The sequence below is a fragment of the Apium graveolens genome, chromosome 1 (genome assembly GCF_009905375.1).
Source record: "Apium graveolens cultivar Ventura chromosome 1, ASM990537v1, whole genome shotgun sequence".
NCBI classification, from domain to species: Eukaryota; Viridiplantae; Streptophyta; class Magnoliopsida; order Apiales; family Apiaceae; genus Apium; species Apium graveolens.
The window spans coordinates 167,992,088-168,064,176 of record NC_133647.1 but is presented as its reverse complement, the minus strand read 5'-3'; the positions used below and the strand labels follow the sequence as shown (position 1 = coordinate 168,064,176).

The window sequence follows — 72,089 nt, the reverse complement described above, 5'->3', positions numbered from 1 at the left end:
GTAAAAAAAAGTAAACTTTTATTCCTGAGTCTGATGTTAGGGGTAGATCAGTATTTTACAAACCACAAAACCCTTGTTTTCATTATGGTAGTAGTTGGCATTCAATTTACATTGTAGTTCTTATCATAAGATATATCATAATTACTATGATCCTTTGCCAAAATTCAATAAAACTGCTTATGTGATTAATACTACTAGTTCTACCAAATCTACTTCTGATAAGACAAATCCTGATAAGAAAAAAACTGTCGGAAGTAACTCTGAATCACAGAAACTTAAGTTGTCTAAAATGAGGGCCCAATAAGTGTGGGTCCTTAATATTTCCTTCTAATTAATCACTCTTCTATTTCAGGGTAACAGGAAAAATACTCTTGTCTTGGATAGTGGATGTTCAGGACACATGATTGGAAATAAATCCCTGCTGTCAGAATTTGAGAGGAAGGCTGGCCCAAATGTATCTTATAGAGATGGAAATATAGGACACACTATGGGATATGGAAACTTGGTGATTGGAAAGGTGGTAATAGAGAATGTAGCTCTGGTGGAAGGACTGAAGCACAACCTAATGAGCATCAGTCAAACCACTTACAGAGGTTATCATGTGGTATTCTATGACTCTCACTGTGAAGTTGTTTATAACAAGACAAAGAAAGTTGTCTTAATAGGATACAAAAATGGTAACATGTATGAAGCAAGGCTGCATGAAAGTCTTGAGCAAGAAGCTACTTGCCTTATCTCTAAGGCATCAGTAGATGAGAGCTGGAATTGGCACAAGAAGCTCTCACATCTCAACTTCAATTCTATCAATGAACTTGCCAAGAAGGAGCTGGTAAGAGGATTACCAAATATGTTATACTCATCTGATGGTCTTTGTGATGCTTGACAAAAGTCAAAACAAAGAAGAGTATCATATGCTACACTTGGATCTCTTTGGACCACTGAACATAATGTCTATCAACAAGAAAAGGTACACACTTGTAATTGTTGATGATTTCACTAGATACACTTGGGTTTATTTTCTACACATGAAGGATGAAACTCCAGAAATTTTTCTGGATCATGTAAAGCAAATTGAAAATGGATCCAACTTCAAAGTGAAAATACTGAGGAGTGATAATGGCACTGAGTTCAAGAACTCAAAGATGGAAGAAGTTTATAAGTATAAAGGCATACAATAATAATTCTCAGCTCCTGGCATACCTCAACAAAATGGTATTGTTGAGAGGAAGAACATAACCTTGATTGAAGCTGGAAGGACTCTGCTAGAAGAAGCCAAACTACCCACTTACTTTTGGGCTGAAGCAGTAAACGCAACCTGTTATACTCAGAATATCAAACTGATAAACAAACATGGTGTTACTTCTTATCAGATGCTGAAAGAAAAGAAGCCCAGTCTCAAATATCTCCATGTATTTGGATGTAGGTGCTTTGTTCTGAGTGTTGGATTTTAAACGCAGCGGGGGCATGACAAAACACTTTTACACATATAAAATCCAAATAATAGCATATAAATCGTGGTAAAAACATAGGGATCGAATCTAACCTTTAAAATAATTCGGAGACAACGATCAGAGATCCTTAGCAGTTGCTCCTCAAGTGTGAAGCACTCCACCGGTATCCACCAAGAAAACGATGTTAAGGAGGAGGAAGGAGGTGGAGAGAATTGGGTTTTCCAAACTTTTTGGGTTTTTGGTGGTTCTTCGGTTCGAATAAAAATAGGGTCTATAATAGTGTATTTATAGGCAAAATTTTCAGCTGAAATTTTCCCATAAATATTATTATTATCCCATTTATTATTCTCATTAATAATTAAAACACCTTTTAATCATTAATCCTTTTTCTAAACACTTTAGAAATAATTCTCTCTCTTGATTTAATTTCCAAAAATTAAATCCTTAATTAATAATATTAAGAACTTTTCTTAATTAATTTATAATCAATTAAATCTCATTTAATCAATTATTAAATTTGCCAATTAATTATTTATTTCATAAATAAATAATTATTAGCCATTATTAATTAATTCCTCCACCATAAAATCATTCTCTTTTATGGTGTGACCCTGTAGGTTCAATATTAAGCCGGTAGTAGAAATAAATAATAATAAAACTATTTTATCATTATTTATATAAATTCTCTAATTTATTAAATATGATTAATTAATTAATCACATTTATTCTACATCGTGAGGGATACTTCTCAGCATATCGCGACTATCCGGATAATATGAATTCACTTCTTAGAATACCAAGAACCTATTCGGTGAATAGTTACCGTACAATAAACTCCTTCTACCCTACAATGTCCCGATTAAATACAAGGCATGGATCTCGTGTCAAGCCTATCTAATTCAATCACTTGCTTACCATTTACTATGCGTAGTTCTATGCAAATTAGAAACTCCTTTCTAATTTCATTCACTCTGGCCAGAGATTCCTGAACTAGCATAAGTGGATCAGCCTTGAACATTCGCTTCCTTCACTGGAAGGGGTAGATCCTTTATTGATCATACACTATCTTCGTGTACAAATTCCTATACCCAGAAGAGCCCTAATAATTGTCCCTGGAGACTAAGAACTAAACCAAAGCATAGTTCAGTGTACACAAGATGACTATGATGACCTCAAGTCTAAGGATACTTGTACAACTATCACTATGTGAACAACTGCTAACACGTGAGTGAACTCCATCAGTTGTTCAACTGTGCGAGTCATGTTCAGTGAACTTATTCTATAATAAGCACCTACATACTAGCTATAGTGTCACCACACAAATATCTATGAGAACAGACATCCTTCATAATGAAACAAGCATAGTATGTACCGATCTTTGCGGATTATTAATTACCAGTTAGTAATCCTATGACCAGGAACTATTTAAGTTTAGAGTTATCATCTTTTTAGGTCTCACTATTATGATCTCATCATAATCCATAAAAAGATTTACTCTAAACTATGGTATATCTTATTTAAACACTTAAATAGATAGAGCCCGTAATAAAAACAAAACAAGTCTTTTATTAATATCAATGAAATCAAAACAGATTACATAAAAGTTATTCCTAAATCCTCATACATGATTGGACTTAGGACATATTCCTTTCAATCTCCCACTTGTACTAAAGCCAATCACTCTGGTATATAATACCCATCTTGTCCTTTTGACGATCAAAGTGACTTTCATAAAGTAGCTTTGTGAGTGGGTCTGCTATGTTGTTATGTGTGTCAACACTATTTCAATGCAATACAAGAAATGTTACCGCGCTCCCACTAACCCTTTTGTAGACGCATGGTTCATCTACGTTTTTGATAAAATCAAACTCTTTGATTGTCTCACCAAAACGGATATTCCATCTACGAGAAGCTTGCTTTAAACCACATATGGTTCGCAGTAGCTTACACACTAGGTTTTCATTTCTCTTGGAAAGAAAACCATCTGGCTAATTGCCAGATCTCATAGTCGTAGTAAGCAGCAATCGCAAGCAAAATCCGAACTGATTTTAACAGGGCTACAGGTAAAAGGTTTCATCAAAGTCAATCCATTGCCTTTGTTTGAATCCTTTTCCCAAAATCCTGGCCTTATAGGTCTCCACCTGGCCATCTGCTATAATCTTTTTTTTGTATACCGTATACATAGATTCCATTCCGGATTTCATGGCACTATGCCATTTCTCTGAGTCAACACTACTCATAGCCTCATTATAGGTTACAGGGTCGTCATCATCAATGATCGACAACTCATTGTCATTCTCAATGACAAGGCCATATTACCTCTCAGGTTGGCGAGACACTCTCCCTGATCTATGAATGGGTTGTTCCACAAAAGGTTGTTCAGTCAGAACAGGTGTTTCCACTTGATCCGTAGTAGTTTGTGCTTCTTGAACTTCATCAAGTTCAATTTTGCTCCCACTATTTCCTTCAAGGATAAACTCCTTTTCCAAGAAGGTAGCATGTCTGGAGACAAACACCCGATGATCGGTGTAAAAGTAATACCCTAAAGTCTCTTTAGGATATCCAACAAAACTACATTTTACGGATCGATATTCCAGCTTATCTGGGTCAACTTACTTGACATAAGCTAGACATCCCCAAATCTTAACGTGTTTAAGACTCGGTTTCCTTTCTTTCCATATCTCATACGAAGTTTGAGGAACAGATTTTGGAAGGCACCATATTCAGTAAATATGTTGAGGTTTCCAATGCATAACCCCGTAGGAATACTGGAAGATTTGCATAGCTCATCATGGACCAACTATGTCTAACAAAGTTCGATTTCTCCTTTCAGATACCAATCTGGAGGCGTCCATTGGAAGACTATACCATTTACTTTGAGATAATCCAGAAACTCTCCATTCAAGTATTCACCACCTCGATCTAATCGAAGAATTATAATACTATGTTTGGTTTGTTTCTCCACTTCATACTTATACTCTTTGAACTTTTCAAAGGCTTCAGACTTGTGTTTCATCAAACACATATCCGAATCTAGATCTATTATCCATGAAAGTAATGAAGTATGAAAATCCACCCATGGCTTGCGTAGACATTGGTCCACATACATCTGTGTGTACCATTCCTAGCAAATTTGCAGTCCTCTCTCCATGTCTACTAAATGGAGACTGCAGTGCCACAATGAAGTGAGATTTTCATCATCCCTTTTTCTTTTATTAGTTGGCTCAATCTGAAGTAAATTATGTCACATTTATACAGACCATTATTTAAAGTACCACGTCCATAAAGAATATTATCTCTAAGAATAGAACATTCATTATTCTCAATAATAAATGAAAATCCAGCCAAGTCTAACATGGGAATAATATTCCTCACAATCGAGGGAACAAAATAACAATTATTTAAAACAATAGTCTTGCCCGTAGGCATATGTAAATGAAATGATTCTACATCTTCAGCAGCAACTCTTTCTCCATTTCCCATCAGTAGAATCACCTCATCTTCCTCAAGAGTCCTACTTCTCATTGGTCCCTGCAACAAATTGCAGATGTCAGAACCATGGGCGGTATCTAATACCCAAGTAGAAATTTGGCTTAATGACATATTCACTTCTATCATGAACATACCTGAATCAGAAGCGGCAGTCTCACTACCCTTCTTCTTCTTCAATTCTGCAAGGTAAACCTTGCAGTTACTCTTCCAGTGCCCCACCTTGTTATAGTGAAAGCAAACAACTTTGCTCTTGGGGTCTTCAGCTTTTGGTGGAACCGGCATTTTCTGACCTACTTTCTTCTTCTTGGAAGGGTTCCTCTTCCTTTTCTTAGGATTGGAACCTTCACCAATTAGAAGAACAGAACTCTTCTTAGGGGGAAAATTCGATTCCGCAGTCTTCAAAATGTTATGGAGTTCAGGCAGGCTGACATCCAACTTATTCATGTGAAAGTTCACAACAAACTGTGAGAACGAACTCGGAAGCGATTGCAAGACCAAGTCTTGGCTTAGCTCCCCATCCATGGCAAAACCAAGTTGTCCAAGACGTTCAATCAAATTGATCATCTTAAGTACATGGTCATTCACAGATGATCCCTCAGACATCCTACAACCGAACAACTCATTCGATATCTAATATCGAGCTGTCCTCCCTGCCACATCATACAACTCTTGTAGATGCATGAGGATAGTGTGAGCATCCATATGCTCATGTTGCTTCTGTAGCTCAATGTTCATGGAAGCTAGAATGATGCATTGAGCAACATTTGCATCATCTATCCACTTACGATACATAACATGTTCATCATTATGTGCATCACTAGCAGGTTCAGTAGGCTTAGGTGAGTCAATCACGTATTCCAGCTTCTCAATCCTAAGAACAATTCTCAAGTTTCGAAGCCAGTCAGCATAATTAGGACCAGTCAATTTGTGAACATCCAGTATGCTCCTGAGTGATAGTGCAGAAGACATAACGTACAAAGTAAATCTGTAAATGATAAACACATAACAACACTTAGCAAATAATCGATTTCATTTCAAAACACTATATGAATCGGGTCTTTATTCATAAGTGGCTCCCACTAGTTTACCTAATTTATTCAAACCCCTACGTGAAAAATTAAGCATTCATAATGCTAGTGGGAATAGGGATCCTACATTCCATTACACAACCCCGGCTGTAGCACGAACCGCCATGTAATGTTCAATAGGCAGACAACTCTTGTCAATTACATCTAATGTTATTCCCTAATCAAACTTTAGCCTCTTGAATAATTGAGTCACGGCTGTGGCACGAAAAACTCAATATTCTAAGTCAAGTCTAACCCAACATTCCGTACAGTTGAATCAGTCCCCAAAGGCCCACGGCTGTAGCACGTACCGACCTTTAGATTCTTATTCAATGTACACATCTCTATGTAATAGAAAAGTATTTCTTATTTCGAAATCAAAGCCCTCGGCTGTAGCACGAACCGACAATGATTCAAAAATAAGAACTACTTTCTATCATGTTGGAAGGCTATGACCGACACAAGCCCGTTGTATCATTGGCCAATTACTACTTGATATTATTTAATTTTAGAGGGATTATATTACGTTACAATCATAATCATATTATAAAGAGATTCTTCCTTTTAAATTAAATATTTCAAATCAATAATCAATAATCAGATGATTCCCAGATCGGGTGGAGCATTGTCAAGAGGCGTCACTTAATAACCCTTTCTTACAGATAGAAATCTGTTGTTGACAGAATCATCCTTTCTCTCATATCGAAAATTCATATTCAATTACGTGTTTCACAAACACAAGAATCTCATGATTGTATTCATAATATTGTTATTAAGGTTTTGAAACAATTTCACTATACTAGGTTGTCTAACAAACGCCTTATGTTCATTTAAGTTCACCTAAATCTATCATCGCATGATAAACTAAGCATATATCACATTAATAAACATGAATAAACATCAAGGTAGGCATGTTATATCATCTAGCACATTAGTCTAAGCATTATACATCTCTATGTATCACATGAAGCATTTAAAAGCAGTTAAAACAGTTAAAAACAGCTTTAAAACACTTCCGGAAATATAAACAGTTCAAAACTTTTATATAAACTAAAATTGATAACTCCATTAGATCCGTCTCGGAAAAACGAATCCAACGGTATATTGCACGCCTAAAACGGAGTTACGAAACTCCCAGAAAATCAATTTTAATGTAAACAGTCGGGCTGTAACGCATTACAGGAACGCGTTACAAGCCCTGTAACGCATTCCGGTGATGCGTTACTACCCTTTTAACCAATTAAAAGGTGTAACGCATTCCGTGAATGCGCCACAGGTGTGTAACGCATTCCCGGAATGCGCGACACCCTTTTAATTTTTTTATCTTTTGCAGCAGCCGCCGCCGCCGCCTTTTCTCGATCAGCGTGCGCCGTACTTCACCTGTCTTCTTTCTCCGTGCCAACAGCATCAACAGACAACACACAGATGTAGTACAGATATATATACATACTTACAAACAATTTATATATATATGATTTATTTAATTACGAATTTAATTGCAAGATCTTCAAAAATTCATAATAAAAAATCTATACATCATAAAATTATGAAAAAAATACCCAGACGATCTACAACACTTGTAGAACCCAGATCAACATTCAAAATTATTCAGAGAAATGATTTCTCATCATACAAAATTAAACCATGATATAACTTGTAAAAATCATAATTAATTCATACAAGCACATAAAATTCTGAAATTTTTACCACATATCTATATACATACAACCTGTGCTCTAATACCATTGTTGGATTTTAAACGCAGCGGGGGCATGGCAAAACACTTTTACACATATAAAATCCAAATAATAGCATATAAATCGTGATAAAAACATAGGGATCGAATCTAATCTTTAAAATAATTCGGAGACAACGATCAGAGATCCTTAGCAGTTGCTCCACAAGTGTGAAGCACTCCACCGGTATCCACCAAGAAAACGATATTAAGGAGGAGGAAGGAGGTGGAGAGAATTGGGTTTTCCAAACTTTTTGGGTTTTTGGTGGTTCTTCGGTTCGAATAAAAATAGGGTCTATAATAGTGTATTTATAGGCAAAATTTTCAGCTGAAATTTTCCCATAAATATTATTATTATTATCCCATTTATTATTCTCATTAATAATTAAAACACCTTTTAATCATTAATCCTTTTTCTAAACACTTTAGAAATAATTCTCTCTCTTGATTTAATTTCCAAAAATTAAATCCTTAATTAATAATATTAAGAACTTTTCTTAATTAATTTATAATCAATTAAATCTCATTTAATCAATTATTAAATTTGCCAATTAATTATTTATTTCACAAATAAATAATTATTAGCCATTATTAATTAATTCCTCCACCATAAAATCATTCTCTTTTATGGTGTGACCCTGTAGGTTCAATATTAAGCCGGTAGTAGAAATAAATAATAATAAAACTATTTTATCATTATTTATATAAATTCTCTAATTTATTAAATATGATTAATTAATTAATCACATTTATTCTACATCGTGAGGGATACTTCTCAGCATATCGCAACTATCCGGATATATGAATTCACTGCTTAGAATACCAAGAACCTATTCAGTGAATAGTTACCGTACAATAAACTCCTTCTACCCTACAATGTCCCGATTAAATACAAGGCATGGATCTCGTGTCAAGCCTATCTAATTCAATCACTTGCTTACTATTTACTATGCGTAGTTCTATGCAAATTAGAAACTCCTTTCTAATTTCATTCACTCTGGCCAGAGATTCCTGAACTAGCATAAGTGGATCAGCCTTGAACATTTGCTTCCTTCACTGGAAGGGGTAGATCCTTTATTGATCATACACTATCTTCGTGTACAAATTCCTATACCCAGAAGAGCCCTAATAATTGTCCCTGGAGACTAAGAACTAAACCAAAACATAGTTCAGTGTACACAAGATGACTATGATGACCTCAAGTCTAAGGATACTTGTACAACTATCACTATGTGAACAACTGCTGACACGTGAGTGAACTCCATCAGTTGTTCAACTGTGCGAGTCATGTTCAGTGAACTTATTCTATAATAAGCACCTACATACTAGATATAGTGTCACCACACAAATGTTTATGAGAACAGACATCCTTCATAATGAAGCAAGCATAGTATGTACCGATCTTTGCGGATTATTAATTACCAGTTAGTAATCCTATGACTAGGAACTATTTAAGTTTAGAGTTATCATCTTTTTAGGTCTCACTATTATGATCTCATCATAATCCATAAAAAGCTTTACTCTAAACTATGGTATATCTTATTTAAACACTTAAATAGATAGAGCCCGTAATAAAAATAAAACAAGTCTTTTATTAATATCAATGAAATCAAAACAGATTACATAAAAGTTATTCCTAAATCCTCATACATGATTGGACTTAGGACATATTCCTTTCACTGAGAACTCATACTGATAAGCTAGGAAAATTTGAATCAAAAGCTTATGAAGGAATCTTTGTTGGTTACTCACTATCAAGAGCATACAGGGTTTTTAATCTGAGAACAAATACTGTAGTTATCTCTATCAATATATATTTTGATGATAGAAGATTCCTGGTTTTGAAGAAGACTCTCATGAAAGTTTGATCTTTGTAAATAAAAATGCACCGTTAGAATCTGCATCAAACTCTAATGGATTATCAATTACTGATGATCCAAATCTTGATACTCCTTCAAATCCTGAAGATGATCATTGTACTAATGAACTTGCACATGTTGAGGGGGAGCAATAGCAGGTTCAACTAATAGTACTAAAACTGAAGAGTCAACACAAGATTCTTCTCAATCTGATCACTCAGAATCTAATGCTTATTCAATATCAGGAGAACATGAGTCAAGTCCTAATACTTCATCAGGAGCTAACGTCACTGATTCAGGGGGAACCTCAAATGCATTTGATGAGGCACATGATTCAGGGGGAGCATCTAGCTCAAGAAGGACATTTCCTCATGTCAAAAAATGGACGAAAGATCATACTCCTGATCTGATAATTGGAAATCATGATGAAGGTGTAAAGTCAAGAAGTGCATCTCAAAATGAATGTCTGTATTTATCACAATCTACTTTCAAAGGAAGAGCAAAAGAAAATAGAAAATGCACTTAAGGATACAGATTGGGTCATAGCTATGCAAGAAGAATTGAATGAGTTTGAAAGGAATGAAGTATTGAAGCTGGTGCCTAGACCTAAGAACAGGTCAATTGTAGGTACAAAGTGGGTCTTCAGAAATAAAACTGATTCTGATGGAACCATCGTCAGAAACAAGGCAAGGTTAGTGGCTAAAGGATATTCCCAATAGGAAGGCATTGACTATGATGAAACATTTGCTCATGCTGCTAGGCTGGAAGCAATCAGAATTTTCTTGGCATATGCTGCACACAAGAAATTCAAAGTCTTTCAGATGGATGTCAAGAGTGCATTTCTCAATGGAGAACTTGAATAAGAAGTCTATGTTGAATAGCCACCAGGTTTTGTGGATCTTAAACATCCTGACTATGTTTATAGACTTGACAAAGCATTCTATGGACTAAAGCAAGCACCTTGAGCATGGTATGAGACTCTTGCTCAGTTTCTACTTGAAAGTGGATTCAAAAGAGGTACAATAGATAAAACATTATTTTATGTAAATAAAGGTAAAGATTTGCTTTTAGTTTGTTTAATTTATGTGGATGATATCATTTTTGGATCAACTAATCAAAAATTGTGTGATAAGTTCTCAAAGTTGATGCAATCAAGATATAAAATGAGTATAATGGGAGAGGTGCGTTATTTCTTGGGATTGCAAATTAAATAGACTGATAATGGCATCTACATTAATCAGTCCAAGTACACAAAGAATCAATTAAAAAGGTTTAATATGTAAGAAAGTGCAACTGCAACTACTCCTATGGCAACTGCTACAAAGCTTGATCCTCATGAAGGTATAACAATTGATGTCAAAAACTACAGAGGTACTGCATTGGTTCTCTCTTGTACCTAACAGCTAGTTGGCCAGACATTATGTTTGCCACCTGTTTGTGTGCAAGATTTCAGGCAAATCCTAGGGAGCCACATCTTATTGCAGTTAAGAGAATCTTTAGATATCTCAAGGGTACTGCATCACTTGGTCTATGCTATGCAAGGGAAGATGATCTTGGATTGTGTGATAATTAGATGCTGACTTTGCTGGATGCAAAATAGACAGGAAGAGTACCTCTGGAAGTTGTCAGTTTTTGGGAGGAAGAATAGTTTCATGGTTCAGTAAGAAGCAGAAATCAATTTCTACTTCAACTGCTGAGGCAGAATATATTACAGCTGGAAGCTGCTGTGCGCGGTTATTATGGATGAGGAACCAGCTCATGGACTATGGATTATCATTTTATAAAATTCCTATTTATTGTGATAATCAAAGTGGTATTTCCATGACAGGAAATCCAGTGCAACACTCTCTTACTAAACATATCAGTATCCGATATCACTTTATAAGAGAACATGTCATGGAAGGGACAATTGAGCTTCATTTTGTTCCTACTGATCAGCAGCTGGCTGATATCTTCATAAAGTCATTACCTGAAGCAACATTTACAAAGCTTGTCAATAAACTTGGTATGGTTAGTTGGGACAGATAATTCTTTTATCAAATCCTGATATAAATTGATCAAATCCCGATGATGTCCTAAATATTTTTAAAGATATTATTTTGGGAATTAATGATGTATTTCTCTATATGCATGTTAAATTAAGTGATTTATTTGCTAAATGTGCATGTATACATATATCTCTGTCATCATTACAAATCAGTCTAGGGAGACGTGTATCACTTTTTTTTGGTTAAATCATTTAGTTAACTCTGCAGTTAATAATTAACCAAACCCCTAGTCCCTTCATATTCCCCCTCTCTTGGTTATTTAAACCACCATTCATCATCCAGTCTATCATATCTTCCCAACATAAAACTCTCAAATCTCCTTCATTTTTCATCTCCTTCACATTTTTTTTAAAACGATGGAGAACTTCGCTTGGTTTCACAGTTGTGGCACAAATATTGTGACACTCTTTCGTGCTGGGGTGCAAAGTTCATGGCATATCACCGCCACTTCAAATGATATTTTGATTCAACTCCCAGAAGTAACCAAAACTGACTTTCTGGGCTTTCAGAAAGAATTTCATCTCTATACCCTTTGTAAGCAAGAGAGGATCATTCGTCTTGCAATTCTCTTTGTTGAAAGCAGGAAGAAGCCCTGATCATCCACCACCTTAGTCCTCCAGACAAACATCCTCTGCTTGTTTCTCTTCACCGTCAGCTTTGTCGGGCTTTTTTACTAAGGCTGTTGAAGTTCTTATCTACTAGACTAGGATCCTCTTGTAATCTCTCATGCATGTAATCAAAATTTCATGAAATGTAATCTTTTGATCTATTAATGAAATTTTTGTTTACAAGATTTTAATCTCTGTTATTTAGTTGTGTGCATGTGATTGCTCTTGTTGTAGTCTGTTAACATCTAAATCATACACTTATCATGTATATTTTGATGGTTATTGAGATTAAATTGTGGTATTCAAATGAGTTTGCATTTTTTTGACAAATACTGATGAATTTGAGTCGTCAAATCCTGAAAGGTAAGCAGTTCCAAATACTGACGACAGGTCAGCATATTCTAATTTAGAATATTATTTTTTAAATGGTTTCTGAGTTGTTTAGTGCTGCAATTGAATATCTTATTCAATTATTGATTAATAGTGGATTATATGTTGAACAATTTCACACGGTAAATTCTTGAAAAAGCTGTGCGTATTTTGTTGCTAATTCCGCACTTTACTCCACTTTTAAATCCTATTACTCAGTAATTGCCATCTGTCTGAAGTCTAATTATATACGCTTCCTTCTTCATGTGTGTGGTATACACAATTCAGCTCTGCAAACCTATATACCCACAAGAACTTCAGTGACACAAATCATCATACACAAAACCTCACTATCCACATCTCACCCATATCCTTACACAACTCCTAGATATATCATGTCATCTTCTGAAGTTTCACCCATCATAAGCAATGTGGCGCCCCAAAATCCGGGATCAGGAATCTCGGAAGCCATGCCATCAAAACCACTACAAACCACATACCTCACACCACAATATATAAATACTCACACCTTACGACCCCACACTTATCACACACACACACTTACATGTTATTGTCTTGGAAACGAACCATTCATTACTAGAGTAAACCAAACCACATAGTGATAATTGTTACAACCCAAAAGTAGTTAAGTCTTACTGGGAAATAACCTTTAAGTAAGGCTAGTCTATCGGCCAAATATACGTTTCTTATTTATTACCTTACATAAGTCATACTTATAAATAAGCCAAACTAAAAGCAAATAAAAACCAATCCAACTTATTCAGACTACCTGTGGTGCAGCACCAAACAATCTACGGAACAACTGGCCGTTTTCTACCCGTTTCCTGGCTTTGGTTCTCATGGTAGGCATCTTGATTCACTGTTATGTTGTGTCAATTTAAGAAAACAAGTGTGAGCTATAATGCCCAACATAATAATGTACAGTATGAAAATGACCGTATGATAAACTTACGTAAAACATCATATATGATAATTATGTTTTATTCGAAAATAGTTTTCCTTGGTGATACACGCCTTTTATGAAGACAACCCTTTAATAGATTTTATTAACCTGCGAATACCTTAATAGTAAACCCAGCACCTAGGCTTGGGTTACGGTATTGCATCACAATTCCAATTGGAAGAATAGGACACTCGTTGGAGCCACCGCATATGATGATCAGTCGTAATACGATAATAGTAACCTTTTCTACTAGTAGAAGGACGACACCTTCGTATCCCGGTTATCACCCTTGCCGCATCCGGGCTACGTGTCCCATTTTTGGGTATACACATACTTCACAAGTTCCTGAGTACACAGAGTACCTTCGCTTGCGGTACCTTTGGTAGTCCATCTAGCACACGTAGTACCAGAGTCCCTTTTAAAAGAATTCTATCATATCTCGAGAACTCGAACCACATCGAAGTTCCCCAAGCGTTTTACTTGTTGATAGAAACAGCTTATCTTACTAGGATATGAATATATATATATATACGTACTTTCAAAATTTTTGAAGGAAGTACTAAGGATGTGAGTTGACCGTTGTCAACAGATAATGAAATAAGGGGGAAAAGTTTCTCCTTGAAACTATATTCAAAATATTAAATAAGTAGGGATAATATTCTCCGACGATCTGAAATTATTCGAATGATTTTCTGATTTTTAAATCATAAATAAACCCCTTAATAAATAATAAATAATTAAATGATAATCGATAAATAATTAAACCTCAAAGGAGTTTACCCTTAAAAGAATAAAATAATATTCCTCAACTAAGTTATGTTTAATAAATTAATAAACTTTAATATTTAATCGAGATTGAAGAAAATATTTACTGGAGAATACTTCTCCCTAATAAATGAATAGTAAGTAGTTATCTCTTGTCCAAATGATAAAGTATAGTTGAGAGAATACGATCTTTGGAAATTGTTTTAATAAAAGTTCGAGGTGTTTAATATTTTGTAAGTGGACGTTGAGTCCCTTTAAAACGTACTACTATGGACTTGTAATCGTCCTATAATATCACCAGAATGATTTCTGGGTTTTTATCTTGAAATCCCGACCGACTCCCGGTCTCATTATAATACGTCACGCTTATAGCGGTATTAAACATTTCACGATATATACTTATCGTACAACATCGCTATATTATGCGAAAATTCAATATCTACGTATCATGGCAAACATGGTATTTATGCAATGATAATAAAACAATCCTTTCACAACACAACAGTAAAAGGAGATGGTTCGTAAACTTGCCTGGGTATCTCGAGGTGGAGGATGCTCTAGGTTCCGCTCGGAAATCTATAACCATAAACACAATTCATTTCGTTAGGTCCCGTTCTAATTTACGGCTACCCGAACTCATGCGCTAATTATTATGCACCCTCTCAACTTATTTTACCCTTATTATTCCTTTAAGTCCTTATTCACATCATGGTCACTTCTTTTTTTTTCAAAGTATCTTAAGTTCATTTTCGTTTTCGTCGTCCGCTCCGCTTATGGATTCTAGGGTTTCTAATCGCACGATCTCGGCTCCGATATTTTTGTAACATTGAAAAATCATTATTCTCACTTGAAATTTTTACGGCAGTTAGGGAACTCAATATGTTACTCTCTGTAAAAATTTCATGATTTATGAACCTTCTTAAGTCGATCCTTTATATTTTCAAAGTTTGTAATTGGTAGCAGTTTTTGTCGTGTAAATCATTTTTAGTAAAACGGTCATAACTTTTGATCCGTAAATCGGAATCAAGCGATTCAAGCGCCTAAACAATCCTTATAACATTGTATATTATAATCAAGGGTTATTTTTCAAGAAACTATAGTTTACATCTTCAGGACGTTCTGCAGAAACTTAAAGTTATGTTTTGTTCGTTTTAACGAGATTACGTTTACGATCGGAGTTTCGTTTACGCCTTAAATCTTTATACTACCACCAACAATCATCATATCATAATAAACACACTAAATCCTATCAATAAAATCATGTTCTTGAGGCAACAACAATCAACCTTAAATCTACTTAACTAAACATCAAGATCTCGACAATATTACCACTAAAACTAGGTTTACAACTACATACTAAAAGGATCTTGAAATTGAATCTTAAATAAAGTTGGGTCAAAGATTTTTACGTTTCTTGAGAGCTTGAGATGTGTTTTTGATGAAGGTAAAGTCTTGGGAGTGATTAATATAGTTTTTGGAACCAAAAACCACCATTGAAATCAAGAAACCAAAGAAGAGTTACTATTCATACTATTCATTAGCAACTTTCTTGATTTTATTTCACCCATCAAACCTTAATAAAAAGAGATCAAAGATTTATCTTACCTTATTTTGGTTGTTAGGAAGCTTAAGAATTAATTGGAGGATTTAACCATGGCTAGAACTTGAGGTTTTGATTTTGAATTCCTTGGTTTGATGAAGAAGGTCGAATGTGGCTTAAAGAGAGAGAGGGAGTGTTTTTATGCTTGCTCCTTGGTTGCTTCTAGGAAATGATGTTGGTGATATCTTATATTGATTTGATATTCTCCTAGTTTAGAATCCTAGGTTTATTCTGGTTGCCAAATCCATGGACAAATCTAACTAGCTTGTGGTAGATTACAAGCTAAGCCACTTGCTTAGCTTCACTAGCTTACTATTCCATTAGCCTTGGTTGATCATCCTATATCTAGCTCACTATTTGATAAAGTAACCATGGTTACTTTCTTAGCATGGTTAGTTAGTGCGTTACGTTTATTTAATCATTTACGCGTTCGCTCGGTCGCTTAAACGTTTTCGTAATACTTCCTCGTAAATGGTCCGTGACGTAATTCCTTTCGTATTTATTTCTTATGTTTTGAATTACCATACTTGGATATACATCCGTAGGGTTTTAAATTCGTAATTATATTGTGATTCCCGTAATCCTCGAGGATTCGTAAATATGGTCGTTTTTCAAAGTTTGTTTTCTTCGAAAACACATAGGGTTTACATACACTCATTTGGTACGTATGATCGTAATATCAACTCCGAAACTCATTTTCTCATGCACTACATAGTGTGGGCTAAAAAGTTTTTCCCCATCCGTCAGGGTTACTATTTATTAAAAATTTTACAAGGTCTCAAAAATTTGAGTTATTACAAGCAAATCTACTATCATTCATGGAAACACCTTTAGAACCGATAACTATTTGGCTCTGCTTACACATAAGCAGTTTCTAAAATCTTTTCATGATATTCAGGATTTCTTACTCCAATATCCAGTTGGGTATGCTCTTACAAATCCTACCAAAGTGTCATACAATGCTGTAATGCAGGTATGAAATACAGCTCTTGTTAATGAAACAAACATTGCCTTCTCTTTTGAATATAAGGGACGCAAGTATGAAGTTGATGTTGATGTCTTGGTTCAAGCCCTGAGATTGCCTGCTTGTGATGGTGCTCTTAATAACTATGATACTGAGCAATTGTTTTATATGTTAAGGACACTGAGCTATAAAGGTGAAATCACAACCATTGGCAAGCTGACAAGGACAAAATTGAAGAGAGAATGGAATTTCTTCTTTGACTATTTCTTACTCCAATGTCCAATTGGGTAGTCTTTCCTTTACTCTGGTAATTTTGACTACGGTTATACTATACTTCAATTCATGATTGCTAGAAGAGCAGATATATTAAGAGTTATAGGGTATACTAGATTTCTTCAATTGATTTTCAATTTTCTAAGCCCTGATGCTAAATTTGATAATGATGAATTGCTCCCTGTGTTTCAAATTGATGAAAAAGCTATCAATGATCACATTAAAAGGGATGAAAATAATGACTTTTCAAGACCTCATTTCCTTCCTAGGAAGGTCAGACAATTTCTATTAAGAAATAGACCTACTCCTACACAAGTGCCTGCAAATCCGGATGCTGACACCTCTGTACCACTTACTGATGTTGTGGGACAAGACACTACCCATCTTGTTTTTAATTCAAGCACTTTTTCTCCTGAACAGCACTTTCATCCAGCCACTAAATTAGCTTCCTTTGGTGTCTCCCAGAAGGCATCAGTTGTAACAAAGAAAAGGCTAGTTAAGAAATCTGTTAAATCTGAACAGAAATCTCTAAAGACCTTACTGAGTGAGAGTGAGGAGAAAGAAGGATGTTCCACAGTTAGAAAGAGAAGACTGATTATGCATGATGATTCAAATTCTGACGATCAGATGCCCACTGGGTCAAGGATGAAGATCAAGAAACCAACAGTTGTAAATCCTGATGAATCTGTTAACATTACTGGTATCAAGGAGCCAACTACTGATGTTAGCGCTCTACTAAAAAAGATTCCAGTACTCAAAGAAACTGAAGTAACCAAGACAGCTGAAAAGAACAGCTTGAAAAGAAAAGGTGGATCAGCAGTTGGGTACACCAGAAAGAAGAACAAGGTTCAGTCCTCTGCTATGGATGTCAGTCCATAAGAACCTAAGTCTCAAAGGGATTTAGCAACTAAGACACATCCAGTCACACAAGAACCATCTTCTCAAAGGGAAGCTGCAGATCAAGATGATGCTCAAATCATTGTTGATTTTGCTCAAAGTGATCTTCTTGCTGATTCTGAGCAACTACTGAAGGAAACGCAGGCTCATCAGGAAGAATTGTCAAAGGTGGATGTAGGTATCAATGATCCTATTTTGAGGAGAGTACACAAGAACCTTCACCAACACTGACTGAAGCAGCTCACATTCCTCAGGCCCCACAAGAACCATCCATTCAAAGTACTGATGCTGGCCTATCTCATCCTCTTGACAAGTCAACTCCTGATGCTACATCAACTCCTGATGCTGTTCATTTTTCAACCGCAACAGCTACTACTAATGATCCCTTGTTGATTACTAGTTTGCTAAAGCATCCTGATATGTTATGTGTTCCTCCACTATCATCACTTCCACTTAAGGACTCACCTTCAGGTATTGCTTACTCTCTTACACATTGTTACTCATGTTTGTATGATTATAAATAGTCTCTTGTTTGAGGCTACCCCTATTTATATGACAAGCATACTACTCCTCTCAGCCATCTCTTATTTCTTTGACAAATGCGTGACTGTACTTTTCTGTGAGACTGTGTGAAAATAGTATGAGAGAAAATAAAATTTTTGAGTGGCAGTCTCCGGTACTGGCAAAAGGAGAGGTAGTTTTGAGAAAATAATTTTATAAGTGTTTCTTTACTTGTAAACTTTCTTCTGTGAGAAAAATATTACTCTCAAAAATAATATATGTGTGAGAAGTGATGAGATCACTTGAAAAGAAAAGAGAGATTTAGGTGTTACCTTGTTTATGTTTCAGGATCTCATCAGGAACAGACACCTATTGCTGAGGATTCATCTAAAAGCAAAGCAATTCTGTCTAGTTCTGCAAATTCTTCTGAGGTTCTGTCTAGTTCTAATTCTGATGATGATAGTGATGATGATGTTTCTGACACAGCCCGGCTCAAGGCTGCTATTGATGCATCTAAGAAGTCCAATTTTGGTTCTTCTCCACATTTCAGTGAAAATCCTTCTTATTACAATGTTGATGCTGAGCACTTTAGAAAGCCTGAATGGGATTTTAAATGGAGAAATGCAAATGCTTATATTTTATCTGCTATTGGTATGCAACATGTTCATAGGGCCTATGATGAAATTCAAAATCCTGATCTGAAATTGCATCTTAAGGCTTCAACTATTTCTGTGAAAGGGATTTATTCTGAACTTGATGATATGAAGGAATCTCATGCTAGTTTAAAGGACAATATTGATGCATTCATGCTCAATACACCTACCTCAGCTAAACTCACAAATGTGAAAACTGCTATTCAAGCTGTGGTTCAATCTCAACAAAGCATGGATTCTAGATTTTCTTCCTTGGAAGATAAAGTATCTTCTATGGATGACAAAATGGATGTTATGTTTTCTCTTCTTTCAAATACTGATGACAAAAGGGGGGAGAAGATAGTTGCTACAAAATGTACACCAGATTCTATTCAGATGAAGGATAAAAATACTTATGGTGATGGTGATAAAAATTGTAACACCCCCAGATCGGGGTTCGGGAATCCGGGTCGTCACGGTCTTTCTTTCCATAAATATCACTTAACTTAATTAAAAATAAATAACCTCATACTGTGACCTCACAATAACACACACCACAATACGTTATAGTCTCAGAGATGAAATTGAAATAAGTACAAGTCCTTGAATCCATAAATTAAAAGTTATTACAACCCAAAATGATTTCTTAATAAGTTTACAATTAGTTGCCATTATCCAACACAAGTTATAATTATACATAATTGATTCCCAAAAGTAGAATGCATGGCCTACAGATAGATCTATCTTTACAGCTATGGCAGCTATGATATCAACGGGAAGACGCGGGACGCTTCCCACGCTCTTGCGCTGGGTCTGCTAGAGTCTGGCCATCTTTATAACTGTTGTTGTGTGATGAAGAAATGAAGCAAGAGTGAGCATTACAGCTCACAAGGTAATATATAGTTTAATCAATAATGCAAGTATCTGAAGAGATAACTTACTGAAAATCTTTATCAAGTGTAAGATAATTACTTACTGAATATAAGCTTAAAGGAGGATGAAGTTACAAAATACTTCCATATACTTATATCATTTTAGACAACTACTTGAACTACCACTGTTCAAAGTATAATAAGTTTTCAAAGGTTCATCACATAGATGGGATTACAACATAAGACTTGAATAGATTCAATTTTTGAAATATTATTTGAATGAAATGAAATTACGAGATACTTCATTAAGTCCCGATATATATACCTATCTATATCTCTCATACATTCCCTGAAAACCTCTGTTATGAAAAGTATAAACAGAGTTGTAATATCCAATGAATTTGGAATGAAGAGAATTTTGGCATAAACCCAATATCTTGCTGATCAGGCAAAGATACTAATTAAGTAACCTTTTCTACTAGTAGATGGATGAATCCCCCACCGATCATCACCCTGGCCGCATTAGGACCTTGTGTTGGACCGCCACCCGGCCTCTTACGCGTTGATGGACTGCCACCCAACCACTTACACTTTGATAGACCGTACCCCGGCTTGTCGCTTATGCCGACTCAATTAAATGGACTTACTTCCCGAACATTGGGCAAGTAATCAAATTGTTTTCTCAAAACAGCAACCTCGTTGCGAATATAAAATACACCACAGAGCCGGATCCCTTAGATTTTTGAGCAAGTATTCAAGTCCCCTTCGAAAGGAAGATCTTAAATTTGAAAACGAGTTTTGGGATCCGCTCTAACTTTTAAAATTATTTTGAAGACTCCAAAACATTTTTAAGAATGTTTGGAGTAATGCTGATTTAATAATATAAATCAGTCCCGATATATTAGAAAATATCTGAATATTATTATTTAAATAATATTCCCATAAAGGATAGTCTTTGTAAAAATAATTGAAGTAGAAGTTTTAAAACTCATACTTGAAACGAATAATAAATAACAAAAGATATACTTATACGAAAGTACGATCCTTATTTGAATAATCGAAAATAATTTTGATTATTATTTAAAACTATCGAATGTACCTTATTCGATTAATAGTTATAGAAAACTATATATATATATATATAAATATATATATATATATATATATATATATATTATACTCGGGAACATCGACTCCCAGTTTAGAAAAATGTTCACCTTAGCGTTCCCTATACTAAGGGTATACGCAACTACTACTAATCTCTATCATAAGTATTATGCAGTTTATAAGCATTTGAATTGATAAAATAATATCAAGATTTCACAACATGCATATATATATACCATATCAACATGCTCCAATATATCGTAAGATTTTCTAATAACAGTCATGCATTTATCTCAAGATAATGCATCAATATGTTTACATCACAACAACAGTATAATGGGTAGAAAACTTACCTGAGCGACTGGGGGTGGTAAAAGGCCTGGGGCGAGTCTGGTAACCTATAAACAACATATAAGTTGGAATTAAACCACGGTCGCTTAAGAAACTAGACTTTAACCAATTGGACCCTAACGTTCGCTTTTGCACTTAACGATTCACATAAGTCGCTCGAGTACCCTCGGCTCCACCATTTTTATAAAATTAACCGTTTAACTTTTTAAGGCGGCTCTTTCGCGAATACTCTACCAACTGACCAATCAATATTACATAATTGTTTCATTCTCCAATTAGTCATTTAAGGACCTTAACCAAGGTTTCAAAGTAAAGCGAGGGGTAATGGTTCGCTCGTGAAACGCCGTTACTTAAAACGGTCGTTTCTCCTAAATCGTACATCGGATTCAAGCAAACCATATAGCAAAATGAAGCTTATGACATGATCTAGCTAAACATGGAAAAGCTACAGATTAATCAGTTAGCTTTTTGTCCCGAACACTAAGAACAAGCAGTTAAATGAAAACGGGTATTACGACGGCTATGTTTACGTGATTACCAAAGTTTAAACTACTCCAATCAACCACAAACCAACTCATAACCATCAATACAACCAAACTTCATCCAAAACTTACTACATCAGTCCATAATCTCAAGATTTTTTCAACTCATTCAATCACAAACAAGAGCTACTAACTATACTTAAGGTTCATTAACCAATAACCAAGATTCATAACTCAAAATCACTACAAATCCAACCAAACTCTAAACAAACAAGAATCATGCTTCTCATAAACTATATTAATCAAAACCACTCCTAGATACTCAAAGTAAAGCTAGGGTATGAGGTTTTACTGTCCTTGGTGAGTAGAAGTAACCAAGAAGCTTGAAATAGCCCTTGAAAGTCCTTACCAAAGCTAGATCTAACCAAAAACATAAGACCAAACAATTATAATTTTTGAAAACACTATTCACTCTCTTCTTCAATGATTTATTGAAAAAGATTGTGAAGGAAATAGCCATAAATAATCATAAAGGACCTTGGATATTTACCTTACAAAATAACAAGGCTTGAATCTTGAGTTTTGGATTTTCTTCTTCTTGAAATGGGGGGGAGGCCGAGAGCTTCTTGTTCTTGGAACAAGAAGTCAACTTGTTGTTTTGTGTAATGAATTAGTTGGTTTATTCTTTTTATGGCTTGGCTACTTTTTAGATTTACCATGGTAACTTTTACTTGGCAAATAATCATCCAACAAAACAATTATTCTTGTCATGCTTATGTCATCATGATTGTGTCATCTTTTAACACATGTCTTCTCCTTGTTGGTGTGATGATATCATCATCCACTAACCTCTTTGATTAACCCTTAATTACTTGGCTAATGACCGCTTATCTGTTACACGGTTCGCTTAACTTTCGTTCCCGTTTTTCGTTTGAGGGATCATACCCGAGATCTTATTACTCGGGTTCCTCTAAACCTTTCTCAATATTTTATATTCCCTTTATGATCCTCTCTTATAATTCTTGAATTTAAATCCTTTTAATCATGTTACCTTATACTCAATTCTTTCGGTATCTGGTGGATTTTCGGGAAAAATCAAAGTGTTCGAATTTGGAATCTGACGATCTTTACATACACTTATATACTTTATGGAGTACTAATAAGATCTCAGAATATCAATAAAAGAACTCCTACATAGTGTGGCATGAAAAATTTCCTTAATCAACATAATCAGCAAAATCACTATTCATAAGGATTACAAAAAGTCCAAAATTTTTGGGGTTATTACAAAAATCCAGTTGCAAATGTTCCAGTTGTTCCTACTGCTCAACAACCTCAACATTCTAAAAAGTCTGTTTCTTCAGGACAAGGGAAGTATACTGGTGCTCATGAAGCTAAGCACAAGACTACTGATGATGCTCCTGGGATTGGTGATGTTACACTCTCTAACTTAGCAGATGCTAAAGGGTTATTCTTCCCTTACAGACACAAGGAAACAGGTGAAGAGATTATTCTATACTACAAAGATAAAAATTTTGAGCAAAAGAATGCTAGGAGTGCTCTTAGAAAGATAGCTGAATAATTTCCTGATCTAACAACTAAAGAAGCAGTTATGCAACAGAAAGAGTTAATGGCTCAAATTGAAGCTGAAGTCAAAACCTCTAAAGGAAGAGGAATAAGAGGTGGAAGATCTACAAGAGCTAGAGGAAGAGGAAGGACTCCTAAATCAAGTCAAATGGTTACAATTGATTCTGCATTTCTGAATGTTTTATCTAGAGAAGGTTATGTTCCTGTACATGGGCATGAATTAGCAGAAGAAGTTCAGAAGACTGAAGAATTGATTGTTCAAAGGAAGAAAAGATCATCCATTGACATTGCTCAAGTTGATATAACAAATCCAAATATAACTCTTAAAGCAGACACAAATCCTGAGGATAAAGCAAATCCTGATACTAAAAATCTGATAGCTGATTTTGATACTGATGAAAAAGTGGTCAATGCATTGAATCAGTTGGTTCTTACTACAGTAGTTGATTCTCATAATTCAGAGGTTGATGAATAAGAAAGAATTGACAGAAGGAAAACTGATCAAGCATGTAATGCTTATGTGCAGAGAATTCTAAATTCAGAGAGAGAAAGCAATGGCGTAAAGCAAAAGGAAAGATTTATGATCTACCTACAAGTTATGCTCCTTTCAAAAAACAGGATAGAAAATGCAAAGATGTTGATTCATTCAGTTATCCTAAAGGGTTCAAGCATATTGAATATGTGTCTGCAGGACTAAGAGATCCTATTTCAGAACAGAAAGATGTTGACAAGTCCATCAAGAAACCTTCTTGGGTGGAATATAATGAAAGGCTGAAGCTTGTCAAATCTCTAACTAGAGGATGTATTGGCTATTCTGGAATGGAGATTCTGAGGTCTAATTTAATGGATACAAATACTCTGACTGACAATCTTGGTGAAAGAGTTACTTCTTCACATCTTGAAAAAAGTTGAAACTGTGAAGATTGTATATAGAAAGATAAATGATAATGACGTCAGAGAAGAGACTAAGTACTTTTTGATGGATGGTAAAGTAAAAAGTTTTACCTTACATCAACTCTTGATGAATATTGTGACAGAGTTGAAATACATTCACTATCTTCTTAGAGTTGAGAATAATGTAACCAGAAATTGGTCTTCTATGATGCTTGATATTATCAAAAGAAGAGCCATGACTAAAGATGATAACTACAATGGTGATTATGTTCCTATGTACAAAACTTATACAGGTCAAGAAATAAAGATGTAGAAGGGAGCTGCAGTTCTAAAAGTTTTTCTCAACAATCCTCAGTTATCCTTCTCTTGATCATGATGATGTTAGTTGGAGCTTTATACTGATCGGTGATCTTGAATTGAATAAAAGTTCAATTTCCAAACTGAGATCAGCCATCTATCAGCTTGGAGAATATACTGAAGAGAATAGAGAGTTGAAGAAAAATCTTGTTGAAGTCCTACAAGACAAGGAGGAAGAAAGGTTGAATAACTTTCTGGAAACAACTGTCAATTTTCTTAGGATACTAAAGTAAGCTTTACTCCTTGTACAATTTGTAATTGGTTTTGGCATCATTAAGAATGAAATTTGTGCTTCATCACATAAAGCATAAATTAGGGAAGATTGTTACATGCTGATTCTCAATGATCAGAAGAAGCTCGGGATCTGGCTGTATTTTAGATGTCATCAGTATTTGGTGTGTCGTCAGGATTTGACACATCATCAGTATTCGCATGTCATCAGCATCTGGAGGCAGCCAGCTGAAGATTGATTATGTTCCTTAGTTTGAGGGATGGATATCTATTACTTTCGGAGTTATAAGACTTTATATATTCAATTAAAGATATGTATCATTTTCTGTTAGTAATTGATAATACATATCTTAGATTGATTTGTAGCAGCTGTGTAATATATAAACACAGTTTAGGTTATCACATAGTGATTATCTTGCGTATTGTACGACCTAACAGCTCTCAAGGACATCAGTATTTCTTGAGAGAGTTTGTAACAATTTTATTAGAAATATAAAGAACTGTTATATTTTTCATACTTGTTCGAAACATCTATACAATTGTATCCAACCCCCTTTAAACAATTGTATTATTACTGGGCAACATGTTTAAACTAAGACCATTAAACATATTTTAAAATTTATTTATATTTATATAATTCTACTGTGAATACTAATCTATTTATGAGAATGTTTCATTTTAAATATTATTATAATTACGGTAATCAAACTGATTTCCAACTAAAATTTCATTATTTCATTTTTAATACAATAATATAAATAATAAGTATAGTATAGTATAATATAGATTTCGTCTATTTAAATATAGTATAAATTAATAAAAATATAATTATAAAATAATAATATTATAATAGTGGAGATATAACAGTATATCGAATTATTTAATATGTACACCTAATAAATAAACGCAATCATCTAATTAATGACCTAATTTTGTACGGAATCTAGTTAACCCCAACCCAGATTTGGTCGCACGTAAAGATTGGGCATAATCTTTTGTGTAAAAAAATGAGGCTTAACACTATAAATATTGTATTCTACTAAATTTTCAATCTACTTCTAATACTCACAGAGTCAGAGGCAAGCATCCTCTTTCTGTATAAAGTTGTGAATCCGACTCCTCATCCACGTGATACGGAAAATTTCAGTAGGCAGGGTTTAGCTGATGTTGCTTGAGCGGGCGTTTGTATTGAGAACCAGTTAACATGAATTTTATTAAATTATATTATTTTAATACTAATTATTATTTATAAAAATATATAAATAAGGATAATACAGTAAAAACCAAAAAATAGGTGTCGTACCAAAACTTTGAATGTTTCGTCTTTTATATAATAATAATAGATTTTAAAATACTTTAATTTACTCATATTTAGATATTTTAAAAAATTGAAAATTAGACACGTAAGAATGAGGGAGTAATGTGCATTAAACGTTTAACTTTTTTTTTTTATCAAAATAAAGATTATTTTTAAAAAGTTAGTCTAAAAGATTCTGAATTTATAATAGTATATACTTTCATAATTATATACTATTATAAATAAAACACGTCCTCTCCATCATCATCACTTTTTTAATTAATATTTCAACATTCTTAGATCGTAAATTTAAATTTCATTATCTATGTAATAATTTTACTTAGTCTAAAATAATTATCATAAGTTATTTCACATAAAATAAATTGTTTTCAGTATGTAATTTTCATAAATTTAATTTTGAATTGAAAGATGACAAATATAACTAAAATTCATATAAAAAAAATCAGAAATGAGTAAGCTAGTAGCATTATCTTGTCTGTTGCTAATGTTGAATCCAATGTCAGTTAAGATAGCCAAGTCAGCAATCCAGGTGAAAGGAAACCAACCAATAATAGACTACCACACACATCTAACTCCATTGTTCATTATTTATCCCCATTTCTTCGGCGTCTATCCGACCTCACCTTCGTTTCTTATCAGTTTTTACTTATTCCGCATACTACTATTCTTCACACTCTAATGTCTCTATTTTAATGCCTTAGGAAGAAGCCGACAAACAGAAAACGGGTGAAAATCCCTGAAGATTTATAAGAGCTTAAGTGCAGAAACAAAATAAACCAAGATGAAGAAGCTTTTAGCCGTGTTCTGCTACAAAGTTCGTGCATCTGTTATGACTGTTACTGCAAAGAAGTTTGAACAGCTTGAAATGGCTATGGGTATTGATACTGTGAAAAGAGTCTCAAAGTTATTAAGTTCTGTAATGTCTCTTTTCTTTGTTGTTGGTAAATTAATGAATATTGGCATGATTGTTTTGACATACACATTGTAACTGTTTACAAAATCTGATTTGAACTTGTGAATTAAAGTTTGCAGAAGTTTCATTTGTCTCTCGCAGCAATATACAATGTAAAATTAATTAAATTCCACCTTCTTAAAAGTCACCAATGTGTTTCTCGGTTGATTTTATACTAAAGCCACCCCGAGTGGTCGATTATATATAAATTCCACCGATTTTTGGGGGTGGATTTTAATGATTTTTGTTGTAGTGATCAACCGAAAAATTTAAGGGATTTTTGCATAAATATCCAAGTTATAGAAAATATTTGCAAAAATAAGGATCAACCTCATATGCAACCATATATGCAACTCGTGTCCGTATTTTTACAAATATTTTCATAAAAAGTGATATTTTTGAAAAATTTCCAAAATTTAAAGAATTACAATATTATCCCTGCTTAATACCTTAAAAGAGACCTGACCTTACATCTTTATATGAGAATTTATTTTATCTTAGATAAGTTTCCCGGTCACATCTCAGGAAGATTATTCTTTAAAAATTTAACATTTTGTTCTTTATCCAAAGTGAAAAAAGTCCTCAAAAAACTGAAAGGTTCGGAAAAGAGAGGAAAAGTAAGGGATAGTTAACCATAAAGCATGTGGGAAAAATAGGTAATTGATACGATTAACACGTAACGATTAATTTGATAACCGAAGGTTATTCGTAATAGTTAATAAGAATATTTCAAATATTTTAGAAAAGGAAAAAGAGAATCTAAATGTCACAATGTAAAAAATTTTAACTACTGTACCTTAAATTATAATATTTAAAATAAATTAAAAATCCAACCACACATATGTAAATATCATATGAATAAAATAATTTTCAAATAATTTTATTGTTTAAATTGTTCACTTAATAACAAAATATAATCATTCAATCTATATCATTAATATTATACAAGAAAATATAATTCATTATAAAATTAATATTACACACTTGAATTTACATGAAATTTTTTATGCAATTTTATTTAAGTTTGGTAGTCGGCATCTATACGGTTAGATTCATAGATTCCGTAAAAAATTTCAAATAAATGTAATTATAGAATGCACTAATAAAAGATTTTTCTATTATGCTTTTTTCGAAACTCCAAACTCTTTTAAAAATTAAAATACTTTTTTATATATTATTTTTCATATATTTTTTACAAAAATTTAAGTTGCAACTAATCGAATTTTAAAATTTTAAAGTAACGTAAAACTTTACATAAATTAATCCGAAAAAATATTCGATTAAGTTAGGAAGCTCCAGAACTCCAACGCTTAAAGAACATGAATTACATTATACAAGTTGCCAGATCTTTCTAAAAAGGACAACACTGGCGACGCGCTAACATCCAAACCCAAACTTGTTAGAAAAATCGGATATGTATAATGACGATTTCTGAACTCGTCATTTCCAAAAACTTGTACTCCCTATATTTTTTTATATGACATTTTAGGTTTTTCATCAGAATTAAGGAATGTCATTATTATGATATATTATTCCTTACTTTTCCTTCTTTACTATTTCCCTTGTGCACATTCTCTCTTTATATTAGCGTACAATTAATACTACAATCATTGTTGTGATTAAAATAACGTCAAAACATTTTTCAAAAATTAACCTCTCGTCTTCATTTTAAGTTTTCTACTCCCTCTTATTTTCATTTTGAATTTTTATTTTCAGTAATTTCAATTTCCCTCTAAAATTTTCAATCTCCCTCCCATAAAATTTTAAAGATTTGTATCTCCCTCCATAGCTTTATATACATGTTCTTTTACCTTACAATAACACTTGAAGAGAATACTTAAAAAAATCATTCAAAAATCATTGGTACTAATTATAATATTAATTTAAATATGTCAGTGAGTTGGTGGGAAGATATTTTAACAAATGAAGAAGATCTTTCAACAAACATCCCCCAACCAGAAGGTTCTATATTTACAGCTCGTGGTAGATATTTAGATTTTTATTGTCAATCCAACTTTGTTTTACTTGTTTTAGATTTATAATGTTTATTGTTATACTTTATTTTATGATTGATTTTTTTTCTTATTTTTACAAAGGAACAATCATTTCTAAATGAAGAGGTTAATTCACATGAAGAGCATTCAGATGAAGAATTTTATGATCATTCTCAAATTGATTTAAATAGCTCTAATAGTAAGTTTCATAATAAACAAATATATATATTTGCATGGATACATTGTGTATGTAGATGGCAATATTTTTCTTAAGAATACAAATATAAGCATGCATAGAAAAGTATGGTCGTGTGTATTTATATATTTTTATCCTCAAAATTATTTTTAGTAGAAATTTTATGTTGACATTTTATGAGAAAAAAATTAGATTTTATTAGACATTTTACTTAAATTATATTTGTAAGATTTTTTTTTTATTCTACTTTGATGGAGTAGTAATTCTCTTTCATTTATATATTTTTGTTGTCAAAATTCTTTTCACGTAGAAAAATTACGTAGAAATTTTACATAAAAAAATTAGATTTTAGTAGAGTTTTTACTTAAACTATATTTGTATGAATTTTTTTATTATTCTTCGATGAAGTATTAATTTTCTTTCATATATTTAGTGTTTTTTTAATATTTTAGAGTGTGCTAATAAGATTACATGTTAACTCAATTTTTTTTTATCACAGGTGGGAGTGATTTTCTAGATACAGACTCTCTATTTAATGATGATCAAATTGTATTTGATACAATTAAACTTTTATCTTCAGAGAGTAACAATACATATTTTAGTTTCACTTTTATTTTACTTTAAAATTTTATAGGTTTTTGATATTTTTAATTTTTTTATACTTGTTCAGGTGAAACGGAGGCGGGTGATGATGAAGTATCAGTAAAAAAAAGAAGAAGAACCATAAATGATGAAAGACAAGCTATTTATGCAGCTTTGTTAGAAAAAAGTGTTAATGAAAAACTTAAAAAAAAATCTACAACAATTGTTGCAGAAATGTTTTATGTGTCATTACGTACAGTTCAAAGAATTTGGAAGAGGTCAAAGGAAAATGAAGGTGGTGATGGAATGAACAGTGTGTTACACGAGAATTATGGTCGTAAAAGAATAGAAATTGATGTGAAGCGATTTAGACACTTACCACTCCAACAAAGAACAACCGTACCTGCTTCAACAAGTGGTATAAATATTAGTCCATCTCGCTTTTATAATAATTATAAAAAGTATGGTACAATTAGAAGACACACTAATGCAATCAAACCTCAGTTGACTGATAAGAACAAAAAGGCTAGATTATAATTTTGTTTATCAATGCTCAAAGAAGAAAGCTTACCACATGATCCTATATTCAAGGATATGTATAATGTTATTCATATCGATGAAAAATGGTTTAACATGTCTAGAAAAAATGAGACATATTATCTTTTACCCGATGAAGAGGATCCTTACCGGACATGCAAGAACAAAAATTTTATGGGAAAAGTTATGTTTTTAGCGGTTATAGCTAGGCCAAGATTTGATGCACAAGGTGGAGTAATATTTTCGGGAAAAATTGGCATATTTCCGTTTGTTACTAGAGAGCCGGCAAAAAGAAGTAGTGTGAATCGAGCTGCAGGGATACTTGAGACAAAAGCTATGACTTCATTAACAAGAGACAAAGTACGATCTATTCTTATTAATGATATGGTGTCTACTATTGTAAATAAGTGGCCAAGAGAAGATGGTCATTGTTCAACAAGATAATGCAAGAACACATATGGATCCCAATGACAGAGAGTTTTGTGAAGCTGTAAGAAGAATTGGTTTGGACATAAGAATAAAATGTCAGCCTCCAAATTCTCATGATCTAAGCCCCTGTTTGGTTGGAAGAAAATAGAGGGGAGGGGAGGGTTCCTACAATAAAAAATGTGTTTGGTTCATATTTTTAGAGGGGAGGGGAGGGAAATGAAGGGGCCTAAAAATTTCCACAAGCACAAATTCCACTTTTGATAGGCCCAAAAATTCTTTCACAAAATAATCCATCTTTTTCGGGTTTATTGGTTTTGTAATGAAAAGTATAAGGTTTTGTCACCTCTCCAACTCTCTCTCCATTCGGGAGGATTTTATTCGCCCAAGTACTTATTTGTTGAGGAGAAACTGATCCAATTCGGAGTTGTTGATGTTTATACTGATCAATCATAGAAGAAAAGTTGTGATTCATTCCGATTAAGCTTCCTTCCTTTTAATCTTGAAAGTTTATGGCTCTTATTTTATTTCCTCCCAATTTGGGGTTTTTTGGAGGGGAGAAATTTTATTGACAAAAATGACCTTACACCTTCTTAATACTTACATATATCCTAAAGGACTTATATGTAATTTTAATTATAAACCCCTCTCTTCCCCTCCTGTACCAAACATAAAAATGAGTTAATTCCCCTCCCCTCCCTTCCTTCAACCAAATATAATTAATATTATATCTTTTCCCTCCCCTTCCCTCCCCTCTATTAAAATTCCTCCCCTTCCCTCCCCTCCGTAGAACCAAACACAGCGTAAATGTATTGGATCTTGGTTTTTTTAGAGCTATCCAATCTTTGAAGTACAAGGAAGCCTGTAAAAGTATTGAAGACTTGACGACAGGAGTAGAAAAAACTTTTGATATGTTTTCAAGTAAAATGTCAAATATAATTTTTTTTGACTTTACAGTCATGCATGCAGTGTGTACTGAAAGTGAGGGGGAGAAATAATTATATAAATTCCCCATATGAAAAAGGTGTTTTGGAGAGAAAAGGACAACTACCATGTCAACTAAAATGTGATGCCCAGTTATATAAAGATGTAGTGATGGATTTAATTTTTGAAATATAATCAAAGTTTATTTTGATTTATATTTTTGAGATTTAATTTTATTAGTTTTGTACTTTTAATATAAATTCTTAATATAAGTGTAAAATTAAAGAAGTTGTAAAATTAAAGCAAATACAAAACAAAGAAAAAGAACTTGTTTTTATCAAAACTACAAATAAATAGGGGTACTAACATGATTTTTTTTACTCACAATTAAGTAAAATGGATGAGGTACATAAATATATAAGAACTAATGCTCATTTCTAAACTATTTTTTAAACAAGAATATCTAAATACAAGTGTAAAATTAACGAAATTGTAAAATTAAAGCAAATACAAAACAAAAAAAAAAAACTTTTCTACCACAATTACAAATAAATATGGGTACTAACATGATTTTTTTACTGAGGATTAATCAAAATGGATAGGGTACATGAATATATAAGAACTAATGTTTATTTCTAAAACTATTATTCAAACAAGAATATCTAAATAAAAGTGTAAAATCAAAGAAATTGTAAAATTAAAGCAAATACAAAACAAAGAAAAGAAACTTTTCCACCACAGTTACAAATAAATATGGGTACTAACATGATTTTTTTTTCTCAGGATTAATCAAGACAGATGGGGTACATGAATATATAAGAACTAATGCTTATTTCTAAAATAATTTTTCAAACAAGAATATCTAAACACAAGTGTAAGATTAAAGAAATTGTAAACTTAAAGCAAATATAAAACAAAGAAAAATAACTTTTCAACCAAAATTACAAATACACAGAGGTACTAACATGATTTTTTTTACTCAAAACTAATCAAATGGATGGGTACATGAATATATTTGCAACCTGAATTCAAAATTTTTTTATAATCTAAATACAAAAGGAAAATATATTTCTGACATTTCATGCACCATCTCATACATGCTCTCTTCTTTTGGTAATTTGCTGAGGTTAAACGGGTGCATGTTCAAATCCAATGATGGTTTATGCTATTTTTGTGTATCCTTGGAAGTATCCATAAACCTCTGCTCTTGATTATTATCTTCTTGTAGTAAAAAAGAACATACACTAGGTATGTAAATAGATGACATTATTATTAGTTCTTCGCGAATAGCTTTACCTGTAGAATTTTTCTTTAACTTCAATGAACATTCATTCTCTTCTCCATCACTATTATTCTTCTTTGCACTCATGGAATTTTTATAAATAAAAATGTATGTATATGTATGTATAATGCTCCTCTACTATAGTCCTAAATAAAAAGACTACGGATTAGTGATATGAATAAATCACCCAGACTTTTCACTTTTCCAGGCTTATGAAAAATAGTATAAGTAGTAAATAAGGGTAATAGTGGTAAACTATTATACACATGTCCTTGAAAAGAGAGAACGTCATATATTTGTAAACAAGAAAGAAAACCTAAAGCGTCATATAAAAAAACAGAGGGAGTACAATTTAATAACAACTTTATAATCGAGGTATTAAGAAAAATAAATTAATTACTTATATTTATGTTGAAAAATGACATTTCCGAAAGACACTAACAATGATGTAATATCCCGTAATTTTTAAAATATTAAGATTAAGATTATGATTTAAAATTTGAATTAGACCAATGGGCCTAAAATTTGGATCAGACTTTAATACGGATAACTTGTAGGTTGTGATATAGGGTTTTGTATTGTTATAAATACATTCTAGTCGTCTTCCTCGACTTCATTGTTAAAATTCGTAGGGCTTTTGTACAAAAAAATCAGCAATCTTGTAAAATTTGTAGAAAATTCATTGTAAATTTTTAGAATAATAATAATAATAGGATATTGAAAAAAAGGATTAAAATTTGATTAAGATTAGGATTTAAAATTTGAACTAGACCAACAGGCCTAAAATTTGGATCAGACTTTAATACAGATAACTTGTAGGTTATGATATAGGGTTTTGTATCGTTATAAATATATCTTATTTGTCTTCCTCGGTTTCATTGTTAAAATTCGTAGGGCTTTTGTAAACAAAAATTAGCAATCTTATAAAATTCGTAGAAAATTCATCGTAAGTCGGAATTCAGTGATGCTTGACTTTTGGGAAAGATATTTTCGTTCTATACAACTTTTGTGATTTATATTTTTCAATATAATATCGTTTAGAGGGTCAAAAAAGCTATATCCATACATTTTCAGAATTAGAGGTAAGTTTTCGATCGATCTTGCTAGTGTTTTTAAATTGTGTGTTATGCGTGTATATTTGATTATCAAAACTCGGGCTAAGTGATGATATATTTGATAGTATTATGTGTTACAATATATATTGTTGTATATGTGTGGTGTCAAGACGATAATTTTGAATCTCTGATTTGTGCCATGGTTTGTGAAAATATCGAATAAGAACTTAGGACCACAATCACCGAATTGTAATGACAGTTTTGTGAAATTTTAGGACAGTTATCACCGGGTTGTAGTGGTCGTGACATGAATTATGGATTTCGAATTATGGTTGTGTATGTGTTATATGTATTGTGTATATCGAATAATAATAAGAATAAGAATGTGTATCGAAAGTGTGTGTTTCGTATATCATATCGTATAGAATATCGTATTTTGAGTTATATGTGTACGTGTTACTTGGCCTGCTAGTTGGATCGATTATTTTCTTGCTGGGCTATATAGCCCATTACTTACAATTTCAGATTTCGTCTAAGATTCGAGTTGGATAGCATTGGAGTTTCGAGGACTTAGGATTGGATTGGATTGACTTTTGGACTTCCGCTTTTAGCTGCGCTTTTGTAATAGTCATCTTTGTAATAGAATTTTGGATCAAAAATTGTATTTCGTATTAGTTTTGATTGAGAGTTAATAGTCCAGCAGTGCGGGCTGTTACAAATGAGGAGTATAATATAAAAGTACACATTAACATGAATATATGAATAAGACCCGGTTTGATATTGTTGTTGCAGACATGTAAGCTGTCAGAAAGGTGTTTGGTAAATTCTAAAATCCGTCGTCTGGAAAAGCGCTTTCGGTCTAAAGGCTGTTGTTAACAAAAGCAAGTCCCCCATGCTTTTGTAAAAAGTTGTTTTCAACTTTTGCAACAAGTAGTTATCAGTTTCACCATCAAACATTGTCAAAAATATTATTTTTATATATTATATCTCAAAATATGCATAAATTAAAAAAATTACCAAACAATCATCTAATTTTTCAGACATCACTTTATCTTACAACACAGCAGTTTTCAACAACATTCACAAACGTGGCCAAAGTAAGACATTTTAAAATACTAAGCAGATAGCAAAGCAGCAGTTTAATTTTGACTATTAGGCCGTGTAAAGTAAATAATTCATTATGTAAGTTTAAAAATGTATAAAAATAATACATAGATAATAGTAATATAAATTAATATATGTTATAAACGGTTTCATTTTTCGATTTGATTTTGAGAGTAAAATTATAACCAGTCTAACCGTTATGTCGCTTCAGTTCGATTCAATTATAGTTTTTCGTAACTTTTATCGATTTCAATTTTTTCAATTTGATTTTTAATTTTTCTGTTGGATTTCAATTTTTCCATTTATTCTGCTCACCCTGCTCTGCTCTGCTCGTCATATATGACTATTGTTAATCAAGTTTAAGCCGGAGTTGGGCCGGGCCGATTGTAAGCCCCATCCTCAGGTCTATTAAAAAACGGGGACACATAAATTATCTTAGCCGGGCATGCAAGGCATTAGGCCATTTGCCCAAGAATAAGATAATTGTGAAGGCAACCCAGAGCCCAGAGGGGACTTGTTATATGGTTTGAAGAACTGTTTTAATTCAGGACCGAGCTTGAATTCAATGTGATCCATGATCACTCTCGTGTGTTCTTATGAATTTAGTTATGAAAATAAAAAATTTAAAGTTAATCTTAGGATAATTTTTGTAAGATTATGAGAAATATATGTAAAAATATAGATTTAAATATTTATTAGCAAATATTTATCATATTTATATTTTATTTTAAAATTAGGAAATCACATAATTAGGTGGTGAATGTACTACACATAAATTAATCATTATTTTAGGAAAAGTTTTCTGAAATCTACTTCCGGATCCTTATTCTCTACCGGGTATTTAAGAACTACGTTATGATAATTTATGTAGTTCAGTTTCTTTAATAAAAAAAATGTAATATAAATAAAAGTACCAACATTGGAGCGGTTCAATATTGGTAAATGATTAAAAGATCATTTGGTTGAGATCTAAATATCCACCAATTTGAATTAATCAAAAAATATCATTTAAGGCTCTCGGCTGAGTAGCATGAGCAACTTTTAATTTATTATGAGCCTAAACGATGGATTCAATAAGTTCTTGCCAATAACCACGTCCACTGAATAGAAGATCAATCGGCCAAAATAACCATGAGCGGCTACGATATTATAAACTTTCTATCTTCATAGATTTCTCGAGATATTTTCTTGCGAAGTTTTGTTATAGCATCTATAACTGCTTCCGGTTTTGATGTCCAATCCATTGAGATATGGTATGCTACAAGTGAATTTTTGCGAGATGAAGTTGTTTAGTTAATAAAAGTGAGAAGTAAAACTTTTTTGTAAATTGGAATTCTTATCAAATATTAGAAGTTGTTCCCCTACCTCCCCCTTGATAACTTACACTTTCTATATTAAAGGATTATCCACGTGACAGCCAAACAATATTTTCTACCTACTACCTATTATATTTTTCATAAAAAATATAACTTACTTGATAAATAACTTTGTACTACCAATCAAACAAGCACTAAGATTATAAAAATAAAAAATAAAGAGTATGGGCAATTTTGTAAAATGAAGAGTATGAAGGTGTACAACAATCAATTTAGAGTTTACATAAATGACCATCCATTAACATTGTTATAAAAAATTGTTAATTAACTGTTATTTGGTGGACTTACGAATTGATTAAACGAATATCAGGTCAAAAATTGATAATTTAAATCAGGTAAGGAATCGGACAAAACAGATCAATAGATTAATCGTTCTCATTGATAAAAAATTTAAAAATACGTAGAAAAATTAATATAAAATTATAATGTATAAATATGAAAAAATGTTATTCTCGTATACATAACTTTTATTTTAAATGATTATATAATGCACTTTCTTAAATTTTTATTTTAAAGGGTTGACTCAGTTGGTTAAAGAGAGGAAAACTAATCTCTTGGTCACATGTTCGAATCCCACGGGAGGAGAATTTATGATTATGCCTCATGAGCCAGAGCTTGTCGCTTAAATGCGGTTTACCTTGGTTCACGTGGTTTGCAGGCTATTACGTGAACCCGTAGGGTTTACCCAGTGCGCACCCGAAGGGTAGCGGCTGCGGGTTATCTACGATAAAAAAAAAGTGAGCTCAATTTAATAAGCTAGATCTTAAAAATTATGCTTACTTTTATAAAGTTATATATTTTAAATTAATTTGTATAAATATATATAATAATTGTATATTTATAATTAAAATAATAAAATAATTACATATATTAATATTTGTATATTTGTATACAAATATATTATCAAATTAATTTTGATTAGTAACCTGATTATATTATCAAATTAATTTTGATTAGTAACCTGATTAATCATTCCGATTATTATCCAATTAATTCTAGATAGTGCCTTCACCAATTAAATCTTATTTCTACTTTCTACGAATAGTATTGATGAGGGGTGTACGTGTTGAGGTTTGGTTCGATTGAAGGGTGAAAACTAAACTAAATTAAATCAAACCAAACCGTAACTTGCGGTTTTCTAATATCTTCCTCCGTAACCAAAGAGTTGGTATATAAAACCAACTAAATTCACCCATGTAATTGCAGATGGTTTTGCGGTTCAATCGCTCAAATATTAAAAAAAAACTAACTTTAACAAATATTGCATATGAAAATTATAAGTTTACAAAAGAAATTCAATAAATTCAATAGTTTAGTAATATATTACAAAACAAAAACTAATCCTAAATTATAAAAGTTGATGCAAAATTTTCCGGACTTTTTTTATATTGGGCCAAGTCCAAATTTCAATACTTTGAGTAATTTTATTTATATGTATATTTCAAATATTTTTTAAAAATATATTAATTTATATGTTTTTAAAATAATGAATCCGCAACCAACCCGTAAAGTAACGATTATCTATATTTACATCCACAACCACCCACGTTTTGCGATTAACAGTAATATGCGGATTGATCGCGGGTGATTTTTGCGGTTGATGCGGTTGAGCGTATTTACCGTTCTGCCCCAGTATTGATGACATGAGTGAAGGTTGATAATTGCATATGATTTGCCAGTTCAAAGAGATACTTTGACAACATCATTTGAGCACTATTTATTCCTCATCCTGCATTTTCGGCTAGGTCTTAATTGAGACAAAAATATCTGAAGATGGTTACTTCTGTATCTTTCTAAAAACATACACCATTTTTGTGTATCGAGTATATGAATTAAACATTGGATGTAACTAACATATAAAGCAACAATCATATTCAGTAAAACAAGAAATCAACATGATCTCAAGCTAAAATCATAGGAGTAATAAATTCTTAATAACATTGTTGTTGATACTATCTTGCAGCTCCTAAACATAGTTTTGCACTTGATAATTTACCAATAACCACTACAAATGTAAAATCCTTTGCCAACTAAAGTTTAGTGCAGTGGCTGCCCTCTTATACCTCTTTGCGGGAGGTCGGAAGTTTACCTACAGTTGTGTGCGTATTTAATGAATTAACAAAAAAAAGTAATTTTTTTTAAAAGGTCAACTGAGCTAGAACCTAGAACTGGTTAATCTTGTCCAACCTTTTTTCCAGGTTCAAATCTGAGGCTAGACAAAAAAACTAGTCGCCAGAGTAGCTAATATTTAAGGAGGGCAGGGCAGGGGAAGGATTTGAAGAAACAGAGTTGCATTAAAGGTAGTAGTAATATTTCGCTGGATCTGAAAAAGTTGTGATCACAATTACACTAACAAAAAGTCTGGTACATGAAAGCATTGATCATAAACCAGTTAGATGGCAACATCAACAACAGGAACAGGTAAAACGCCAATAAAAATAGTCGATTATAACAATAGTAGTAACATCAGTCTCATCATGTATACCATATTTACAAAGGCTTGCCAAAATAAATAAATAATTATTATGTGCATAAACCTACTCAAGCTATCTGTCTAACGACATTGCATACCTCATTATTAGTATGTATAATGTTGGTTGTATAAGTTAGTTGTTGTTATAAAATTTGTGTAGTATATAAACAGAGTCATGCATTCTACTGCTTATCAGCTTATCTACGTGAGACAGAGTAAAACAAAGTTATGGCTGTTTGCTCTTTTCCTAGCTTTAGGTGTTTAGTCTTATGTCTTTCTTTGGCCTTCGGAGTTCTGATTACGGCCAGTTCAACCTCTGCGGCTCATGCATTCTTTGTTTTCGGAGACTCATTAGTTGACAGTGGCAACAATAATTATTTAGCCACCACTGCCAGGGCTGATTCCCCTCCTTACGGGATTGATTATCCGACGGGACAACCCACGGGTCGTTTCTCTAATGGCCTTAATATTCCCGACATAATCAGTTGAGTGAATTGCATTTTTATCTTGTTTTGCTGATGCACTTGTTTTCTCAGCCTCCCTGCAATACTGATTTTGTTTAAATGTTTGTTTACAGGTGAGCAAATCGGGTCGGAGCCAACATTGCCATACTTAAATCCGGAACTCAATGGGGAGAAACTACTAATTGGTGCAAATTTTGCTTCAGCTGGGATTGGAGTGCTGAATGACACTGGAATCCAGTTCGTACGTGCTTAACGCACTACATTTCACACTGCAGAATTCTACGGCGATTGTACCTGAACTACTAACTAGTTTGTACTTATGATGTTTGCAGGTAAACATTCTCCGAATGCCAAGACAACTAGAGTACTTCAGGGAGTACAAGGAACGAGTAAGTTCGTTAGTAGGAGAGGAGGAAATGGATCGACTAGTTAAGGGTGCGCTTATCCTTATTTGTTTAGGGGGAAATGACTTTGTCAACAATTACTATCTCGTCCCTTATTCGCTTAGGTCTCTTCGATATTCACTTCCTGATTACGTTCGTCTAGTTGTCTCGGAATACAAGAAAATTTTAAGGGTAACTTGCTTTCACGTTTTAGTCTCTTCCTTACTCATAGACACCCCTGTCACAAAATTATGATCAATGTGTGGTAAATAACATGGCAGCAAATATACGATCTAGGAGGTCGGAGAGTTCTCGTGACAGGCGCTGGAGCCCTGGGATGTGTGCCTTCAGAGTTGGCGCAGCGCAGAAACGACGACGGACAGTGCGTACCTGAGTTGCAAAAAGCATCAGATCTGTACGACCCTCAACTTACAGAAATGCTTAATCAGCTCAATTCTGAAGTAGGAGCTGATGTCTTCATTTCTGCTGACACAAATCTTATGAACACTGATTTTATCTCCAATCCACAAGCCTTTGGTAAGTTATCTAAGATCAACTCCAATAATAACATAAGAATTCATGACTTTGTAAACAATAATAAGCCTTTTTCTTGTGTTAATCAACATTGCTGTGATATGAAACAGGATTTGTTACTTCAAAAGAAGCATGTTGTGGGCAAGGTCCAAATAATGGGCTTGGGCTATGCACCAGACTCTCCAACTTGTGCCCCGACAGAAACATTTATGCATTTTGGGATCCATTTCATCCGACTGAAAGGGCTTGTCGGTTCATTGTTCGCCAAATGATGATAGGTTCAAGCAAGTACATGAGCCCAATGAATCTCAGTACCATTATGGCCTTGGACTCTAGAATCTAAACTACGTATCAATTTCACTTTGTCATCGATTTCATTTTGTGAAATCAGACATTTTTGTTATGAAATAACAAAAACAAAGTAACAATAATTATATCACCTTATGTGGACTTTTGTAAGACTTACTTAAAAATATAAGATCCGGTAAAGGTTCTAAACTCGGCCTTCTTTATTTCGAAATCAGTCAAGTACATTCTCTTTTTTTACATGGTCAATAATGTTGTTGTAAATGAGCCAACAAGCTAACGAACTATTCGATATTCAGCTTGGAAAAAAATGGGCTCTAGAAAATTTTCTAGTTACTTTTTTAGTTCATGTATCATTTGACAAAGGTAATTCTCAGGAAAATTTTCTTCTTTCTGTCAAAATCAACAAGACTAATAGATTACACTTGTATCAAACAAATTCACCGAAACATTTCATACTCATACAACACGACAATATATGTGTAAGAATTACAGTGGCTAAACTATATATGTGGCTCCTCTCATTCCACCATATATATCAAATCTAACATGTGCATTGTATTTGTTACTTCAATCTACAAGTAGTATATAATATCAGAGTCACTGACTACCCTGTTTTTTCTTCACCTAAAATATCTAAACTTACAAAACAGGCCAAAAAATTAATAAATCAAGAATCAGCATTTGTTTCATGCACCATGAAACCCATTAGAGTTCTAACTGTGAAACCAACTGCAGTTCTGTTTGCAAAAGCTTCAAATTTGAGTTCAAATTTGAGATGGGTTCATCAGAATTTTGGAAATTCTGTTCTCAAGTTCAGGGTGTGTATGGGAACTAGCCCAAACCAAAACAGCAAGTTATCTGCACCTGGTTCTTGCCAGGCAGTTGTTTCAGATATCGGGTCACACGAGCTCGAAAATTTTGATGGGAAAATGATTAAGTTGGAGGAGGGAATAGAGAAGGTGAAGAAACTTAAGTTGTATATGTGTAAATTTATTGATAGTTTGATTTAAATTTTTTATTTATGATTTTGTAGGTTATATATGGATGCAGATTCTTGGCAATTCTTGCAGTTTGGGGATCTTTAGTTGGATCTTTTCTGTGTTTTATCAAGGTTCGGTAACATTTACACCTAGCATTCTGTTTCCAATTTTCGTGTATTGTATACTTTTCTTTTATATTTTAATGTGTTGGCGTTATGTAACATATTGACCTTCCCAAACCTTGCTGATGTCCAGCCTTTTGTGCTGAGAAAATATTATATTTATAGAGTAATATGAACATTTTGAATCTGCTTAGAGCCGGGATGCTAATTTTTAAGTAATATCAGAAACTGTTTATTTGTTTTGAGGCGATACCGATTATTTTCATAATGTAATTTTCCCGAGTTTGGTTGCTGGTATTCGAGGATTCTTGCTACCCTTTGAATTTAAATTGAGTGCATCAAATTGTAGTAGCAATTTTTAAAGCACAAGCAGATCACTTTACCTTTAGGGGTTTTATTGTGGCACTTTTCAGTGTGTGGTGTGAATTTATCCGGATGACCAGTGGTTTAATTGCTAATTTTTAATAAATTTGGCATGCAGGGGTGTGCATATGTTGTAGCATCTTTCGGAGAATATATGGTGAACCGGAGTAAGGTGATTGTTCTTCTTGTTGAGGCTATAGGTGAGTTTCCGAAGATATTGTCAATGGCTGTTTATTGTATACGTGATCAGTCTGTTCTATTTCGTCCATTGAGTTTTAGTTGCATTACAATTCCCTGTTAGTTTCAGCTCCCTTTTTTGGGCTAACAAATATGTTACCAAACCGGAGACCGATTAGGGACATTACATTTACCTTAAAAATTTGATTATTTGTTCTTCAACATTGCTGTAATACAGTCTTACAGTTCACTGAACTTATATTGCCTTGATATGTTTTCCAATGATAAGGTGGCAAAGAAAGTTTCAAGAAAGTAGAAAAGGAAAAGAATGACCGGATTACCTGTCTCTATATGTTTATCGAATTCTTACTTTAGATGATCAATACTTGATATTCAGAAAAATGTAGAAGGAAGAACTTATTAAAATTTACTTTCATTTTTTGTTTGAGATATTTGCCTATACTATAAATAAAAAATAAAGATGCTAATGTGTTGTTTTTTTTCCAGATGTCTATCTTCTAGGAACAGTAATGTTAGTGTTTGGCATGGGTCTGTATGAACTCTTCATCAGCAACCTTGACATGGAAAAATACAAGTCAGATCGAAGAACTTCACCCAGATCAAATCTTTTGGGGTTATTCACTTTAAAGGTAATGGTTTAATATGTTAGTAAGTTCATATAGCTGCTTTCTAGTTTTTCTGAGTGAAATCCAGGTTGCCCCAACATATATCTGAGGTTTTTCAAGTGACATGTTAGCTACCAAAAGAAAAGATAGTGATATCTTACTTAATCCATCACATTTAGGATCAGAACTTTAAAAAAATTCCTATTATCTATGTCCATCTGGGTAGGTATTGAATTTAGATCAGGGAACATTATGTGCTAATTAATATGTAGCTTCTTCGAATCAAGATTCTATAGTTTGTGTCTTAAAAGTTTACAAAATCCATTACGATTTTGTTTGGACTTAAATTAGTTATATTTGATGATGGATATTGTTTCTCTTCATGACATATTACCAGGCTGTGGCCAGCAGGTATTGCATTCCAAGTTGCTGAATATACAATAATCTGTTGTTTCCTCACAATTAAATGGTTGTCTATAGCAGAATATCTGAACCTAAATGTCTTTATTTTCACTAAATTTCAGGAAAGACCAAGATGGTTAGAAATAAAATCTGTGAATGAGCTGAAAACCAAACTTGGCCATGTAATAGTGATGCTGCTTCTAATAGGTTTACTTGAGAAAAGTAAGAAAGCGCTTATCATATCACCCACAGATCTGCTTTGCTTCTCAGCTTCAATCCTTCTTTCTTCTGGCTGTTTGTTTCTACTATCGAGGCTCAATGGCTCAAAGTAGGTGCCTTGTGTGAGCAGGTTCCTCAAAAGCAAGTTTTCATTATGTTTTCAGGTCTAGTTTATATCAGAACATCTTGCACATGAACGCAATATATAGAAAAAGAGTTAGTTTCATGTCTCTTCTAGTTTATATGCTTTTATTTGAATTTGTCCCTTGATCCAATTTACGGGATGTTCTGCTGCCCACGAGCTTCTGTTATCCGTGTTCATGCGCCTCCTTTGTTAATCTATAACGTCGCGATCCTCCAACCCAGAGACCCAACCTTTTTTTTTTTTTTTGAAAAAATCGAACTTGCATTAACTTTCATCTTTAATCACATTACAAATAAAATCTGGAGCGATATCAAGCCACTCCATAGGATCTGGCATAGAATAAGTAGTTTGAGCTAACAAACGTGCTACTTTATTCGCAGACCTTCTAGTAAAAACAATTAACACTTCCTCGAAGTGTTTGAGAATTTCCACACAATCGTCCCCAATTGTATGAAATATTGAGTTACCACTGCCCCCATGAATGGCATCAACTACTGCCTTAACATCCATTTCAAAAATGCACTTTGAACTTCTCCATTGTCTAATCCAGATTAATGCTTCTCTAAGGCTTCTACCTTCTCCCTCCTTTGCTTGTATTCTCCCCCCAATTCTACAAGTACGAGCACGAACGAAACAACCATTATCATCCCGAACTACACAACCAGCTCCAATGAAGTCATAATCAACTCGACAAGAAGCGTCGATATTGATTTTTATCCATCCTGGAGGTGGTTTACACCACTGCTGCAACTGAGGACGTTTTTTACTCCCAGACCCATCCTCTTGTGCACTCTGCCAGTCCTGAAACAAATTCATAGCCATTGCATTAACCCCAAAAGTCGACATAGCCTTTCTGTCCCATATCCATGTATTTCGTCGTATCCATAAACTCCAACACATCAGGCCAATCTGCACGCACTGCTCCGTAGTACTACTATTAAAAGCATCCTTTAAAATCTGCAAAACATTATACCCATCACTCACTGGAACCACCCTTTGTAACCCCACTAGATTCCACATCTCTCGTGCAAAACAACATGTAAACAAAGCATGAACTGCATCCTCATTGCAGACATGGCACCATGAGCATGCTTTCACCACCTCCACATTTTTATTAGCCAACGCTGTTTTAGTGGGTAAAACATTGATACAAGCACGCCATATAAAGTTCAGCATTTTACCAGGCAATTTGATTCCCCATAACCTCGTCCAAAATTTTCTATCCTCACAAGTCTGTTCACCATGAATCTGCCTGTATGTACTTCTAACCGTAAAGTCTTCATTCCCATCAAAAATCCAGTACCAATTATCCTTACCAGTAGACCGACTAGACAGTGGAATTTATTTTTATCAAGTCTCGATCTCTGTCATTAAACAGATCCACCAGAATATCTTCATCCCACTTTCTATTTCCAGTTTCCATCAGTCCATTCACTGTAGCATTCTCCAAATCCTTTGGCATATCTGTAGTAACATACCCATTAACAGGGCACGACAACCATGTAATATGCCTTATACGCGTATCCCTTCCATCAATAATCTTCCTCCTACTTCCCTGCTTCATACTATCTTGAACAGACATGATACTCCTCCATGTATAACTCGGATTTTGACCCAACTGAGCATTTACAAATTCACCGTTTGCATAATACTTAGCCTTCATTAACGCAGTCACTAAAGGATTCGAATTATTCATTAACCTCTATGCTTGCTTAGCTAACATGGCCATATTAAATTCCCGCAATCTCTTGAATCCCAACCCCCCTGCTTCCTTCACTTCACAAACCCTACTCCACGACATCCATTTAATACCACCCCCCACCAATACGAATTCATTTTTTTCTCAATTGAATCACAGATTTCCAAAGAAATTAGAAACAACTGCATCCAAAAATTCGGTACTGTTTGCGCTGCACCTTTGAGCAAAATAACCTTACCTACTTTTGATATATTCTGCATCCTCCATGTCTGTAGTTTCTGCTCAATACGATCCACCAGAAAATTAAAGACCTCATTTTTCTTCCTTCCTATTGACATTGACATTCCAAGATATTTACCCGGGCTCATATTCTCAACCACCTGCAATTGTGAACAGACCTCTCTACGAGCTTCTTCCCCTGTATTTGAAGAAAATGTAATAGCTGATTTATTAAAATTTATCACCTGCCCTGAGATATCAGCATATCTATCCAAAATACATTTCATTACATTAGCTTCAGCCATAGTTGCTCGGAAAAAGAAATAGCAGTCATCTGCAAACAATAAATGGGAGATGACCGGTGCTCCCCTTGCTATACGACACCCATGTAACAAACCACTCATCTCATTCCTTCGAATAATCGCACTTAATCCCTCGGCACACATAATATAAATGTATGGCGAAATCGAATCTCCTTGCCTCAACCCCCTCCCCGGTATCACACATCCGAACTCCTCCCCATTGTGTAAAATACTTTATGATACAGAACTAATAAAATACATAATTCTGTGGATCCAAATCTGATTAAAACCAAATCTCTTCATCATACTACTAATAAAATCCCATTCTAATCTGTCATATGCTTTAGATACATCGATTTTGAATCCAGCAACTCCCACCTTACCTTGAGTATGCCTCTTCATGTAATGGTTGATTTCAAAAGTAATTAAAGCATTATCAGTAAGCAGACGTCCTTCTATAAATGCACTTTGATTTTCAGATATGATTGAACCCAAACAACGTTTCAATCTAATTGATAGCACCTTCGATAAGATTCGTACTAGTACATTACATAAAGAAATTGGACGTAAATCACCCATGGTCTGAGGAATCTTTACCTTTGGAATCAAACACACTAAAGTTTTATTCACTCCCTCAGGAAGCAACCCTGTTTGCATAAAATCATGACAAAACTTCACCACATCTATTTCGACCACACTCCAAAAAGCTTGATAAAAGGCAGGATTAAAACCATCAATCCCCGATGCTTTGTCTGGATGCATAGAAAAAATAGCCTCCTTCACTTCTTCACCTGTTATTTCCCCTAACAGCTCCTCATTTTCCAAGTCTGACACCTGTTTAACCACCTCCCTGTCTGATAAGCTACCTTGCAGATTTGACGCTGTGAATAATTCTGAAAAATAGTCTTCAATGACTCTCTGAATATCCTCCTTTTCTTCCTGCCACACTCCATTTGCATCTTTAATTTTGTCCACTTTATTATTCTTCCGCCTATTCGATGCATAACGATGAAAAAATCTCGTATTTTTGTCTCCCTCCTGGAGCCAAAATTGCTTGGAGCGCTGCTTCCAATAGATCTATTGTTTATCCAGCAGGCACAAATACTCCCACCTAGTTGCATTGTACTGCTGAATACCTTGACAATCCCTCCATGACCGTAGCTTTTTCAACCTCAAACGACACTGATGAATCTTTGCCTTATACTCATTACTCAGGCCACCCCCCCATTGTTGTAACTTCTCAGCACATACTTGAATTTTACCCGTAACATCCATACCTCTTGCTAGATCCCACCCATTTCTCACTACATTCATACACTCCTTCTCCCGCAGCCAAATATTCTCAAATCTAAACCGATGTCCTTTAGCCTCATACACCTTTTTATTCAACGATAAGAACAAAGGTAAATGATCTGAAGTGGCCACCTCAATCACCAGAACTTCTGCCAAAGGAAACAATGTTTGCCATCTCTGATCAGCAAAACCTCGATCCAAACGTTCCTGAATCCAGTTTGGTTTCCCCCTCGAACGCTCCCACGTATACTTTTCTCCTACAAAACCCAAATCCCTAAGACCACAATCATTAATAGTAGCCGTAAAACCTAGTAACAAATCTCTCGTATGATCCCTTCCTCCCATCTTCTCATCTCTATACATCATATCATTAAAGTCCCGTAGAATACACCATGGTAGATTTGACTTGTTGGCCAAATACGATATTAACCCCCATGACTCACGTCTTCTCCTTCTTTCTGGGCACCCATAAAATCCCGTATACCTCCACCTCCCCACTTGAATATTTTCCACTTCAAAATCTATAAAATGACGAGTGACTTTTACTACCTTGCAACCTCCTTCAAATCTCCAAAGTAAAGCTAATCCCCCACTCTGGCCTTGAACATCTACATTACAATACTCAGCGAAATTCAAAGTCTTACATAACTCCTTAATTTTATTCTCCTTAACTAATGTCTCAGATAAAAAAATAATATTAGGCTTTTTCTGCTGGGTAATTTCCTTTAAAAAATGAATTGTACGTGGTCTACCCAACCCACGATAATTCCAAGCTAAGACACTCATTGGGCTAGGCGGGCCTGGAGTCCAGTACCCGCCTCTGGTCCGTTTTTTGAAACGTTAACATTTGAATACTCAATCATATTTACCATCTCCTGATTATTAGCAATTTCCTCATCATCAATACGTTTCCTTTTTGAGTCCATGACTACAATCTCGGATGATTTAAATTTTCCGCTTTCATCCATCACATCCACAAAAATAGCATTCTGTTTAACTCCCTGATCCCCCAGAAAACGCTGCTTGACTGTGATAACGCCCTCTCCCCCTTGAATCTCGGTAATTACACCATCTTTCTCCTGAAATCTCTCCCCCATCATCCCTAAATTTCCTCCGCCGTGTGTCCCTCTGCTGTAACTACCAGAACTCCATTTTTGACCTCCATCTTGTCCATTCCTCAATCACTTTGACCTTGTATTTTGAGTTCTACTGTTCTTGCCTGGTGCCCTTAGCCAAACACCATATGCCCTCTCAATAGTTTTACCTGGATTAGCATACACCACAGAGCACTCCCGATCCGAATGTCCCAAACAGCCACATACAAAACAGAACATACTAAGACGTTCATATTTAAAATTTACCCAGTTAAAATCTCTGCCTGCACGTTTGAGCTTCATTCTACGCTTCAATGGTATCTCAATATTCATTCTCACCCGAACACGTACAAAAGGCTTCCATAATCCATTCATATTAGCTGGATCTGCTTTTACAAATTCCCCCACAAAATTACCTATACTCTGTATAATTTTCTCCGATATCATCCCCATTGGTAGATCATACACCTGAACCCAGACATCCATCGTCTTTAATTGTATTGTATTTGGGTCCTCATGTGCTTCCAATTTATGATACACTAACATCCCTTGTTCAAACGTCCATGGACTTCCATCGATAACTCTCTCCATATCCAATACGTGGTAGAACACGAAAGAATAACGTTGTCCTCCAAGATCATGTATCTCCACTCCTTCCTTAGGTCTCCACAAATCGGCCAAAACATTTTGTATTGCTTGGAAGTTCACATTTCTATCAGTAAGAAAAAGTCCCACCAAAACAAATTTTTGTTGAATCTGACCCACATCTTCTTCCCTCACCAGAATTCCATCTTCCTCCTCCGGTGTTAACGACAGTTTTGCATACATATCTTCCAAATTCACACTTGATGACGCCATAATAATAAGATGATACACCGACTCAATGAAAAATGAAAAATGAAAAATAATACTAAATGATTAATACCAGATGATTTGAAACATAAAACTTTACTTGTCACAACATTTGTGTATGATATAAGCTGTATTTCTTGATTTAATTTGAGCCTAATCAACAGCTTCGGTAGCCGGATAAATTTATAACAGTAGATTGTGAATGGAGACTTCGATGAGGACTGAAACGAATATGTTCTTCTGTACGTTTTTGTAAATAACTTTTTACTGGCAAAATTCTAGCATAACTCGGGCCAAATTGCATATTTTTAGTGATTGAAAAGATTAAAGCCAACCAATGCAATTAGAATTGAGAAACTTTAAGTTGGATGTTGTGGCAGTATTGTTTTTAGTAATGCAGCCCTTAAGCTATGTTACTTGGACACGACGATAAATGCCTGATATAAATACATGTCCAAATATCAGACTCGGCAATATTTTGAAACAATGTTCATGTTTTTTGTTCTTAAATGTTCAAAGTCCGAGTGTATATGTCTGAGTATCGAGTGTACATGTACGGTGAACAAGAATGACCATTGTTTTTAAACCTCTACAGTCGACAGAGCATAATGTGAATAAGGTGGAAACTGGAAAGGGAACACTATTTGACCTTTGTACAAGTCAACGACAAAACCATTCACAGAGACTCAACTATCTTTCTCCGGGGAAATTGAAAGGCAATAACAGGAGAAATGCATCACATAAGTTGACTATTTGGTTGTTGCAACTTGCAAGTAGTTGAGTTGATGGGTACTCTATTATCATTACTTCCGATTGACACGATGAGTGTGTACTGAATAATCAAAGGTATGATTATTTCAAGATTAATGAGCCCAGTTTTGATCAGGAGTCTTCGTCACATATTTTAAAACATTATATCATATCTTTCTCGTTCTCATGAATCTTTTGAATCTGTATTCATAGTACAGTTTTGTTCTAAACGCCTAAATAAGACTATCGGGATGCAAGTGCTAGTAAGCTGTAATTTAGTTATTTTTCTTTTTAATTTTTGTGATGTGAATATGCTGATCTCCTTTATTCACACTAAAAATACCTGTAGTCGAAGAGACTAGTTATGCCAGGTGACTCATTATATTTAAAATAGGCTTGGGTAGTTTGTATCATTTGCACACTAAATACTAATTTTTTTAAATTTGAAACACATGAATCCATCATCATTTATAATTAAAAAAATAATCAAAATTTATATAACATACTTAGGATTTATTAAGATTACGAGGAAACGATTAAGTGATTACGTAAGTGAATGAATAAATGAATCAAGGTCATGCAAATTGTTGAGTATACAACAACGAAAATAAAATCCAAAGTGAATAAAAAAGAACAAGAAAATAAACGACAATCACACAAGATAAGGATTTACGTGGTTCGAAAATTCCTACTCCATAAGCCGCACTAATTTTGTATTGATCTCTCACAATTTATTGTGTTATGATTTACAATTACAAGAGTATATTTATAAGAGAAGAAACTAGGGTTAAATCAAAATTAATAGTTCAAATCTGAAAAATAGACTAATCCATAAACTAATCTGAATCTGAATCTGAATATTATATTTTCATGGGCTTAATTAATAGACTTGACAAACCCAACAATCTCCCACTTGGAGTCTGGCCAATCTTCACTTCACCCTTGTAAGTCTAGTAAAATTAATTCTTCAATCAATAACTCTAACTAGTGCAGCGCCTTCTCATCAATCAATTCTCAAGGCCAGTTAATTTACGCAAAACTTCAGCTTTTCATTCGTAACCACCTTAGTCAACATATCTGCAGGATTCTTTGAACCAATGATTTTCTTCAAGGAAAAAGTATCATTACTTATCAGCTCTCTTGTAAAGTGATATCTCGCCTGAATATGCTTCGTCCTAACATGAAACACGGGATTTTTCGCAAGATGAATAGCACTCTGACTGTCGCTATACAAAGCACTGTCCGCTTATTTCTTTCCCAACTCCTCAAAAACATTTTTCAACCAAATCATCTCCTTGCTAGCTTCAGAGATAGCCATATATTCTGCTTCTGTGATTGAAAGAGCAACACTCTTTTGAAGTTGAGACATCCAACTAGCTGTGATGCCACCCAAAGTGAAAATATAACCCGTTGTACTTTTTCTTGTATCCAAACATCCCCCCAAATCTGTATCAGAGAACCCTTCCAAGATAACATCTTTTACTGAAACATAGTGCAACCTTGGATGTGTCTTTCAAGTAGCGTAACAACCAATTGACTGCTTCCCAATGCTCTCAACCTGGATTAGACATAAATCTGCTAACAACTCCCACTGCATGAGCAATGTCTGGTCTTGTACACACCATATCATACATTAAACTGCCAACTGCAGAAGCATAAGGAACTTTAGCCATATATTTCTTGCCTTCATCCATTTTAGGTGATTGTTTCTTTGTGAGATTAAAGTGACTCGCCAACAGTGTACTTTTGGTCTTCGCATCCTGGACACTGAATATCTGCAACAATTTCTCAACATACTTCTCTTGAGATAATTTTAAAGTACCTTCAGCTTTATCCCTTATAATGCTCATAGTAAGTATCTGTTTTGCTGCACCCATATCCTTCATCTCAAACACCTCAGACATCTGTCTCTTTAGCCTGTTGATTTCCATTATATTTGATCCTGCTATCAACATGTCATCAATATACAACAACAATATGATATAAGATGAATCAAACTGTTTAAAGTAACACCAATGATCCATAGCACTCCTCGTGTACCCATTCTTCATCATAAAGCTGTCAAACTTCAAGTACCATTGTCTTGGTGCTTGCTTTAAACCATACAAGCTTTTTATAAGCTTGCAAACAAGGTTTTTTTTCCAAGCTACCTGAAATCCCTCTAGCTGAACCCTGTAGATGTCTTCCTCAATATCACCATTTAAGAACGCAGTCTTAACATCTAGTTCCTCAAGATGTAACTTCTCTGCAGCCATAATTGTGACGCCCTCAATCTCGGGGTTAGGAAATTAGAACTCACACACCTTTAATCTAATAATTAAATAAGCATAAACCCCGATTAACTACTAACAAGATCAACATGATAAAGTATGAGACAAGATTATAACTATTAATCATAAAATATAACTTACAACCCCAAAATATTATTAAATAGACAATATTGATTTCGGCTGGGAACCGACAGATAACCCATTGTATCTTTACAGATTACCTTCTAGGCGCGTGCTCACTCAAAAATATCACTACATGCTCTGGCAACCGGAAGCCCTCAACACGATAGGGACCACCAGGTACGCTCTTACGAGCAGTGCGCCTAAGCCTGACCATCTTCTTGCTCAACTGCCATGGTTAGATTGAAACAAATCATATGAGTATAAAACTCATCAAGTAACTATAAAGTAGTTCTACGATATCAATTCACAATATACTTTACCAAACTCAGGGCATTCTACTTTATTTGTTCTAGGTGGCAGATTTCCAGCTTTTGGGTTAAGGAAAGGTTTTGAAGGAACAATATAGGGCTTTTAAGGAACAAGGCTCAGCGTAGGACGAAAGCTGACATTCATCACAAATCATTAAAGGATCAGAATAGATCTTTCAGAAAGAGGAAATCAACAGTATTTCATTATATGGAATCAATCATATGATCAACAGATTAAAAATCAGGGTTCTCAAGCTTTAAGCTACACATTAACATAATCAACTCTTTTCAAAATAATATAAACCATTTTCATTTTCAAGAATCAATTTACTGAACAGAAAGTTTCAGTTCCCTTTTAAATAACTAATTAGAACCCTTGATTGAATCACTTTATCTTTCCATTTCATTATAATACGGGTGATCAGCCCGTACCGACCTCCATCTGGTCTTTAAGGTACCAATCGGCATAATTTCATCCTTAAGTTAGACTAGCCCCGCTAGCCTCTTACCATGACCGGAGTAGTCCCACTAGCCTCTTACGTCCCAATCCAATCCATCATGAATTCGTTTGGAAAACCTTGGGTTGGAAAAACAAATAGGTTTTCTAAAATCCATTTTATCATTACCAAGAATATGAAATCATTCAGGCTCTTTCGAGTCGAAACTCATTCTTAAGTCAAATTTTAAGAAAAACAAAGTTCAGGGAGTGATTCAAGGATAAACAAGGAACAATTCTTAAGGATTCTGTATCAAGGATAACAAGGTACTTAAGTTAGAAGGATCAACATCTGTTTAGGGATCAATAGGGTGATCAGGAAATAAGGTATCATTAAATAGGGTTCGCAAGGATAATTATAGGGTTCAATACAATTCATGGCTTAATAAATAACTTGAACAGAAAGAACAGGCTACAAAAGGGTTGAATCAGTAAGCTTATCAATAACAGTTTATCAAGATCAAAGGCAGGGTATCTCAAATCAATATCAGGGTTTAACTAATTAAACAGTTCAATACTCTACATGGTATGAACAACATTCTCTTTATAATCATTTACACAAGTAATCAGAGTTACTTGCCTGAATATGCTTTCCTGAAGGTTGAACTACTGCCACCTAGTATACCCTTTCATTTCCTAGCCTGAATGCCCTCACGCTCCGAATCTACAATAAAAAACCAAACTCTTAATCAGTTCTCAACTCTCGTTCCCGGAACGATCACTCAATTACGATAGCTCGATTATACTTTTGACTCGAACTGTACAAGTATAGCTTATATACACACAACATATAGCACATTCTTTACTCATAGCCTTTTATCACTTTACATATACTCGCTAAACCTTGACTATTTCCCAAATCAAATATTTATAACTCGTACAAACACACAATGACATTCACAGCTAGCACTTATAGCTTTTAACATTAACTCAATTCCCTTTTTCTTTTATCCATAATTCGAACCAAAACAACAATCCAACAAGAAAAATTCAAAGGTTTTCACACATAAACACTCAATCATTCTATCATTTACCAAAAATTAGATTTTTGACTTTGAATTTCTTTGGCCTATTCGGCCTTAACCACAATCACAATCAAACCAAAATATGCATTAACAATTCCTCTTTTAAATCAACAAGCAATCTTATTACTTTCTAGTTAAACCTTAATTATACCAAAATCAAGTCACAAAATCAATTCTCCTTTTTATTAGCACAAGGTCGAATCAAAACCTTCACCATGCATTCCCAATTTTTTGCATCCAATCAAACATACAAGTCCAATTATCATAGAATCATTGTTATCAATTAACATGCTTAAATCACAAAAGAACATAACCCTTTTTGGTACAAGCAAACATTAAGTAATTTTATCATCCAAACTTCACTAATTTCCAAGAATGAACATCAACAAGTCATGATCATTACTAAAAATCATTTTTGATCTTTTAAAAACCCAGATCCCATTCGGGTTTTTCAAAAACACAACACATGCAAATGATTTTCTTAATCCTTAAATCACAAATCAACCCATAATCAAAATCAAATCAACAACTCATTCCTAATAAGCAATTATCAACTTAACTTTTAGAAATCAAAACCTTTTTTTTAAAATTTAAACAATCCAAGCATGCAAACACCAAAATCAAGTTTTGTGGTATTATGGTTCAGTTTTTAACATCACAACTCACCACCGGTTCACCGGAGTTCATCACCGGTGGCGGTGGTTTCTCGGTGGTGCCCCATTTCGGGGTTTCCATACGTACACACGCATCAATCATGAATACACACACACACACACACACACACACATCGAGCTTGCATGCAAGAAGATATTCGCACATGCATACTCCAATAATCACTTATATGTGTTTAATAAGAGATTTTGAGAAGGATTGGTGAGAGTTATCAAAGAAACAAGTAGTATACCAAGAGAGAAAAAGAAGAGCCGAGAGAGAGAGAGAGAGTAGTCGAGAGAGAGTGAGAAAGAAAGAGAGAAGAGAGAATGGGGTGCTCGGGAAAAAGAAAAGAAAAGGGGGGGGGATGAGTGTATACACAATCAAGGACAAGGGAAATTTAGTACATTACTAATTCCCTTTTATAAATTGATTTTCCTTTCTCTTTTTACTCCCATAGATTATTGGTGGAAAAATAAATATATCTCTCTCAGAAATTTAGAAATTATAGCGATTGACAATTTTAAAACGTAGATCTCAAAATTAGCTTTTCAACCATTACTTATAATAGATTTTTGAGCGAACGGTTGATTTTATATGATTTTCGCAAGTTCGTGCTTATAATAACACTTTATCACATAAAAATTAATTTAAAATGCAACGATCACCAAATAAATTCGCCCATCATTTTTAGAAAGTCTACAGGATTATTACTAGGATAACAGAACAAATCTCATGCAATTATCTTACTCAGATGATTTTATAAAAATGCGCGAAGGTTAAATAAACCTTTATTTAAATCAAACAATTCCTTTGAATTCATAAAAATGTCACAGAGCACATAGTCATGCACACAGACAAGAAATCACACATATACGATCACATAACGACTCAGGTCTGATCCTAGAATTTGTCCTTCTTTAATCTTTATCCTTTTCTACGCGTACCGGGTCACGTTCAGCCTGACGGCCCGACGCTCAGCGTTTCGATTACGCTTCTCATTATCATTATCGACCGACACGTCACTGAGGAAGAAATACTTTATTTACACATTCATTTCATTTAATCACACATAATTCATATTTTTTATTCTTTAACTCCTTACTAGGACGGGTTCCGTTCTACCTAACGGCCCGACAATACAACTTAACTCCTAAGCTGACTCTTTAAATTGGAACGCTTTTATTTACGCTCCTATATTCTAATAAGCAGAAAAGATAATTAATCAACACTTAATCACATAATTATAATCATATCACATAAAACATACTTTATTGACTTGATTACGTCGCAAAATTCTCAGTCGTCACAATAATACTTAGCATAATTATAACTGTAGTCATCTTAACAACGAGAGAAAATATATAGATATAGTCAATACCCTTTTTCTGTTGATAACCCTTGACTACTAACCTCTCCTTGTATCTCTTGCTGCCATAATGTTCTTTTTTGATCCTAAACACCCACTTATTCTGTAAAGCCTTCTTTCCTACTGGTAACTTTGTCAAAGACCAAGTATCATTCTTCTCAAGAGAACTAATCTCCTCATCCATGGATGATTTTCACTGAACTGAATCATCTACTTGTACTGCATCTGAATAACACTGAGGCTCCCCATCCTCGGTCAATAACATATAATATGCTGAAGGAGATTATCTTTGTGGTGGCCTCACACTTCTGCTAGATTTTCTTACCTCAGTCTGTGGAGTTACTAGAACCCTGTCATCAACATTCTCCGAACTCCCACTATTTCCTGCAAGATTTGTTTCTGTAATATCTTCAAGCACTGTTTCCTCTTTCTCCGGTTGTTCCTTTGTAAACTCAGAATCGACTATAAGCTTATCCTTGAAAAACTGCATTCTCATTAAAAGTAACATCTCTACTTTTAACGACCTTCTTAGTCAGTTAATTCCAGAAATGGTAACCCATATCATCTGATCCATAACTAATGAAAATACACTTCTTTGTTTTCGGATCAAGCTTGTCCCTGTCGGAATCTTTAACAAGCACATAAGAAATACAACCAAAAACTCGCAAGTGTGAAAGATTTACCTCTTTTTCTTTCCACTATTCTTCAAGAATCTTGTACCCCAAAGGACACGAAGGTCCTCTATTTATGAGATATGCTGATGTGCTAACTACATCTGTCCGAAACATCTTTGGCAACCCTGCATGTAATCTCATACTCTTGGTCCTCTCATTCAAGGTTCTATTCATGCTCTGCAACACCATTCTGCTGTGGTGTCTCTAGAATAGTTTTAATCATTCTAATCCCAAATTTCACGCAATAACTTTTAAACTCATCACTACTATATTCACCTCCATTATCTGACATCAAACTCTTCACCTTCAAACCGGTCTGATTTTCAACTTCAGTCTTCCACTTCTTGAAAGTAGCAAACTTATCTGATTTATTTTTCAAAAAATAAACCCATACATTTCTAGTGGAATCATCAATGAAAGTGACATAGTAGAGAGATCCGCCCAACGACGCAACTGTTGTTGGACCATATACGTCCGTATGAACTAGCTCTAACTTCTTAGTCTTGGGGGTCCTCCCTGATTTTTGCAAAAGTAACACGTTTCTGCTTTCCAAGAACACATGGCTCACGTAATCCAACTCCTACATTCTTCAACTCTGCAATCTTCCCCTTCGAAGTTAACAGTTTCATACTATTTTCACTCATATAACCAAGCCTTTGGTGCCACAAAGTTGAAGACTCAATCTCATCAGCAACTGCATTTGCTTCATAGCAAGATTGTTCAACAATGTACAAAGTCCCCTTTTTCTCTCCATGAGCAATAACTAGATTCCCCTTTATAACCTTCCACTGTCTGTCTCCGAAAGTAACTCGATACCCTTCCTTATCTAACTGACCGACAGATAACAACATCTTCTTCAGTCCAGGAATGTATCTTACATCTTTCAACGTCCATCTAGTTCCCAAAGAGGTTCTGAGATTAATATCTCTCATGCCCACAATATCCAAAGTCTCATCATCAGCAAGACGAACTTTACCAATATTTCCAACTCTGAAATTTAACATCAAGTCCTTGCAAGGGGTAGCATGGAATGATGCACCAGAATCCATAACCTATGATTCAACCGAACGTTCAACACAACAAATCAAAGCATCGTCATCCACCACTTCTTCAACTATGTTAGCTGAATTATCCTCTTTACCCTTTCCTTTAGGAGCCGCGGAAGCCGTGCACTGATTCTTGAAGTGACCTTTCTTTTGACAATTCCAACAAACAATATCCTTGCGATCTTTGGATTGTCCTCTCTTCTGTGACTTCGATCTGCTACGCCCCTTATTCTGCCCCTTTTCGAACTTTTTGCCTCTACTCTCAGCACTCAACAAGGAACCTGACGACTTTCCTGAGTTTCTCCTACGAATATCTTCTCCAAGAATCGAATCTCGAACTCCATCAAAAATCATCTTACCTCTTTCGGATGAATTACTTATAGCAGTGACAAAACCTGACCAGCTGTCTTGTAATGAGGATGTCAACAACAAGGCATGCACTTCATTATCGAATTTAATATCCACCGATGCCAATCTTGCTAGGATAGAATTAAATTCGTTCACATAATCAGCAACACAATCTCCTTCATTCAATCTAGTGGCAACTAATAAGAGAATCAAATACACCTTATTTGAAGCAGAAGGCTTCTCATACATATTTGACAAAGTCTTGATCAAACCATAAGTTGTCGTTTCCTTGACGATATTGTAAGAAATGTTTTTCGTCAAAGTCAACCTGACAACCTCCAGAGCCTACATGTCCAATAGCTTCCAGTCTTCCTCCTTCATTGAAGTAGGTTTCTTTTCTTCTAACGGTTCGTGTAGTTTTTTCTGATACAAATAATCTTTAATTTGCATCTTCCAAAACCCATAATCTTTGCCATCAAATTTGTCGATTTTTACCTTCCCATCTTCTGTCATCGCTCTCACTCGCCTAAAAACCTAGGCTCTTGATACCAATTGTTAAGTATACAACAACGAAAGCAAAACTCAAAGCGAATAAACAAGAATAAGAAAATAAACGACAATTACACAAGACAAAGATTTACGTGGTTCGTAAATTCCTACTCCACAAGCCGCATTAATTTTGTATTGATCTCTCGTAATTTGTTATGTTATGATTTTACAATTACATGAGTACTTATAAGAGAAGAAACGAAGCCCAAATCAAAATTATAGTCCAAATCTGAAAAGTAGACTAATCCATAAACTAAACTGAATCTGAATAGTCTATTTTCATGGGATTAATTAATAGACTCCACAAACCCAATACAAATTCCATGCAAGTCTCACAATTTTTTTTTATCCAAGCCAACTAATTAAATTAAAAACTAAGTGAAAGACAACATTACTTAAAATAAGGATTCATGTTTTGGATAATTTAAGATATTGAAAACTGGTGTGCAAGCTAGGCCTAAGCTTGGAAATGGATGCATCTTGTAATTATACAATATATATACATAATACATATCATTAAAGTCACCAACACTTTTAAAGGAAGACAATGCAATTTCTCATCTTCTCTCCCTTTTCCATGAAACTTTCATTCAACTTCATCTTCTTCATTAATGATAAAAAAAATTCAAAACCCTAGCTACCAAGCTTCAAAAATTGCAAACTATAGCTTTTTGGAAAGCTCTTACATATATCAAGACTAGCACAAAGTTTCATGATCATCCATTAAGGTTAGCATGCTCAAATCCTTGCTAAAAGTTGAGGTGAATAGTAATTTCGAAATTACTAGTATTTTGTTTTCTTGATTTTTATAGAAGATTAAGCCTCCTAAAGATAGACCAAGCTCTCCCCAAGTTGGGTATCCCAATTTATATAAGATACTCCACTAACAGTTGGGTATCTCATATATGGGATACTCCACTGACAGTTGGGTATCTCATATAAAGTGAATACTCCAATGACACTTGGTATCCCATCGGCTACAATTGACCATCTTTTCACAAATTGGTCATTTTTGTTAGTTTTATATAAAAATAGATTAAACTTATCCTTCATCCTCCATAGACACTTCACCCTCCATAGGCACATCACATAAAATCCTTTTTTAAAATATAAAAATTTAACATAAAATTTCACTTCAAGAGACTAGCTAGTGGAGCATCTCCAACGTAAATTTTACACCAGCTAGTTAAAGTATTTTCAACGCCGATCAAATATTGACCAGTCTATGGTATATTCTATTTTAGATGACATAAAAAGGGGCACCCTACATTTGTTGACTCTCATACTCTCTTGTTATCATCTAAATCATCTTCAGCTTAAAATTGGGGATGGCAATTTATACCAAACCGATAGATACCCGATCCGTACCGATCCGATCGGGTTTTACCGAACCCGAATATTTCGGGTTTGGATTCGGGTTCGGGTTTGATTTAAACCCGAACCATTTTCGGGTCGGGTTTGGTTTTAAGATATACCGTTTCGAATCCGACCCGAAAACCCGAAACCCGTTCCGTTCCGATCCGAACCCGATCCGAAACAGGTGTTAATATATAAATAATATTTTATATTTTATAAGTAATAATATAATATATTACTAATATTAGTACTAAAAGAATATACTTTTTACAAACTATTGCATTAAAGTTGTTTAAATATGTTTTTAGCAGCATTTTCACTACAGGTATACTAAAGGTCAAAATTGTTGCATTATTTCACCAACAATTTTATTCATAGAGGTATATTATTCATTGTCTTCTTCGAACCCTCTAATTCAATCCCAAAAATTTTAATATCCTCATATTTATGAACACTTTGCTCAAACCGGATCATAGTAATTTTTCACTAGAGTTTGTGCAAATTAAGGTACAATTTGATAGTAATCAACAAACCCGAATCCGAACCGAACTCGAACCGAACCCGATGGGTTCGGGTTTAGTGGTTCGAGTTTTTCCGGGTTCGGGTTCGGATTTGGCAAAAATAATCGGGTTCGGGTTTGGTTTTTGCTAAACCCGTTTCGACCGACCCGATTGCCATCCCTACTTAAAATATCATCAACATAATCTTATGTCCTCTTTTAAATTTGTTTTTTGTTTTTTAAAATATATAACCTACTACCTTAAAGCATTTTTAAATGTTATTTAATTGTTAATCAGAATTAAAGATTTTAATATTCTAATATAATAAACTATGTTTGACTTCTGTATTTTTATCTTATAAAATATGCTAGTAATGTTTGTTAATTTTATTTTTGCCATTTTTAAATATGTTATTATATTTATAATTATAATAAATTTTCTATAATTTATAATTTATAATTTAAAATATTTACATAAATATAAAATCACTATCATGAAAATATATTTATATTTAAACACTTTTATTTTCAATTATGTTGAATAAAACTAACTTAAATTTATTTTAATTGGATATTTGAAAATATTAATAAAATAATATTTTGAATATAACTAATGAATATAGTTAACACCACTTAAGTATATATCCAAGTTCAACAAAATTTTAGATAATAACTTTTTAGCTAAAAAGTTTATACCTAGATGCTCTTATTCCTTAAAAATTTGACATATTTTTCTTCTATCTTATTTTTCAAGAACCCCATCCCATCCCATCCCTTATTTTATTTTTATGATTAAAATACTTATTTTCCTCCATTTTTAATTCCTTCTTATCTCTCTTTCTCTTTTTCCCTCTATAATTTTACTATTACAATAACAATAATGAGCGAGTGTTGTTAATGTCTTAATCTATATACTATACTATAATAACCAGAATGAGATATAATTTGTAGTTTGGTTAACTCCTCATTTTGGTTATCCCTTTTCATCTTAACCGTCAGATCTTCTTTATCAAATAATATAAGCTGTTAGATCCAAATACTAAGAAAAGATACTACATAAGTTCTCAGGTTCGAATCCCGTTAACAACAAACATTTATATTATTATTTATAAAAATACATTAAGTTCTCAGGTTCGAATCCCGTTGACAGCAAACATTTATATTATTATTTATAAAGATACGTATAATTTTTTAGTTTCGAATCTTACTAACAACAAACATTTACATAGATCTCATCAGTCATATACTATTTATACATTTGAACTTAACTTGAAATAATACATAATAAAAATATAATTATTTAATCATTTATATTATTATTTATAAATATACATATAAATTTTCAGTTTCGAATCTCAGTAACAACAAACATTTACATAGATCTCATCAATCATATACTATTTATGAACTTAACTTGAATTTATACAAAACAAAAATATAATTATATAATCATTATTTAGTATTTAATTATTTATATAATTTTTTAATAAAATTACATAAATTAAAAATAAAAATATATAAATATTAACTAAGACCCGTGCATCGCACGGGCCGTAAGCTAGTATTTATAATGAATATACTCAAGAAACACTTAAGTCATTTGTAATGTATTTGAAATCATACCACCATAAAAAATGTTAGTACGATATTTTTCACTCATTTATTGCGTACTATGTTTCTTTAAAAAATAAAAAGTAAATAATAATAATAATAATAATAATTATTATTATCATCATCATCATCATCATTATCTCTGACGTTATATATACTATCTCTGTGTCGTTGCGATGTATACATATGATTTAGATATGGAGGTTAAAAAATTTGTTACGTTATGAGAAAAGGTAAGAATAGCGGATAAAATAATGATATCAATGTATAAATATTAATAATTGAATGAGAAATAAAAAAAGAAAAATATTAATAATGTATTCAATAAGCATTTAATTATTGACTTAAAAAGCTACTTAAATTTTAAAAGAATGTTATAAGCTTCTTCCTTATCTATCATCCTTCTAGTCTGGAATCTTCTTATTAAAACTAACTCCTGTATACATTAATACATCATTATACATAAACAATAGTGTCCTTTACTAACACTAATTTGATTCATTTCGGAGATTTGTAATTTTATTTTAAGAAACAAACGGAAGAGCAAGCAGCCGTTCAGCTGATTCATGACAAGTGGGCAATGAATATATATGTAAAAGTACTGAAGTGACTAGTTAGTTTATACTGGTTCTTTGTCAAATTGTTTTAAACAAGAGAAAAGAATCTAATGCCTCGCTTGCTTAGTTGTAAAGTCGAAGTTGAGGACAATTAGGTTTTTGATATTTGGTAGGACTACACAGGAGCCTACAAATACAAGTGGGATTTATGTAGATATATGTAAAAGCAAAAGAAGTACCCCGTGAAATAACATAGATTCCCGTTATTGATGGAATATACTTCGCAGAGGCCCAGGAATATAAAGTGTATAAAGTTGAATATCATAGAAATGATTAGATTTTTCGTTGTAAATATTATTATGATTATTTATTTTTAAGCATTATGATACTTTATATTTTTAAGTAAAGAAGTGTAAGTTTTAATCATTAAGAGTGTAAGTTTATGTTGATTGATTCTAAAAATTGGTGTGGTTAGAAAAATGATGTTATGAAAATTAGATGATTTTTTGATAATATTATATATATAAAGTCAGGTTCTATAAAGACCACCTTTTTGTTGAAAAACTTGAACACCACTTATGTTCTTTAGCTAAAATATTGCATAAAAATATTGCAAAATGTATTATTTTACGAATTATGTTCTACAAATATCATTATTTTATTCAAAATCTTGAACATCATGCATGTACCAAATGTAGAACATTACAAAATGTCTTATTCTACAAAATATGTTTAGTTTGCAGAATATTTGTTCAAATGTAAAAATATACACATTATACTTATTAAACTTAAATGATGCTCAACAATTTGAATGAATTAGTAATATTCGTAGAACATACTTCACAAAAAGATATATTTCATAGTGTTTTGATTGCAAAACTTAGGTGGTCTTCTTGGTCTCCGATAAAAATATGGTATTTATAGAACATTTTTTTTTCTCTCTATATATATTAATATAAAAAATTAAAAATAATAATACTTTGGTGAGATTTGATGATGAAATCATCAAATACTTCTGGTAAAATTGTTAAAAACAGTTTTTTTCCAAAAATATTGAGACATATTTTCTTTAACAGTTTTATTAAATAAAGGACAATAGCATTTTCCAGAAAAGGCTAAACACACCTTTCAAAAAAGCAGTTTTTATTTTTTATCCTATAATTTATTTACCTTTATTGAATTCGAGCACTGGCTCATTGTTCGGGTTAGTTAAAATTAAAATACATATCAATATTCGGTTAGGGAGTTCGTAGTGATCAATCTTGCTATTAACTTGATTTTAACCTACCTGTGATTTGTTTTGGTCTTGCTTCTTTCGGTTATTTCCATTACTTTGGAATAACTGTGTATTCATTTGAACTCAATCATTCTCATTATTCAGGATGATTAAATTTATTGAAAAATAGGGCAGTGTACTGTTCGTGCCGTCATAAAAGTTATTTTTCTTGACTACTAATTAGTCCATTGTTCGGGCTAATATAGTTTATTTGAAAAGCGCTGATTGTATGTTAGGCTTGAGAGTAAACTTTCCGGTGTACGTATTTTTCGATTCTGATTTTCAAAAATATTACTCCGGGACTCTTATTCTGAACTGGTCTACTTGGTCAATGATATTTAACCATAGCGATGTGATTAGTTTACCCAATTGACTGGTTATATTTATGACTCATGTATAGCCCGAGTTAATGTGAAAACTGATTTCTTTATGCTAGCAAATTAAATGTGAGGAGGACCTTGTCTTGGGGGCACTAATCACGTTCAGGCAAGGACTGCATGAGAATGATATTTTCGACATCAACTATAGGGTATCGAGATGGATGACCAATATTTTTAAACTCTTTTCATGTTAATCAGATATGTGGTATTGATTGGTTATCTCTTTGAGATAAAGGTGAATTTGTATCCCTAATTGAGTTTCAAATATTTCAGGGGTTAATGTAGCGTGTGTGTAGCAGAAACCAGGGTTTAAAGGTTTAACAAAACTTCAGATTCTCACTTTTATTGACAAGTTCAATAAGATATTATGTGAGGGAATACACTATTAACGCCAAACAATCTCAATCATGTCAATATAATAATAACCATTTGGGTCGTTATTTAACATCAACCCTTACGCGATACATATTTAACCTTTGTAATCTAGTAGTTCGTGATAATACTTAATGGGCCCATCCGTCTATTCAACATTAAAAGTCTGTATCAAGCACTGTCCATCCTCAACTCAATTTGTACTCGGGTCGGCATTATCCACTATATCCTCTAAACAAATGAGTAGAATGTACAAATATGATAAATAAATATAAAAATGATTACATTATTCTACTAGTAAATTACTACTATTTAACCACCAAAATATGATACAATAACCGTAGATTGAATATTATAAAATATTATATTATAAATCAAAAAATAATATTGATACAGCATCACAAATAATAATATATGTATATTAAAAAATAAAAAAAATATTTTTTTTGAAAAAATATAATAAATTAATTTTAGAAAACCGTGCATAGCCGTGACCCCTGGCTAAGCTAATATCGTAAAATACACAACTAGCAGAACATAAGTTGGCCTAATATAATTGAACTCGGAGAACATGCTTTCCTTGAACATAACTTTTTTCCCAATATTTTTCAAAAATAGTGATACTTATGGAACATATATACTTCACAAAGTTATATAATATATTGATTAAAGTACATATATACTCTACAGAGTTGTATGAGATAGCCATCTTCATACAGTATGTAGATTAGCGAGCAACCAAAATTGTTTCTGCTTTCAGTATTTGGACACAACTTGATAGACGAATTTTTATGTATATTTATATACATTCGAGGGAATTAATCATAGTCCAACCTACTTGTGGCCGAGATTAGTCACACGAAAAACGAAGATCTTTTCTGCAGATTTGAGTACTTAGGTATCATTCTACATTAGGGTTTTTAAGGTTTTTAAATACTTAAAAAGAAAGTGTTGATGTTGATTTCAAAGTTTTTCCAATGTGTGCGCCCATTTTATACTCAAAAAGGTACACATCAAGCAAAGGCAGATAGTGCACTTCTCATGCTACCTATAAACTATTACAAGATATAGGGCAGATTGTTTTTTTTAACCAAATGGCAGTTTATACATACAGAGAGATATAGACAGTAATATCTATATATATAATGGGTACTTAATTAGAGATATAATGTTGATACTCCCTCTGTCCCTCCCATTTATTTACACTTTCCTTTTTGGGATGTCTGTTCCAATTGTTTACATTTCAAAATTTTCCAAAAATAGTAAAATTTTTATAATTTTTAAATTAACTATATCTACTACTTTCCTTCACTATACCCACTTTATACATATAATATTAATCGGTCCCACTACTTTACTCATTTTTTCAACTTTTCTCTAATATTTTATCATTTTTCTTAAACTCTGCGCCCCACCCAAATATAAATATTTGGGAGGGACGGAGGGAATATTATTAATTGTATTTTTATACTTACAAGGTTGAATATATACCTGTCGGGACAATGTACATGCGACTCTTGCTCTGCTCTTATGATAATATAATCGACACACACATGTGTATGTAATTTATCATCATCAATATATGTAAGTGGAAGGAGCATCATCCTTATTGAATAAGTATTTCCAAACCAATATGTACGTTCCTGGTAATAATTAAGTCTAATCAAACCCCTAAACAAATACTGCAGTAATTAATAAAATAAAGCAAATTGTTGGTTGTGATGTCTAATCCAGTTCATGCGCTTTCCGTATTGAATGTTTAAGCATTTTAATGAGTGGCTGCTACAAACTTTTTCTAAAAACGTACTAGGTCAAGAATTCTTAAGTATACCATAAATGGAAAAGATTCCTTAATTTGTTTCCTCAGCTCATAGTTTATTACATTACAAACACATCTTTAATTTTAGTTATAAAATAAAACAACATGAACTTGTATCTTTTGCGTCACTTTTTGATAATCTTAAATACCACTCTCTGCTTACTGCATTACACCACTCATTCACAACTTTCATTATAGATTGTTATGGTTTCTCATTGTGTGACCCTCCAAACATTCACTCTTGTCATAGCCTGTTCTTTGATTTTGCAACACTTAGTTGTTTTTGCAGAATCAAGGCCACTCAAAATATGTGCTCCGGGTATACGTACCCGCAATAACAAAAATATGGTTAGCCGAAAACAAGAATCTAAAAAGAGTTTGCTCGTCCGGGAAATGGAGGACCGCAACAAAAACAGTTTGATCGTCGAGAAAATAGAGGACCGCAACAAAAAGACAGCTAGCAATGAACATCAAGCTTTCCAAGGGTTTGTGGTAAATCGTTACAAAAAGATGGAGGATGCGTTTAGGCCTACAGCACCGGGGCACAGCCCCGGGATAGGCCATCCTCCATAAAATTTATAATTTCATAGGTACGGTGGTACGTGATCATAAGGTGATTTTGTGTTTCTCCGCAAGATGTTTTTATAAGGTTTGATGTATTTATGGAGAAATATGTGGTGTTTAAGGAGCGTTCTTTCAGTATTTATGCGAGCTTGATGAGTTGGGAGTACTCAAATAGGTAGAGATTTCAAATTTCTTCCTTTTCTTTTTTAATTTTCCCCTTGGCTTCAATCATGTAGATAGCTTGACGATGATGGCTGTGCATGTAATAGTAGTGAATTTGTTTTCATTTTTTATGATTAATAATATTCACTACTGTAGTTCAGTATTGAATCTGCATGTTTTGCTTAGCTAGCTTAGCTTTCAACTTTTTCTCTATATTTTTTAGTTAACTTCAATACAAACATTTCTTCTTATGACTTGTGAGTTATGATATAAAAGGTCTAATCGACACATAGTTTTATTTGGTATATCTTATAAATTTTTAAATTGTATATATTCTAAAACTTATTATAAGCAGCTTATATGATTTCGTATAGTTCCGTCAATATTTTTTGTACCTGCCCTCGAGTAGTTCTGTCAAAAAAAGATTTTAACATGTCTTGAGTCTGACTCATCACGACAAGGAAAACATAATGACACAACGATTTTTAACCGTTCTGTGATACCTCTCACTACCGTTGAGTATTGAGGCGCTGTCTGATGCGTGTATTAGACCGTTTTCTGTCTATCTTACTGCAAGACAACAGCGCCAATACAAGAAAACATTGTTAGTACACTGGTATACACACACTACAAGAAAATAAAGTTAAATACAACTGATTTAAATTCGACCGGATTTAAATTCGACCGCATACGGTCGAATCCTTTGAACACAGCTAAATTCGACCGGCCTCGGTCCAATTAAAACGATCGTATTAAAACAGTCAAATTTACTACCAATTTTAACCGAAAACGGTTGAAATTAAAACGGTCAAATTTAACCCCTAAATTCGACCAAATTTTTTTTCAACCAATTTTTTTTCCGGCCGAATTTAGCCCCAAAAAAAGTGGAGGGAATTTTCCTGCAAAATAATTAACTCCTAAATTCAACCATTTTCAGTCAAAATTTATATTTAAAATGGCGGGAAATTTACTTTTAAAATTTTTGAAAAAAAGTGTGGGAAATTTCCCGCCCTTTTCTAAGTTATATTTCAATGGAATCCGGTCGTATTTAGGATTTTTCAGAATTTTAATTTTTAATAAAAAAATTATTTAAATATTAGTGAATGCTTTGAAATTATGAATATGGGATATAACAAAAGTTATCCAAATAAAAAAATCTAGTTCTTAAAAAAATAAATTATGCGCTATAAGAATTTTTAAATTTCTTTATTTGTTAAAAAATAAAATTGATGCTAGTTAGTTGTATTAGTCAAACTGATATTTGACTTTTAAAATGACAAATCAAATAAAATTATTTTGATCTGAAATTTTTGTTATATCACTAATATGTATATCTATTGACATCCATACCGTTCGATCGATGAAAAATATTTTTTAAAAAAAATCGAAAGACCAATTAAGGACTAAACACTGGGTAATTGTACTAGTAAAACTGGTGTTTGCCTTTTAAAATAGCAAAACAAATAAAATTATATACCTGAAACTTTGGTTAATTATATCACTAATATATAGATATTGACATTCATACTGTTGGATCGATGAAAAATATTTTTATAAAAATCAAAATACCAATTCAGGACTAAACGCTAGTTAGTTGTACTAGTCAAACTGATGTTTGACTATTAAAATGGAAAAAGAAATAAATTTATTTTGATATAAACTTTTGTTATATCACTAATATGTATATCTATTGACATCCATACGGTGGGATCGATAAAAAATATTTGTAGAAAAACCGATACACCAATTCAAGACTAAACACTAGTTAGTTATACTAGTCAAACTGATGCTTGACTTTTAAAATTGCAAACCAAATAAAATTATTTTGATCTGAAACTTTGATTATATCACTAATATATCTATATATATATATATATGTATTAACATCCAAACGGTTGGATCGATGAAAAATATTTTTATAAAAATCGAAACACCAATTCATGACTAAACCCTAGTTAGTTGTAATAGTCAAACTGATGTTGACTGTTAAAATGACAAATCAGTTAAAATTATTTGATATGAAACTTGGGTTCTATCACTAATATGTATATCTATTTACATCCATACAGTTAGATCGATGAAAAATATTTTTAAAAAAACTGAAACACCAATTGAGGACTAAACACTAGTTACTAGTACTAGTCAAATTGATGTTTGACTGTTAAAATGGTAAACCAAATAAAATTATTTTGATATGAAACTTTGGTTATATCACTAATATGTATATCTATTGACATCCATATAATTGGATCGATGAAAAATAATTTTAAAAAAAAAACGAAACACCAATTCAGGATTAAACACTAGTTAGTTGTACTAGTCAAACTAATGTTTGACTGTTAAAATGGAAAATCAAATAAAATTATTTTGATCTGAAATTTTAATCATATCCCTAATATATATATATTTATTGACATACTTACGATTGGATCGATGAAAATATTTTTTTTAAAAATCGAACACATTAGATAAAAAAATACGTTATTTATCATTTGTATCCTATAATACCAACTATGATTAGTTAATTATTATCACTATAATATTAGACCAGTCACATCATATAAAAATCTTACCTTATTTATCATAGTCATCGTGAATCCTAAACCAATCACATTATATAAAAAAACTTACCTAATTTATCATTCTTTGTCTTATAATACAAAATACGAGTAGTTAATAATTATAATTAAAATACTAGAGCAATTACATTATCTAAAAAACTAACCTTATTTACAATTCTTATCTTATAATATTAACTATAGTTAGTCAGCGCATCTCCATCTATCACCACCTCTTAGCTAAAAAATTTAGATGGCACTGTTATATATATATTAGCTAAAAATTATAGTACTTCAACCATAATAAGTGTTAGAAAAAAATTTAAGTATCTTGTATCTCATCCCTAGGAGTTAAAACATCCATGCAAGATTTCTGCCAACTTTTTTCCTTATTTTAACCTAACTTTGCACGTGATAACATACATATGTATATATATATATATATTCATATTATATATATATTTAATATATATATATATATGTTAATATATATATTCATATTATATATATATTTAATATATATATATGTTAAATTTTTTATTTCATATTTCATTTTTAGCAATCAAAAATTAAAAATGATTTTAGTAACAATCATATTTCAATATTAATACATGTACGTATTTTCATCGTAATTTTTCTTCACATACAAAAGGTGGACATCAACGGTCAACCCTCCCCAACTCAATAAACAAGATTCAATAAATATAAACGCTTCAATACGATATATATTAATAAAATAAATGTTAAAATTTTGATTTATTTAAATTTTAATATAAAATTATAATATCGTTGAGCAATAATAATGAGTAATTTTGTATTAAAATATGTCGTGATTTATTTTAACATTTTAAAATAAGTATTTTAAAATAAATTATTATATTTAAGTCATCATTAATCCTTGTTAATATTAGTAAAACCTCTGAAACTTTTTAGTTTTATTATAACATTGTAAAAAATAACAAAAACTAACAATTATTAGTTCATAAAGTATAAAGATATTGTAAAAATTAACAAAACACAATTTCGGGTACGTAAAAAAAGAATTTACGGACTTACGAAACAAACTGGATTTCAAGTTTCTATGCTGAGATAAAAGTACTAAAATTCAAAGCCCAATACAATCAACAGCCAGCCCAATGAAAATAGCCAAGAAGCCCGCTTATTTATCCTATAACTTACTGAGTTGAAGAAACCCTAGAGCTAAAACTCACGAGCAGCGGCAGCAGCCGGCACAACAACAAATCACAACATGGTAACTCTATTCAAAAATCCAATTTTGTATTTTCAATTTGAATAATTGTATGTATACGTGTATGTAGTACAGAAGTCCAAGCGGAAGAAGAATGTGACAACAAGCACGACTATGGTCTTCTCTTCTTCTTCTTCTTCTTCTTCTTCTTCTTCTTCTTCTTCACCATTAACTCCACGCTCTCCTCAATCTCCGTCTCCACCTCAACATCCTTCGACTTTTCAATTTTTTGCCGACATTTTCGTCGACATCTCGTGCTTTCGATGCTGGTGCCTTAATTAATCGTGTGCGTGGTGCCTTTGGTGTTGCCTCGGACAAGTGAGCCTTTTCGGCCTAGGACTATGACGATTTTTTATTAACCTACGGGTTCTGGTAGAGCTGATATATGTGTAATGGTATTTTAATTGGACATGATTAAAGCTTTAATTTGTGATATTAAGTATTAGAACTGGTTGAGAATTGGTCCAATTTTGTGTTAGTTTATTATAATTAAATTGAATTAGGGGTTTATTTTGATTGTTATATATGACATTTCTGCATTGTAGAAGTAGTTTAAAATTGTTGGGTAT

The 72,089-nt window shown here is 33.2% G+C and overlaps 5 protein-coding genes across 5 annotated transcripts; 2 read left to right on the top strand and 3 right to left on the bottom strand.

Annotated features, from left to right (window-relative positions):
* The first annotated feature begins 39,514 nt into the window (after positions 1-39,514).
* On the top strand, positions 39,515-41,145 carry LOC141670252 (GDSL esterase/lipase At4g28780-like). The gene is made up of 5 exons (XM_074476151.1): positions 39,515-39,809; positions 39,903-40,030; positions 40,122-40,364; positions 40,454-40,709; positions 40,817-41,145. The coding sequence occupies exons 1-5, from the start codon at positions 39,554-39,556 to the stop codon at positions 41,047-41,049; spliced, it is 1,116 nt and encodes a 371-aa protein (XP_074332252.1). The 5' UTR covers positions 39,515-39,553; the 3' UTR covers positions 41,050-41,145.
* Positions 41,146-41,582: 437 nt separating this feature from the next.
* On the top strand, positions 41,583-44,215 carry LOC141670268 (uncharacterized). Its single transcript, XM_074476152.1, has 5 exons — positions 41,583-41,974; positions 42,049-42,126; positions 42,599-42,680; positions 43,165-43,307; positions 43,808-44,215. Exons 1-5 carry the CDS (start codon positions 41,711-41,713, stop codon positions 44,015-44,017), a joined length of 777 nt encoding a protein of 258 aa, XP_074332253.1. The 5' UTR covers positions 41,583-41,710; the 3' UTR covers positions 44,018-44,215.
* Positions 44,216-45,822: 1,607 nt separating this feature from the next.
* LOC141711152 (uncharacterized) lies at positions 45,823-46,413 on the bottom strand. Its single transcript, XM_074513583.1, has one exon. It carries the CDS (start codon positions 46,411-46,413, stop codon positions 45,823-45,825), a length of 591 nt encoding a protein of 196 aa, XP_074369684.1.
* A 90-nt stretch (positions 46,414-46,503) lies between these two features.
* On the bottom strand, positions 46,504-48,659 carry LOC141711143 (uncharacterized). Its single transcript, XM_074513577.1, has 3 exons — positions 48,377-48,659; positions 47,381-48,170; positions 46,504-47,260 (listed from the first exon to the last, which is right to left on the bottom strand). The coding sequence occupies exons 1-3, from the start codon at positions 48,657-48,659 to the stop codon at positions 46,504-46,506; spliced, it is 1,830 nt and encodes a 609-aa protein (XP_074369678.1).
* An 84-nt stretch (positions 48,660-48,743) lies between these two features.
* On the bottom strand, positions 48,744-49,514 carry LOC141711136 (uncharacterized). Its single transcript, XM_074513570.1, has one exon. It carries the CDS (start codon positions 49,512-49,514, stop codon positions 48,744-48,746), a length of 771 nt encoding a protein of 256 aa, XP_074369671.1.
* Between the last annotated feature and the right edge of the window lie 22,575 nt (positions 49,515-72,089).

What these genes read in the sequence shown, in the direction of transcription:
- LOC141670268 (XM_074476152.1), top strand. Translation starts at nt 41,711, where the DNA reads ATGAAACCCATTAGAGTTCTAACTGTGAAACCAACTGCAGTTCTGTTT. An exon ending in TGGAGGAGGGAATAGAGAAG is followed by an intron (nt 41,975 to 42,048) that starts GTGAAGAAACTT and finishes ATGATTTTGTAG; the next exon opens with GTTATATATGGATGCAGATT. An exon ending in TGGGGTTATTCACTTTAAAG is followed by an intron (nt 43,308 to 43,807) that starts GTAATGGTTTAA and finishes ACTAAATTTCAG; the next exon opens with GAAAGACCAAGATGGTTAGA.
- LOC141711136 (XM_074513570.1), bottom strand. Translation starts at nt 49,514, where the DNA reads ATGGCGTCATCAAGTGTGAATTTGGAAGATATGTATGCAAAACTGTCG.
- LOC141670252 (XM_074476151.1), top strand. Translation starts at nt 39,554, where the DNA reads ATGGCTGTTTGCTCTTTTCCTAGCTTTAGGTGTTTAGTCTTATGTCTT. An exon ending in AATACAAGAAAATTTTAAGG is followed by an intron (nt 40,365 to 40,453) that starts GTAACTTGCTTT and finishes ATAACATGGCAG; the next exon opens with CAAATATACGATCTAGGAGG. An exon ending in CTCCAATCCACAAGCCTTTG is followed by an intron (nt 40,710 to 40,816) that starts GTAAGTTATCTA and finishes GATATGAAACAG; the next exon opens with GATTTGTTACTTCAAAAGAA.
- LOC141711152 (XM_074513583.1), bottom strand. Translation starts at nt 46,413, where the DNA reads ATGTGTGCCGAGGGATTAAGTGCGATTATTCGAAGGAATGAGATGAGT.
- LOC141711143 (XM_074513577.1), bottom strand. Translation starts at nt 48,659, where the DNA reads ATGGGGGAGAGATTTCAGGAGAAAGATGGTGTAATTACCGAGATTCAA. An exon ending in AAAAAACGGACCAGAGGCGG is followed by an intron (nt 48,171 to 48,376) that starts GTACTGGACTCC and finishes ATTGTAATGTAG; the next exon opens with ATGTTCAAGGCCAGAGTGGG. An exon ending in CAGCAGTACAATGCAACTAG is followed by an intron (nt 47,261 to 47,380) that starts GTGGGAGTATTT and finishes TGCATCGAATAG; the next exon opens with GCGGAAGAATAATAAAGTGG.